The sequence below is a fragment of the Cynocephalus volans genome, chromosome 5 (assembly GCF_027409185.1).
Source record: "Cynocephalus volans isolate mCynVol1 chromosome 5, mCynVol1.pri, whole genome shotgun sequence".
Classification (NCBI taxonomy): domain Eukaryota; kingdom Metazoa; phylum Chordata; class Mammalia; order Dermoptera; family Cynocephalidae; genus Cynocephalus; species Cynocephalus volans.
This window is the reverse complement of record NC_084464.1, coordinates 118,400,071-118,472,159: the sequence shown is the minus strand read 5'-3', so window position 1 is coordinate 118,472,159 and position 72,089 is coordinate 118,400,071. Positions and strand designations below refer to the sequence as shown.

Genomic DNA, 72,089 nt, shown 5'->3' with positions numbered 1-72,089 from the left:
TTTTGGAATAGTATGAAGAGAATTGGTATTAATTCCTCTTTAAAGGTTTGGTGGAATTCAGCAGTAAATTCATCCAGTCCTCAGCTTTATTTGTTGGGGGACTGCTGATTACTGCTTCAATCTCATTGCTTGTTATTGGTCTGTTCAGGTTTTATATGTCTTCTTGCTTCAGTCTTGATAGTTTGTATGTGTCCATCTCCATTTCTTCCAGGTTTTCAAATTTGTTGGTGTTTAGTTGTTCATAATAGTCTCTAATGATTCTTTGTATTTGTGTGGTATTGGTTGTAATGTCTCCTCTTTCATTTCTGATTTTTATTATTTGGGTCTTCTCTCTTCTTTTTTTGGTTAGCCTAGCTAATGGTTTGTCTATTTTATTTATCTTCTCAAAAAAACCCCAACTTTTTGTTTCATTGATCTTTTGTATCACTTTTTGAGTCTCTGTTTCATTTAGTTCTGCTCTGATTATAATTATTTCTCTCTGTCTACTAATTTGAGGATTGAATTATTCTTGTTTTTCTAATTCTTTGAGGTGTAGTGTTACGTTATTTATTTGATATCTTTCTTTTCTTTTGATGTATGCATTTATTGTAATAAACTTCCTTCTTAGTACTGCTTTTGTATATCCCACAGGTTTTTTTGGTACAATGTGTCTTTATTTTCATTAGTTTCAAGAAATTTTTTTATTTCCTGTTTAATTTCTTCTTGGACCCATAGGTCATTCAGGAGCATGTTCCTTCATTTCCACGTATTTGTGTAAGCTTTCAGAGTTTTGCTTGTTATTGATTTCTACTTTTAATTCAGTGTGCTCTGAAAAGATACTTGAAATGATTTCAATTTTTTAAAATTAGTTGAAACTTGATTTGTGATCTAACATGGTCTCTCCTGGAGAATGTTCCATGTGCTGATGAAAAGAATGCTTATCCTGCAGTTGTTGGATGAAAAGTTCTGTAGATATCTGCTGAGTCCACCTGGCTTAAAATGTGGTTTAAATCTTGTGTTTATCTATTAAATTGTTGCCTACAAGGTCTGTCCAATGTTGAGAAAGAGGTATGTGCAGGTCTCCAGTATTATCTTATTGGGGTCTTTCTCTTTATTTTCATCTAATAGTGTTTGCTTTATACATCTGGGTGCTCTAGTGTTGGGTGCATATGTATTTATGATTATTATATCTTCTTGCTGGACAGATCCCTTTATCATTATATAGCAGCCTTCTTTGTCTCTTTTTATGGTTTTTGGCTTAAAGTCTATGTTATCTGATATAAGAATAGCTATTCCTGCTCATTCTTGGTTTTCATTTGTGTGGTACATCTTTTTCCATTCCTTCACTTTTAGTTTGGTGTATCCTTACAGGTGAGGTGAGCCTCTTGTAGACAGCATATAGTTGGGTCTACTTTTTTAATCCAATCAGTCTGTGTCGTTTGAGTGCAAAATTTAATCCATTTACATAGAGGGTTGGTATTGGAAAGTACTGTCTTGTCTTACTCCTATCATTTAATTGCTTTTCTTATGATTGATTTAAATATCATTTGTTCCTTTCTTTCTCTTTTATTGAGGTGGTATGGTATAATTTCTTTCTCTTTCTCATTTGCATATCTGTACTACTAGTGTTGTTTGTTCTTTCTCATGTATTCATGGTAGTGATAATCAGTTACTGGGTTGCAGATGAGGGACTCCCTTAAGGATTTCTGATAGGGCCGGTCATGTGGTGGTGAACTCCCACAGCTTTTGTTTGTCTGTGAAACACACTATTTCCCCTTCATTTCTGAAGGATAGCATTGCTGGGTACAGTATTCTTGGCTGGCATTTTTTTCTTTTAGTACTTTGAATATATCATCCTATTGTCTTCTGGACTGTCAGGTTTATGCTGAGAAGTCTGCTATAAGTCTGATGGGGACTTCCTCATATGTGACTTGATGCTTTTCTCTTGCTATTTTTAGGATTCTCTCTTTGTCTTTAACTTTTGATAGTTTGACTACAGTGTGTCTCAGAAAAGACCTTTTTGGATTGAATGTGTGTGTGAATCTTTGAGCCTCTTGCATCGGGAATTTCGTATCTCTACCAATACCTGGGGAGTTTTCTACTATTATTTCATTGAATATGTTTTCAATGCCTTTTTGTTTCTCTTCCCCTTCTGGAACACCCATGACTCAGATGTCTGTGTGCTTAAGGTGGTCTGCCAGGTCACCTAAATCTAATCTCTTAGATTTTCTTCCTTTTTAAAATTCTTTTCTTTTCTTTTCTTTCTTTTGTTTTTCTTTTTCTTTCTTTCTTTCTTTCTTTTTTTTGTCTGCTTGAGTTATTTCAAAAAGATGGTCTTAAAGATCAGAATTATTTCTTCTGCTTGCTGCTTATGCTCTCAATTTTAGTTTTATTTAATTGAATGAGTCTTTCAGTTCCAGGAGCTACGTTCTTTTTTATGGTATTTATTTCTTTGTAAATTTTCTCCTTCGTGTTCAGGGTTTATTTTCTCATTTCATTGTGTTGTCTGAGTCCTCCTGTATCTCACTGAGTTGTCACTTGGAATTCCCTTTCAGACATATCAAGGGTTTCCTGTTTTATGGGGTTTGAGAATATAATTGAGAATTACAGTGTTCCTTTGATGGTGTCATATTTTCTTGTTTTTCATGTTTCTAGTATCCCTATGTTGCTGCCTAGTCATCTGGTGGTTGCTTCTTTTATTACTCTGGGGTGGCTTTTGAGGAGAGAGACTCCCTCCACGGCAATAATGGAGGTGGGCTGGGGCAGGAGCAGGAGGAGGGTTACCCCTGGGAAGTGCTCACAGCCAAGGTCATTCTTTCTGCTGCAAGGGAGAATTCTTCTTGGTTGATTCTGGTTTGGGAGAAATGGCAGAAGCTGAAGCTGCATGCCTCTTTCTCCTCTACCCCACCCTGCTTGGTTTTCATGCTCCACAGGGTCCTCAACAGGATCCCACTGTCCTCCCTTGCTCTCCCACTGATGCTGTCCCCTGTATTTAGCTGTCCTTTCCTTGCTGTGGTCCCTTTCCATGGGAGGATTGTGCATTAGGCACCTCTAGTCTGCTATCTTGCCTCACCTCCTGGACATCTCTCTGTGTTCAAATTTAATACATTCTGGCAAAAAATTTTCCAGTGTAGCAATTTACACTCTCGCCAGCACAGTATGAAAAATATGGCTGCTTCACATCCTTACCAACACTTTTTCATTTTAACCATTCTGAGGTGCATATGGTACTTGTGGTTTTAGCCTTAATTTCAGTGAATAAACTTGCACCTCTGTTCATCAATGTATTGGTTCTTTGAATATCCTCCTTTGTGAAGTGCCTTTTAAAGTCTTTTGTACATTTCTCTGTTGAGTTGTCTGCTTTTTTCTTACTGGTTTATGAGATTTTTAGAATATATTTTAGATATAAGTACTTTGTAAGACATGTGTAACCATAGGAGGTGTTAAAACACTTCTATCAGAAACTGATCGCTCAAGCAAAAGAACAAAAACTGATAAGAGTAAACAGTAATTAGAAACTCCATAATATGTATTTTTAGGCCTGACAAATAAATGAATTTACATCATTTTTAATCATACCTAGGCTGTTTTCAAAAATTGACCATGTCACAAGGAAAGTCAATAAAGTTTTTAAAAGCCAGTATTATACAGATCATACTGTCTAAGCACAATGCCATGAAATTAAAAGCAACAATAAAAGGACAGTTTTTTAAAAATACCTCTTTAGTGCCCTGGTCTAAAAAACCCTACAAAAGATGAAGTTTCTTTGGAAATTAGGACTGTGGAAAGCTTGCCCAGCACAATCAATTATGACTCTGTGAGAGGAGGCATCTTCTTGGGAAAATCAAAAATAGCTAGAGGAGAATCAATGGTAGCACATTCCATCCTCCAGGTTTCGGAAATGCTGCAGGCTGTATCCCACCAGGCTGGATAAAGGCTGAGAAGTGAGAGCCCTAGAGAAAATGAAGCAATCTGACTACTTAGTTCAACTCAGTGTTTCCCATTTGATTCATACACAAACACCCTTTTATCAAAGGACAACTATTAACTTCTTAAGAAACAGTTTTGGAAACACTAACATAGAAATTTTAATTCTTTATCTCTTCCCCTTGTAGCTCACATAAAATGTTTCATCAGAAGCCTCTCTTTTGCTAAAATTCTGTCATTCACTGACATTGCACCTCCTTAATGTTCCTGGAAGATTTTTTTTTAAGTGGAGTTAAGATTTCTTGTTTACTTTATGACCACAAGAAAATGCTTTTATCATCTCTTGTTTACTAAAACAAAGCGTAATGGTTTTAAGCTAACTATGAAAGTAAAATGTAAAAATATACTAAGAGATAGTAGCAGGATTCAAAAGTTGGAAAATGTTAATTATTCTTTTCCTGTTTTTCCCTCTGCTGTCTTTGAAGACAGATGGGGGAACCCTTTGATCTTCTGTGTTTCCAAGATATATATGTTTTGTTATTATTAGGTAAACACAAAAACAGAACCATGAAGTTCAAATCAACTGTTTCAGCCACATCTCATTAAAAATAATATTTACATACTTAGTAGGAGAAAAGACAGTTTGCATTTTCTTTTATCTGAGTATCTTAGGATAAATATAATAATAGTGCAATAATATTGAGAAATAGTATATAGTTTTTTTTATCTACTAGTCAACTAATTTTATCTACTCCAAATGACAGTCTAGGTAGCCAACTAATTTGACTTCCTGAATATGCTCCATAATCCTTAGTAAATCAGTCAATAAAATTCAGAAAGAAAAAGAATTATGAATTTTAGAGCTGGTGGCAGTTTTTTTCAGTAATTTTAGTAGGAGAGACACTTAACTTAAATGAAATCAGAACCAAAGATTCACTCCTCCTTTACTTTTGTAAAGTGTAAATTCTATTTATCTCATAGAAATGTATATCTTAGTAGAAAAGTTATTTATACATCTAAAGTGCTCATTTTTAGGGAGTTAATAACTTGAAATTCTCTGGACAGAGTAAGTATTGAATATTGCTGTATCAGAATATTATTTTTTCAAGGTCCATTTGTTCTACAAGTCTTTGTGTCATATATACTACTAACCAAAATGCTTGGCACTTTGGAGTTGTACTTAAAAATCTTAAGGTATTCAAATTTTGTGGAAAACATAGATGGACAGCAAATTGCTACAATATTATATAACAAGTATTATAACAGAAATATTGACCTCCACTCCTGAGAAGGAAGTGGCACAATATTTTGCAAATGCTGAAAGAAAAGAGCTGTCAAGCCAGAATCATATACCAGTGAAAATACCTTTCAGTAACAAAAGGAAAATCAAGACATTCACACTTGAAGGAAAACTCAGCGAATTTATCACCAGCAGACCTATCCTAAAAGAATGACTTTAAAAAGTTCTCTAAATAGAAAGGAAATGATTCAAGAAATGTTTTAAGGTTATCCAGGATTTGTTTCAATAAGTTATGGTAAGACACATAGACATGGAAAAGACTGTCATGAAGGAAGTTTTTATACTCACAGATCCCTAGAAACAGGAGGCATGGCATGCTAGTCACAGCAAGAATGAAAAGTGCTGGGGTCCGTCAGGTGGCAAAGGGAGGTTGGGGGTGGAAGGGAATGTGGGCAAGAGCCTTTATTGTGGTTTCAGAGGGAAAGAATGAGAGAGGCTGAATAAGAAGGTTTAGGATTGGCTAGTTTAAATAATTTCAGTAGACTGGAGAATGCGGCTATCCCTAGCTCTCTGGTACCTGGCCATTGAATGGTTAGGGCAGCTGATAGTGATCCAGAGTGTAAGAGCCTGACAAAGTTGGTTGTTGGGGTATAGGCTCTAGGTTGGTTGGTTTGCGTATGTAAGGTAAGTTGTTTGCTATCTTTAGGAATTATCTAGCCATGAGAAGAAGGGTGGTCTCTCCAGGGTCCACAAGTCTACACAATTTCAAAACATCAAAAATCGGGTGTTCCCTAAATTAAGATTGACAGATGAAGCAAAAATTATAACACAGTCTGAGGGAATTCTAAATGTGTACCAGTCTTGTACTTGTCTTGTTATACTTACACCTAAGTATTTCTATTTTTTTTTTTAAATTTGGAGATGGAGGTGTTTTTTTTTTTTTAACATTGCTACTTTTATAGATTTATTTATTTGTTTGTTTCTTTGTTTGTTTGTTTCTTTATTGTCAATATACAATGTGGTTGATTATTGTGGCCAATTACTGAAACTTCCCTCCCCGCTACCTCTCCCCCCTCGCTCCCAACAATGTCCTTCTGTTTGCTTGTCATATCAACTTCAAGGAATTGTAGTTGTTGTGTCTTCTTCCCTCCGCTCACCTCCCCCCGCCCCCCGGTTGTTTGTGTATTTATTTATTTATTTTTAGCTCTGACAAATAAGTGAAAACATGTGATATTTCTCTTTCTGTGCCTGACTTGTTTCACTTAATATAATTCTCTCGAGGTCCATCCATGTCTTTGCAAATGGCAGTATTTCATTATTTTTTATAGCAGAGTTGTATTCCATTATGTAGATATATGACATTTTCCGTATCCACTCATCTGTTGATGGACATTTGGGTTGGTTCGAACTCTTGGCTATTGTAAAGAGTGCTGCAGTGAACATTGGGGAACAGGTTTACCTTCAACTTGATAATTTCTGTTCCTCTGGGTATATTCCCAGCAGTGAGATAGCTGGGTCATATGGTAGATCTATCTGAAATTGTTTGAGGAACCTCCATACCATTTTCCATAGAGGCTGCACCATTTTGCAGTCCCACCAGCAATGTATGAGAGTTCCTTTTTCTCCGCAACCTCGCCAGCATTTATCGTTCAGAGTCTTTTGGATATTAGCCATCTTAACTGGGTGAGATGGTATCTCAGTGTGGTTTTGATTTGCATTTCCCGAATGCTGAGTGATGTTGAGCATTTTTTCATATGTCTGTTGGCCATTTGTATATCTTCCTTTAAGAAATGTCTACTTAGCTCTTTTGCCCATTTTTTAATTGGGTTGCTTGTTTTTTTCTTGTAAAGTTTGAGTTCGTTGTATATTCTGGATATTAATCCTTTGTCAGATGTATATTTTGCAAACACTTTCTCCCACTGTGCTGGTTGTCTTTTAATGCTGTTAATTGTTTCTTTTGCTGTGCAGAAGCTTTTTAGTTTGACATAATCCAATTTGTTTATTTTTCCTTTGGTTGCCCATGCTTTTGGGGTCATATTCATGAAGTCTGTGTCTAGTCCTACTTCCTGAAGTGTTTCTCCTATGTTTTCTTTAAGAAGTTTTATTATTTCACGGTGTATATTTAATTCTTTAATCCATTTTGAGTTGATTTTAGTATATGGTGAGAGGCATGGGTCTAGTTTCATTCTCCTGCTCATTGATATCCAGTCATCCCAGCACCATTTGCTGAAGAGGCAGTCTCTTCCCCAGTGTATAGTCTTGGTGCCTTTGTCAAAATTCAGATGGCTGTAGGTGTGTGGGTTAATTTCTGGATTCTCTATTCTATTCCATTGATCAGTGTGTCTGTTTTTATGCCACTAACATGCTGTTTTGGTTATTACAGCCTTGTAGTATAATTTAAAGTCAGGTAGTGTTATGTCTCCAGCTTTATTTATTTTTTTTGCTCAGCATTGTTTTGGCTATGCACGGTCTTTTGTTATTCCATATAAATGTCTGGATAGTTTTTTCCATTTCTGAGAAAAATGTCATTGGAATTTTGATGGGGATTTCATTGAATTTGTATATCACTTTGGGTAGTATAGACATTTTCACAATGTTGATTCTTCCAATCCAAGAGCATGGGATATCTTTCCATCTTCTTGTATGCTCTTTAATTTCTCTCAGCAGTGGTTTGTAGTTCTCATTATAGAGATTTTTCACCTCCTTGGTTAATTCAATTCCTAAGTTTTTTATTTTTATTTTTTGGTAGCTATTGTAAATGGGCAAGCTTTCTTGATTTCTCTTTCTCCATATTCACTATTGGAGAATAGAAATGCTACTAATTTTTGTGTGTTGATTTTGTATCCTGCTGAAATCATTTATCAGCTCCAAGAGTTTTTTTGTAGAGGCTTTAGGCTGTTCGATATGTAGGATCATGTCATCTGCAAAGAGGGACAGTTTGATTTCATATTTTCCAATCTGGATGCGCTTTATTTCCTCCTCTTCTCTGCTCTGGCTAGTACTTCCAACACAACACTATGTTGAATAGGAGTGGTGAGAGTGGGCATCCTTGTCTAGTGCCTGTTCTTTAAGGAAAAGCTTTCAGCTTTCCCCCATTCAGGATGATATTGGCAGTGGGTTTATCATATATGGCTTTAATTATGTTGAGATACTTTCCATCTATACCTAACTTATAGAGGGTCTTTGTCATGAATGAATGTTGAATTTTCGCAAAAGCTTCTTCAGCATCTATAGAGATGATCATATGGTCCTTGTGTTTGATTTTATTAATATGGTGTATCACATTTATTGATTTGTGTATGTTGAACCAACCTTGCATCCCTGGGATGAATCCCACTTGATCGTGGTGTATAATTTTACATATGTGTTGCTGTATTCTGTTAGCTAGTATTTTATTGTGGATTTTTGCATCTATATTCATCAAGGATATCGGCCTGTGGTTTTCCTTTTTAGTTGTATCTTCACCTGGTTTTGGTATCAGGGTGATGTTTGCTTCATAGAATGAGTTTGGGAGATTTGTCTCTGTTTCAATCTTTTGGAATAGTTTTTAAAGAATTGGTATCAATTCCTCTTTGAATGTTTGGTAAAATTCTGCTGTGAATCCATCTGGTCCTGGGCATTTCTTTGTTGAGAGCCTTCTGATAACAGCTTCAATCTCCTTTATTGTTATTTGTCTGTTCAGATTTTCTGCATCTTCTTAACTCAGTTTTGGTAGCTTGTGTGTGTCCAGAACTTTATCCATTTCCTCCAGATTTTCAAATTTGTTGGCATATAGTTGTTTATAGTAGTCTCGAATGATTCCTTGTATTTCAGATATATCAGTTGTAATATCACCTTTTTCATTTCTAATTTTTGTTATTTGGATCTTCTCTCTTCTTTTTTTAGTTAGTCATGCTAATGGTTTGTCAATTTTATTTATCTTTTCAAAGAACAAACTTTTTGATTCATTAATCTTTTGTATTGCTTTTTGGGTTTCAATTTCATTAAGTTCTGCTGTGATCTTAATGATTTCTTTCCATCTGCTAACTTTGGGTTTGGATTGTTCTTGCTTTTCTAGTTCTTTAAGGTGAAGTGTTAGGTTGTTCACTTGCCATCTTTCCATTCTTCTGAAGCAAGCATTTAATGTGATAAATTTCCCCCTTAGTACTGCTTTTGCAGTATCCCACAGGTTTTGGTATGATGTATCATTATTTTCATTAGTTTCAATAAATTTTTTGATTTCCTGTTTGATTTCTTCTTGGACCCATATGTCATTAAATAGAATGCTCTTTAATTTCCATGTGTTTGTATAGTTTCCAGAATTTCATTTGTTATTGATTTCTAATTTTAATCCATTGTGGTCTTAAAAAATACATGGGATAATTCCAATTATTTTGAATTTGTTGAGACTCGATTTGTGACCTAACAAGTGATCTATTCTGGAGAATGATCCATGTGCTGATGAGAAGAATTAATATTCTGAGGTTGTTGGATGGAATGTTCTCTAGATATCTGCCAAGTCCAATGGGTCTAGTGTTTTGTTTAGATCTTGTGTTTCTCTACTGATTCTTTGCCTAGATGATCTGTCCAATATTGACAGTGGGGTGTTCAGGTCCCCTGCTATTATGGTATCAGTGTCTATTTCCTTCTTTAGGTCTAATAGAGTTTGTTTTATAAATCTGGCTGCTCCAACATTGGGTGTGTATATATTTATGATTGTTATGTCTTCTTGATGGATCAGTCCTTTTATCATTATGTAGTGGCCCTCATTATCTCTTTTTATGGTTTTCAGTTTAAAGTCTATTTTATCAGATATGAAAATAGCTACTCCAGCTCATTTTCCATTTCTGTTTGCATGGTAAATCTTTTTCCATCCTTTCATTCTTGGTCTATGAGAGTCTTTATGGGTGAGGTGGGTCTCTTGAAGGCAGCATATAGTTGGGTCCTCCTTTTTAATCCAGTCAGCCAGTCTGTGTCTTTTGATTGGGGAACTTAAACCTTTTACATTAAGAGTTGTTATTGAAAATAGTTGATTTACTCCTATCATTTTATTGATTTTTGTTTGGATGTCTTAAGTGTCTTTTGTTCCTTTCTTTCTGATTTACTGTTTGTTTTCTGTATTTGTTGGTTCCTTGGTTTGTAGATAGCCTTTTGTTTGTTGGTTGGTTTTCTCTTCATAGATGCCATTTTTATTATACTAGTGGGTTTTGATTTTTCTTGGGTTTTTATGGCAGTGGTAGTTGTTTTTCAGGTACCAAACACAGTACTCCCTTGAGAATTTCTTGTAAGAGTGGTCGTGTGGTAGTGAACTCCCACAGTTTTCGTTTGTCTGAGAAATATACTATTTGCCCTTCATTTTGAAAGGATAGCCTTGCAGGGTAGAATATTCTTGGCTGGCAATCTCTGTCTTTTAGTATTTTGAATATATCATCCCATTTCTATCTGGCTTTTAGGGTTTGTGATAAAAAGTCTGATGTTAGTCTGATTGGGGCTCCCTTATAGGTGATTTGATGCTTCTCTCTTGCAGCTTTTAAGATTCTCTCTTTGTCTTTGAGTTTTGCCAGTTTGACTATAACATGTCTTGGAGAAGACCTTTTTGGGTTGAATATGTTTGGGGATCTTTGAGCTTTCTGAATCTGAAGATCTGGGTCTTTTGCAATAACTGGGAAGTTTTCTGCCACTATGTTGTTGAATATGTTTTCAATGCAATCTCCTTTTTCCTACCCTTCTGGAATACACATAACTCGGATTTTTGAGTGCTTAAGGTTGTTTGATATCTCGCTCAGATTTTCTTCAATGCTTTAAATTCTTTTTTGTTTTCTTTTCTTTTTCTTTTTTCTTTTTTCTTTTTTTTTTTTTTTTTTTGTCTGCCTGTGTTATTTCAAACAGCCCATCTTCAAGGTCCAAAGTTCTCTCTTCTACTTCTGCAAACCTGCTGGTTAAACTCTCTGTTGTATTTTTTATGTCATTTAATAAATTCTTCAGCTTGGCAAGCTCTGCTACATTCTTTTTCAGGGCATTGATTTCCTTGTACTTTTCTTCTTTCAGGTCCTGTATACTTTTCCTCATTTCATCATGTTGTCTAGCTGAGTTTTCTTGTATCTCATTCAGTTTCCTTAGAATTATCACTCGAAATTCCTTGTCAGACATTTCAAGGGCTTTTTGTTCTATAGGATCTAGAGCTTGAGAGTTATTACCCTTTAGTGGTGTGCTTTCTTGATTTTTCATATTTCTGCTATCTTTCCTTTGATGTTTAGCCATTGTGTCAGGGGGTGTCACAGTCTACTGGTTTGACATGATTGTCTGGATAGGATGTTGCTGGAGTTGCCAATTTGTTATGGCTACCTCAGTGTCTGCTTGGTTGGCCACTAGTGCCTTGTGTGCATGGTTGCCTCGGGTCTCGGGCGTCTGCAGGGAGCCACCTCTCTGGTCAGCATGCACTCGGCTGGGCTGCTGGGTCATGCACCGGCACCGTATGGTGTGTGGTCTCTGCGGAGCTTCCACCTCCCCTGCTGGACATCTCCCTTCTCCGCATGCATTCCAAAGTATTTCTTTTATTTTCAGCATGCAAAACAAACAGCTGAAGCTTTGCAGGAGAGATAAAAAGAAGGTGCTCCAAGCTGAGAGAAAAATGTGTAAAAAGGTACAGAGATATGAAACACATTCATTTTGGCTTCAGAATAGAGAAGTAAGAGGAGAGCATCAGCAGATGTGCTGGGGAAGTACTGGGGGCTTGGTTGTGAAGAGGAAGTTAGGAGTTTTATGGCTTAAGATGTCCAGGCAATGGGTAGTGAATCGTGCAGAAGAAAAATGTGCTCAGATTTGTGTTTTAGAGGTTTATTTTGATATGATGATGCTAAGAGCTTTATATAAAGTAACAACTTAAACATTGTTACTACATTATGTTATTACAATCTGAATTTAGTAAATTCTGTATTTATTTGCATTCATGATTTATTCCACAAATACTTATTAATAGTCTTCTATATGCTAGGCTCTGATTTAGTCACTAAGGGTTCAACATCAGAAGGAAGAAAAAAAGGACAAAAAATTCTGCCCTCAGGTAATTCAAATATTCTACAGTATGTACTTTTCTGAATATTGGAGAACTGCTAAAAGGTAGAAAATTCAAAATCTATGATCTTCTTTCCTTTCTTTTTCTTTTCCTTCTTTTCTTCCTTCTCTCTCCTTCCTGATTTCTTTGATTCCTTCCTTCTTTTCTTCCTTCTTTTTCTTTGTAGAATCTTTATCTCCCTATTCTAATTTAATAGATAGATAGTTAGATAGATGACAGAGACAGAGAGGTATTTAATCATAAAAATGATGATTAAATTTTTTTAATACTTCCAAGCACTATAAATCTCAATATCTCAAAACTATCAAAGATTTTTTCTTACAGTCATTGAGAAAAGTAAAGTTCTGTGAACATGGTTTTACTAAATTTTAGAACCACATATTATTTAAGAGATAGGATATAACAATTGTAAATTACTCCATTCTTCTGCTTCTGAAAACAAAATTATATTACTTAATTGTCACTGATTTTTCTCAATGGATATAAATAGCCATGAGAGTCAAATAGACTAAATGAAATAGATAAACAGGAATGTAACCATAAGTTGCTTGGTGTTTTCTTTAAAAAAGTACTCCTAAGATGTATGACAAATTCACTTATAAGTTCTACTAGCTCTATTCTATAGAAGGCCATACAGAGTCATCTAGCAGAGAAGTTGGTGTGAAATTTCTGGCTTAAATGTCTCTTGGGCATCAGGAGAGGGTTAGAGGATAGAGAAGGTAAGAACTAAGGCTCTGGATCCAGACAGATGTGGATCTGAATTCCAGCTGCAGCATTTAAACTAGGCAAATTACACGATCCCTTTCAGCCTAGGATTTCTCTTATTTAGAATGAACATGTTAATAGGACCTTTTTTGTAGGACTTTTAGTATAGTAGTCAAAATATAATAAATTCTTAATAATTATTAGCTATCATTATTTGTTCTATTTTATAACCAAATTAGTTACGTTTATGTGCCCAAATAGCTGGATTAACAGGCTAGCCTTTTTAATATTTCAAATGTTATATTAACCTGATAAACCCATAGTGACCCAACTATCAGTCTGAAGGTAACCATTTATATGACTTACAAACATTTAGATTACTCCCCACCATGCCACCAAATCTAGTCTTGTCAACGATGCTGATATCTTCAAAACTGTTAAATCCAATGGTCAATTCTTAGTCATCTTATTTTACCTAAGCAGCATTTGATGGAATCGATCGGTCCTGGAAACACCTTCTTCATCTCCTGAGTCTCCTTGTACCTCATGGTTGCTTCTTCTCATTCTTTTAACTTCCTCATCCTCTGACACTGGAGTGCCTCAAGGGTCAGTCTTTAGACCTCATCTCTTTAATAACTGCACTAAAATTTGATGAAGAGATTTTGTTTTTCAGTTCCATGGCTTTAATAATGTCTACATGCTGATGATTTTCATATCTATATCTCTAGCTTAAACATCACTTCTTCAATTTACACTCTATTCTATTTGCTCACTTGACATTTTCACTTAAATGTGAAATTATAGATATTTTAAACTGAAAGGTCCAAACTTGAAATTCTGATATTTCTCACTCTTAACCTGTTTCTCCTGCATTCTTATTCATCTCAGATAATGGCAAATTGGTGCTTTGAGTTGCTCAGAATGAAAACTTGTAGTGATCCTTGATTCCTCTTTTTTCTCATATCTCATGTTCATTACAGGATAAAAGAATCCTATTTACAATAGCTACAAAAAAATAAAATACCTAGAAATAAATCTAAGCAAGTAATTGAAAGATCTCTGCAATGAAAACTATAAGACAATGATAGATTAAGAGAACATTCAAAAAATGGAAAGATATCTCATGTTCATGGATTGTAAGTATTAATATTGTTGAAATGACCATACTACCTAAAGAGATCTACAGATTCAATGCAATCCCTATCAAAATACCAGTGGCATTCTTTACAGACAGAAAAAATAATCCTAAAATTGAACCATAAAAGGCCCTGGATAGCAAAAAAGAACAAAGCTGGAGATATCCCACTACCTGACTTCAAAATGTACTGTGAAGTTATAGTAACCAAAACAGCATGGTACAAACATAAAAACAGACACAGACTAATGGAACTGAATAGGGAACCCAGAAATAAACCCATGTATTTTCTACAAAGGCATCAAAAACATACACTGGGGAACGGACAGTCTCTTCCATAATAAATGGTGCTGGGAAAATTGGATATCCATATGCAGAAGAATGAAACTAGACCCCTATCTCTCACCATATATAAAAAAATTAACTCAAAATGGATTAAAGACTTAAATGTAAGACCCCAAACTACAAAACTACCAGAAGAAAACAGAATAAATGCTTCAGGGTATTGGTCTGAGCAACAATTTTATGGATAAGACCTCAAAAGCATAGGCAACAAAAGCAAAAATAGACAAATGAGATTATATCAAACTAAAAAGCTTCTGCATAGCAAAAGAAACCATCAATAGAGTGAAGAGACAACCTGCAGAATGGGAGAAAATATTTGAAAACTATTCACTCGACAAGGGATTAATATCCATAATATAAAAGGAACTCAAGAGCATAACAAATAATCCAGTTAAAAATGGGCAAATAAGACTGGCTGGTTATTCAGTCATTTAGGGTGTGGTGCTGATAACACCAAGGTCCTGGGTTCCATCCCTGTGGCCAGCCACACAAATAATAAAAGTAAAAAAGCCAAATCTAAATCAACATTTCTCAAAACAGGACATACAAACAAGTATATGAAAAAAAGATCAACATCACTAATCATCAGGGAAGTGCAGAACAAAACCACAATGAGATACCATCTCACCCGTTAGAATGGTTACTATCAAAAAGACAAAAAATAAGAAATGCTAGCAAATGTTAGTGAAGTTGTGGAGAACAGAGAACTATCATACACTGTTGGTGTTAATGTAAATTACTACAGCCATTAAGGAAAACAGTATGGAGTTTCCTCAGAAAACTAAAAATAGAACTACCATATGATCCAGCAATCCCACTACTGGATATATATCCAAAGAAAATTAAATCAGTATATCAAAGAGATACTTGCACCCCTATGTTTATTGCAGCACTATTTATAATAACCAAGACATGATTCCACCTAAGTGACCATCAAAGATGAATGGATAAAGAAAATGTGGTATATAAACATAATGGAATACTCTTGGGTCATAAAAAATAATGAAATCCTGTCATCTGTGTGCAACATGGATGAGTCTGGGGGACAGTATAAGTGAAATAAGCCAGGCACAGAAAGATAAACATCGCATATTCTCACTCATATGTGGAAGCTAAAAAAGTTGATTTCATAGAAGTAGAGAATAGAATAATAGTTATTAGAGGCTGGGAAAGGGAGAGATTGGTTAACAGACACAAAATTACAGCTAGATAGAGGAATAAATTCTAGTGTTCTACAGCACTGTAGGGTGACTACAGTTAATAATAATTTATTGTATATTTTCAATTAACTAGAAGAGAGGATATTGACTGTTTCCAACACAAAGAAATGAAAAATGTTTGAGGAGATAGATATGCTAATGACCCTGATTCTATCATTACATATTGTATACATGAACTGAAATATCACATTGTACCCCATAGATTTGTACAATTATTATATGTCAATTAAAGATAAAAAAAATCTAAATCAGAATATATCACTCTACTAAAAACCTTCCAATGACTTCCCATTTCACAGTAAAAGCCAGTGTCTTTACAATGACTTAAAAGTCCCTTATAATATGGTCCCCTGTCATTTCTCTAATTCAACTCTTACTATTCTCTTCCTTGCTCCTCTCACTCCAGGTACCCTGGCCTCCTTGATATTCTTCCATGCTTCCTCTTCCGGCCTTTGCACTGCCCTCTACTTGGACCACTCTTGCCTCCTACAACCACATAGTCTCTCTCAAACCTTCTTTAAGTCTTTGCTCAAATGTCATCTTCCTGCAAAGGCTTTGACTGACCAACTTGCCTGACTAAAATTCCAACCCTACTCTGGAACTTTACATACTCCTTCACTTTTTTATTCTTCGTGATCATCTCAATACCCTCTAATGTGTTATAAAATATATGGTTTTTGTGATTGTCTACCTCCACCATTGAAACGTAAACTTCATAAAGGATATTTTTCCCCTCTGTTTTATTCACTTCTGTTTCTCTGGCACCTAGAACAATGCCTAACACATAATAGACACTCAGTAAGTATTTGTTGGATAAATGAATGTACAATAGGCATGGTTTAATATGCTTCTTCAACAAGAAAAAAATAATCTACAGACAAATGAAAAGTAACTTTGATCAATTTCCAGGTAATTGTCTGAAGCTTATTTAAAGTAAACAATTCTCAGATTAGAACTACCAGAATAAAATAATCCAAGTTCTCTCTAGTTTCCCAAAGCACTGAATTGCAAAGTTTACCTTTGACAGTACCTCAAGAAATTTGATAATAGTCTATCAGCACAAGTATACTTATGACTCAGCCTCACTTCATATTCCCAACTTTCATTTTGTACTGTACAGATTTACATGATTATATACATTTATTTCTACAGTATTTGAAGACAATTTGATGGATTCAAAGCACTAAATGAAATTGCTTGTCCATTGAAGATATAACCAACCAGAATTCTATAAAGCAATCAGAGGCAAACTTATCTTTCTAAATTAGTAATTAGTTGTCTGTTACACTGTCTTTTTCTATTACAATTGAAGATGTTTTCTACCTGTTTGTTTTAAATAGCTCTATTGTCTCTTTCTACAGAAGGCTTTTGAAAGAAACTTGCAATGATTACTTGCCAACCGAAGCAGACAGATCTGCAATAATTCACCAACCTGGACTAACCATACTTGTCTGCCTTTGTTTGGAGGATTATAACTGTTGATTTTCTGGAATCTCAAGAAAAAAAGACCTGATCTTATCTCTTACACAGTGTCCTGTTGTTCACTTAAAATTGCCAACCTCTCATTTTTGCTTATATTAATGTTTAACAGCAAGTACTCCTATTCCTGAGCAATCTCTTACTGTCTTCACTGATAGCCTATTTCTTCGACAGATTTTCTAAATTTGTCACCTAATTACTTATCATTTGATTTGGCCTGTTCCCTGCTACTGAACTGAGCCCAAGAGCTGCAAATGTAGCACATATAAAAGGTTATTTATCCTTAAAACACAAATATGTCACACTCACAACATGAGCTGTGAACCTGATGGAGTATGTCTGTTAAAAACAAATAACAGGTAGGGAGTCGATGGTCTGTTGGGCCTACAATCAGTCAGGTGCCTACTATATCGCCTCATTAGAAGAGAGAAGCAGAGAATGAATAAATAGAGAAGCAGGTGTTACTGATTCCCCAAACAAATCCTCATTCTGACATCGCCAACTGGAGAAAACCAATGTGAACTTGGAGTTTGTGCTTTTAACTTGTGAACGTTCTTCACCAATATTCAGCTTTCAGAGTTCTTCCAGATGTTGCAGGCTTCCTAAAGCTCCATCCACCCAGTTGAGAAGGGCAGTCTAAGCTGTAATCACCCATTTCTCTGTTGTTTCATCCTACTCATTCCTTCATCCAACAACTAGTTATTGAGTATGTACCATTTGTAGGCTCTGAACTAGACCTATTCTAGTAAGCTTATAGATAGAATTTCTATCATCACAGAGTTTTAAAATATAACAGAGGAGAAGGACAATAAACAAACACCTAATGGTGGCAGATATGCTGTGAAGAAAATGAGTAAGTTTTCTGAGGAAGTCACATTTAAGCCAAAACCAAATACATGAAGGCTGAAAATACTCTCGTATTAACATCTGCAAGTATATATATATCTTTATGCTTCCTCAACTTTGAGCCCAACCCAGCAATCTGGGTAAGAAGGAATAGGTTTCTCACTAATTTAAGCATCTGTATTGTACACAGAATGTTGTATTAGGAATGCAAGAATACAGTGGTCACAATTTGAAATTCATGAAAAAAATTTATTTTATAAAATTTACATTATTTACCATGTAGAAAAGAGACGTAAGTGGTTTACTTGGAGTATGTCTATACATATCAAAAGACAGATTTGGTGATGGGGAGCAATAATCAGCCACAATGTATATCGACAAAATAAAATTTAAAAAATAAATAAATAAATAAATAAAATCATAATTTTCAGAAAAAAAAAAGACAGATTGAAAAGTGATTCACTCAATCAACTAATTTTCATATCAACAGCATTGAGTAGTGATTTGACATTTTTTCATTGAATTTACAATTTAGCTTGATATAAAAAAATGGCTTTCAAGGTTATGCAACTTGTTGTGTAAAAAGACCTTTTAGTTTTTCTTATAACTCCACTGAAAATACAGTTTGCAATATGAGACATTGAATCAATGCATAAAAACAAGGTGAGGCAATGTTTGGAAACTGAGGTAGATAACCAGTAAATTCTTTGGAGTTTTAGTTTGCTTGCCTGTTTTACAGTTACTGCTGAATTGGGTAAAAGAAGTAATTTTTATAACTGGAAATGTAATATCAGGGCTAAGGGAAAGGATGACAAAATGCCACATTATCATTCCATATAAGGCAATGAATGGTAGAGCTAAGTGGTAACCTAAAATACTGAAGTTCTTCCTTCAGGGAGGGGAGAAATTATATATATGTATAAAATTGTGTGTGTATATAATATATGTATATATCTTCTGATTTCAACAAAATAATTATTTTAATAACGGTCAACATCTTCTGTATGATTGATAGAAAAGAATTAAAAAACAAAAGAAAATAGCTCTGAAATGTGAACACTCATCCTGTTCTGAACTAATAAAACACTATAGACTATTACTACTGCTTAACTTCACCAGAAAATAACCATTCTTTGCTTCATTTTGTGGTAAGTAAAGTAAGTAGCTCTGGTCTTCTGAGGGTAGTGATCTAGCTGTGTTTTACTCCCAGATGAATGAGAAGTGATTTGTGGGCAATAATACTTTACTGACATAATCTTTTGACTAGTGATGTTAAATGGTGATGTATATCAAGCACATGATGAAATCGGTAGTAAGGACAATTTGAGTTGCAAACAGGTAACACTAAAGGCGGGATCATTATCTCAGAAAACATTCCTGTGTTTCTTGGGAAGCAGAGCTCAAATCTGTTCTAATAGACAGTGTTTCTTCACTTTTCTGGGGGTAACAGAAAACAGACCCCTTTGATAATCTGATAAAAGCACTGAATGCTCTCCCCAGAAATATCTACATATGCACATTATCTCCAAGTTTTTATACAATTTCAAGGGATTCACAGACTTCCATGAAATCCACCCACAGACCTCCTAGGATGACCTAAGCAGGATAATATCCCCTATGTTGCACATTAAAGAAAATTAATTACCTAATATTAAAACCACATGTTAAATAAAGCATGCTAAGAGGGAGATTTCGATTACAGAAGGGTAGAGCAGGAGAAGAAGGTGGTGCATGATGGAGCAGAACTGTTGCAATGATAAATAATAACGCAGTAGGGAACAGCACGTGATGGAATGCTGGGCCAGGTGGGTGAGCACTGGAACAGGGTCCCTGATGGGGGAAGACTACAAGAGGACCAAAGTATGACTCGGTTATTTTATAACCTTGTTAGGGACTAACCTTGCTCTTTTTTATATATTTGAAATCCAAATAAATGAAATAAATTTCTTAACTCTGCACCCAACTGGGTTCATTGGGAATTTAGGCCTTTGCCTTGCAATTTCATCTCTATCAGAGGCTTTATTCAACTTTGTGATGTAAAGGGCAGGGATAGCCTTCTAGCACTCAATTCTGATTAAACAACATTACTTGATATTTTTGTTTCTATGGGTAAATAATAAGAGCAATAGACTGTAAAAGCTGCTGATCATATCTAGTGAGAACTGTAGCTTGAATTAGTTTACCAAGGCTCATCTACCTACTATGAGCAATGTATTTGCAATGTAGTTAAATACGAGGGTACTTCAAAAAGTTCTCAGAAAGATAGAATTGAAAGATAATATATTTCCATGAACTTTTTGAAGTACCCTCATATGTCACAAAACTGTAGATATATTTTTAAGTCACTGAACTATGAGATGTACAAATAAATATAAAACCCTACCTCAGCTTCAAAAAGCTTCGATCTAGTTGAACAGGTAATAGTAAGCACACGAAAAAATAGGAAATAATAGGAAGATTAAAAAAACACGTAAGACAGCACAAGAGAAAGTTGAAAGTGACTCATCATGGGATTCATAGCTCAGTGCTTAAGGCTGTGTTCTTAAGGGTACAGTGTCTCCTGTTGTGACTTCTTGATAAGGGATTATTTAAAAGAGAAGCACACCACAAAGAGAAAAATGCAGTCAAATTTAATGTTGATTAAATAAAACGTAATTGTGGTATTGTGTTTTGAATACCTGCTTGTTTCAGCTAAATATATTTTGTTTGCGCTGCCCTGAAAAGAAGAAAAAAAAAAAGCTGAAGGAGATTGACAACGCGGAATGATGGGTGAGAACTCATTGCTAAATTCTGTTTGTTTTCCCCCTAGGCTGTAGCTTTTGGCATCTCTCTTCATAACACGGGTGTGGGCTGCCTCTATCATTTCAGCATCAGCACTCTGGCCTGTTCTGCCAGGTTGACTCTGTGTGTGGCACAGCAGTTGGCAGCCTGTGCAGTGTGGTCCCAGGGTTCCCCGTGAGCCCCTGCCGTGCTGTACCTCCCCCGACCCTTCTTGCAAATAAGTGAAATTCCATTGGTTTAAATTTCTTCCTTTACTCTTGAAGATGTTTCTGTTTTAAAAATCTATTGCAAGTGCAAATAGCACTGAAAACAATTTTGCGGTGTAATCATGAATAAGAAATTCAAGAAAGTATGAAAGAGGAGTGTACAGTTGAGGAGGGTGAGAGGGAAGCTGGGATGACAAAAATGCTGAAGTGCCAAAGGAAGATGGGTGCCATTCCTCACTCCCCTGAGAGTTTTCTTGAGTGCTGATGCTGTATTCTGTGCCTCTGATCCCAGAGCAGCATTTCCAGCCTGACCCAGTCTTCACTGCAGCCTTTCATCTCAGGGGAGCTGTCCATCATCAGTGCTACAAACTCATAATGATAGAATAAAGTATCCTTAGTCATTGATAATTCTTCCCTATCATATTTGTCCAAGTAGGGTGATGATTTCTTTATGAGAATTACTTGGGCAGTGATATCACTTCTATACTATTCCCTTTAACTAATATTAACCAGATACTGCTTCACATAAAGATAGTTACAAAGAAATAAAGAAACTTGAGTTCAAAAGGAGAAACAAGCTAGTCTCATCAGTAATTCATATCTCCAAATTTTTTCAAGAAGTTTTACCGTCCAGAAACAGTTGTTTAAAATAAAAAAAAATAATCATTTGGAATAAAAATAATTATTATTGTCATTTATACATGTGTTTGTTTAATTAATTTTTTTTTAAATTGGCAGCTGGCTGGTACAGGGATCTGAACCCTTGACCTTGGAGTTGTAACACCACATTCTAAGCAATTGAGCTAACCGGTCAGCCTATAAGTGTTTTTAAATAGTAGAAAACATGTAGTAACTGCAGATTCTAAATTATGGATAAACATTCTGTCCCTTGCCCAAAATTAAACCCTGATAAGAACAGAATCTACAACAGTGATGATAATGTGTCCAGTGGAATTCTGAAGTAATTCATATACTCTATATCTTCCTACAAGCTTTACTCAGTAATGGATTTGCATTCTAGGAAGCCAATAACCAGTTAGTGGTACTAGTACAACAATCATTATTTCTACCAGGCACGCATTTCAAATATTTGAGAAAAATCTCTGAACAATGATTTAGCCAGTTGTAGAAAGCACTCCAAATTTAGGAATTGATAATTTTCAGTTTGGTTTTCAGAAAAGAAAGAAGGGAGTTCATTACTGAGTGCCCAATGGAACACAGGAGCTTTACAAATCGATTCAGTGCAAGTCTCACAACATATCTATTAAATAGAGTATTTTAACTATCCTGTAGATGAGAAAATTATTTTTCAGAGAAGTTAAGTAACTCACTCATGGTCACATAGATAAGTGGTGAGCAGAGCCATCCAAGTCTGTCAGCTTCCAAAGTTTAAGCCCCTTCTGCCTCGTGACACTGCATTCTACAGAGTAAAGGGCTTTCTAAACTTTTTGTTTTCCTACCTTCAGAGGCTCCTTTATAGAAATAGCTCTTCAAATTTAGATCATATTTATTAAAGTAAGAAAATGTGTTTTATCTTTATGTTTTGTCAGGTAACAAAAACCTAAATATTGTTAAAATTGTAACCTAAGAAAAATCACTGGTATAACTTTTGTCACTGATTTTTCAAATAAATGTCAGGATTGAACTGCTTGGCCATGAGATATTCCTTTTTAACCAAATATTTTTAAAAGATTGATTTTTAAAAATAAATTTAAAACTTTTTCTTAATGGTGCCTAAGTCACTGAGGTTTATCTACCTCTGTTAAATTTCAAGATACCCAACAGATCGTGTTAGTTCAGATTCCTAAGCATTTAAGAACATGTAGGCTGATTAATCCGAAATTTATAAAAATAAAATAGCATGAATAATGGTGGACTTGTCAATAACCTATGACAGACCTTACTTCTTCAAAGCAAAACACTATACTTACATCAGAGAAGTTTTATCTTGTTTTTAGTTTCGCCCGTTACCACAAAAGCTACTTATCTCTATAACATGTGAACTGAAATTGATAAATATATAAACTGAACTGAATTTCATTTTCTTTAATAGAGCTTTTCAGGAAAAATAAAAGAATGCTGTTTTCTACATAGCCGATAAACAATATTGAATCCTTTGTGCCTTGAATGTAATACCTTTGGAAAGGCAGAACTGTCCATTTCTAAAGTGGGAAAACGTTAGCAAACTGCTTGTTCCTGAGGGTTCTACATTCTGCTTCAAAAGAAATGCCACGTGACTGAAGGCCCTCGACATCCCACTGCAGTAAAAGAGAACTATTACAGTGAGACCTGTGTTGACAATCCTATCAGCTTTTACCTACATGACTAATACCACACATTTCCAACAATGGAGTGTTAGAGAGAGTCTGATGTGTTCTTATTGGTGAAAGAACTGTTTTGACTATAATCAAGTATCTGAATACTTACTGTTTCTGGCCCTTGACACCGGCCTTTACCTTACAAGGTGTTTACAAGTGAAATAAGAGCCTTGTGAGCTTAATGATTCCTAAGAATTCCCACGAACTGAGCAAATGAGATAGAAACATGGCATTATTGATTATACTGATTACCTTCTTTGTGATTATTCTTGCTACTTCCCAGCCTTGCCAGACCCCTGATGACTTTGTGGCTGCTACTTCTCCAGGACATATCATAATTGGAGGTTTGTTTGCCATTCATGAAAAAATGTTGTACTCAGAAGAATATCCCAGGCGACCACAAATCCAGAAGTGTGTTGGGTGAGTAAAGATTCAAAAAACACATTTAGATTTCAATATTACGACATGAGACTAGAACACATAAACTGTTTATTGGTATTAACATCTAAGTCATTTTAATAAAATTTAAACTTATGTATTTTTAAGATGCATAGTCTTGTAATTCTTTTTGAAGGAGAGATACGTCAGCCCTGTATGTATAATCAAACAACTTCCAAGTGCAGAGGTAATGAATGCCTTTTATTAATGTATTTGCATTTTGCCTTAAAAAAATAATTCCTGAAATCACTTGAGAAGACACTGTAGCCTATCCTTCACCACATACATAGCATGTTTATATTTCTATTACTTACAACATGCATTTTGTTTTAAACATGAATCCATTATTTAATGCTTTGTTTAAAATATATTACATTTAAATTTTTTATCACACTAACATTTTTGTCAACACCATATCCATTTCATCTTGAAATAATCTAATTCTTTCATGATAAATTAAGACCTCCTCAACTCAAAGTATTCCTTCTTCCTTGAAGAACCCTCTGCAATGTGAACTCTTAAATACAGAGAAGACATTTGGCACAGTGTGATGTGGAAAAGTAAAGCTGGGTAGAGGGTGTTACAAATGGATTTTCTTTGAGGAGGGCAAGATATTCTAATTTCAGTTTCAGTTTTGGGACAAACTAATTTTGTAAACTTAGGTAAATCACTTAAACACCTTGAGTTCCAGTTTCATTCTCTCACCTGTAAACTAAGGGTCTGGATAACCTCTAAGGACACAGGCAGCATCAGCTTCTGTTGCTATGGCAATTTGATCCCCATGCTTCCTTTTAACTCCAAAATTTTCATTCTATCTTGATGTTTTTGTGTGTAAATTTAATCTCCTCTTTTCTCTTTTTTCTCTCTTTATCAAAAAGTATTTACCAAGCCCTCTAAGAATGCTTTCAGATAAAATGTGATCCCATGTCACACTAAGATTCCTTCCTAGCATTCTCCCCAGAAGCTGGGCACTTTAAGCTATTGTCATCATAATCACTGATCAGCAGGAATATCAGGGAATGACACAAAATAATTAGTAAAGATTTTCAGAGCACTACATTGACACCCAAAGAATGACTGCAGATTTGAAGCCTAGAATTACAGGCCAACAATTAAGACCAGAAAACACTCAAGAATCATTGGATCTAATAAACAAATTTCTTCTGGAAAAAAAAAAAAATCTCTGAATTTAAAATCTTTGACCTTACTGTCACTCATTGAGATAAATAGTATTTATTCAATGTTGAATAATTACTTATTAAGTGCCTCCGTTATCTGGGCCTTATTCTAGTCACTGGTGAATACGTCAAAGAAGTTCTGACTCTAATGAAGCTTATGTATGAGGGACTCTGGAAATATTATACACTTGAATTGTCAATCTATGTACTTACCCTCTCTCTCCTCTTTGTTTCTCCTTTTAAATTAAAATAGTGATGTTGATTTCCCAAACTTTACATTTAGACAGTCCACAGTGACAAACAGTAATATTCAGTTTACTTTATCATACATTAAGGAACTAAAAGGAAACTTTAGAATATCAAAACCCTGAACAATAATACCCTCCTTTCTTAACTTACAAAACATTTATGAACCCTTATTATGTATTAGGCACTATATGTAGTCTTCTGCACACAGTGGTAGATGAAATAAACTTGACAGTAAATCAGCAAACAACTCAGTGCTCTGGAATAATCACAAATCTACAAGTAAATTGGAAATGCCCTCTGAATGTGGAAGTAACTGTGACTCAGAACTAAAATAGTGCACTTTATCCAGGAGAAGGCTATTGAGCTTCTACCCAGCAGTTGTTAAAGTGTAATTCTTAAGAGTCGTATTTATCTGGTTTCTAATCACAACAGCTTAAAATCAGGAAATGAAAACATGGGCTTGTGAATCTAAAAAGCAAGTACTTTCATAGTAATAAGATGCTGACATCTAACTACAAAAGACAATGAAAATCAGATACATCTTCATATTGCAGAATACTAAACTGAGTGTTCCAAATGATCCCAAAATTCATCAATAAAACGTTAAAACCTGTACCATAGACTCCATTTAAGAAACTGTGCATTCTTAAATTATCCTTTATGAAGGTTTCCAAAAATTGTTTTGAAATAGTTTAGATCCTTCATGCGGTAAGCTTCCCTCATTCCAAAATTGTTTGTTAAAGGCAGAGATGTAGATAAAATGAGATATCACCATGTCCATCAAAGAGTTATGTCCTGATTTCAAAAAATACTTGTTTTTCAACAGCTTTGAAATATCAAACTTTCTTCAAACTCTTGCTATGATACACAGCATTGAGATGATCAATAATTCAACACTATTACCTGGAATCAAACTGGGATATGAAATCTACGACACTTGTACAGAAGTCACAGTGGCAATGGCAGCTGCTCTGAGGTTTCTTTCTAAATTCAACTGTTCCAGAGAAATTGTGGAGTTTAAGTGTGACTATTCCAGCTACATGCCAAGGGTTAAAGCTGTTCTAGGTGCTGGCTACTCAGAAATAACCATGGCTGTCTCCAGGATGTTGAGTTTACAGCTCATGCCACAGGTAGGTTTTGTTCTCCTTCCACACATCAGTTTTAATCACATTCATTATCATGAAAGGATCAGGGAAACCTGGAGAAAATAGTCAGGGAGTCACTTTTACTTTAGCCTTTCTTTCTCTTCAGTTCGAGAAAGCATGCGCCCTATTACAGATAGTACAATGGAAAAATAGTAAGGGAGTAGTCACCCCTCAATCTCTGTCACATCTAGTTTCTGACAGTTTTCAGCATGATTTGGATAAGACACAAATCTCTGAGGGCCTCAATGTCCTTATTTCTGAAATAACATCAGTCAGGTGCTATGAAGAAAACTGAAAGGAGTGAGGAGTAACAGGGTATAGGGGTCAAGGGAGACTTCTCAAGGAGGTGATGTTTAGCCCCAAACTTGAATGAGAAGGGACTCCCAGGGAAGATGGGAAGGGGAGGGGAGTATCTCACCCAGAAAGCAATGAGTGCAAAGTTGGAATGTCCAAAGAATAGCAAAAAGGTCAATATGGCTAAATCAGTTTGAGCAGAAAGGAGCACAGTAAGAGATGCATTTGTAGAGGCAGGCAAAGGCCAGGTCCTATAGCATCTTGTAAACCATGGTATGGTTTGCATTTTGTTCTGAGTATGATGGGAAGGCTTTGAGCAAAGACCGCAGAGCTGCTTATCTCCCTGGAATGCAAGCCGGTAATCAGAAAGTAAGCAAAAAGGTTTCTGAAAGACCAAAGTGGATGTCACAGAGCCCTGTACTAAGTTCTTGCACATTACTCAGACAAGCAAGTACCCTTGGCTTTCATTTTGAGCCTACTTACCATCATGTCACACCACCTTGTCACTCTCTAGGTCACTGCTTTCTAAGCTCAAGGAAAATTAGAAGATAAAAGTAAGAAGGAGAAAAGGCTTATAATCAGATTATCAAGAAATAACCATCTGATAGAAGTGAGCAGATATAAAAATATATATACAAATAATGAATGTACATAAGAATTCAAAACATGTAACTTTCTGGAGGTAGAGTAAATAAGTACATATACCCATAAAGACCCTCAGAGTTCCATTATATTGTAGCATAGTGAAGTTGGTAATGAAATATTTAAGTCCAAAATGACAAAACAAAAAGAATTTAGACCAAATGCATCAGAGATAAAGCTTTTAAAAATTTCTAGACTATGTACAATGCTAGTTAGGTGATAGGTAAGAAAAGTAGATGATTTTAATAATGTCTCATTAATGTAAAAATGTAATTTCCATGATACACAATGCAAAAGGAAAGGAAACTCTCCATGCATAACACTAATTTTACAGAAACTCAGCTCTTTCAATGCAGCTAAGCATAGCAATGTCAGGTACTGGGAAGGCAACTAAGGTGTAGTGAATATCCACTGTGTGCTATGTTCTATTTAAATCTTCTCCTTTAATCTCCACAAGAATCCTATAATTTTATAGGTTAAGAAACAGTAACTTTTCCCAATATACTGGAATCAGGATTCTGACAGTTTGTTCGGCTCCAAAGCCTATTGTCTTTCCACCATACCAAAGTGGCTGCCGTTAAGTAGTAAAAATAAAAAAGAAAGAAAGAAAAATCACTGGGTAAGTAACACATTGCTATTGCAGCTATGAAAGGTAATGATTCTCCCTAGCATAAAATCACCAAAGCAATGAATCAGGCAAAACACTGGACACAATAAGTAGGTCTTCCAAAAAGCCTATGCTTAATTGACTAGAATAGAAGTTAGAAAAAGCACAACCTGCAGGCCAAATGTGACTCTTAAGCTCTTGAGATGTTGAACTAAGAATGGTTACATGTTTTAAAAGGTTGTAACAAACAAACAAAATACAAAAAAAGCCTATATGACAAAGCCTATATGTGAGCAACAAAACTTAAAATATTTTATATCTGATTCTTTACAGAAAAAATTTGCTGACCCCTGGAATACATAATTATTTATTTGACTGGATGATTCACCTAGAATAAAATCACCAAAATTGTGAATTAGACAAGATTTTGCACATACTGATGACCCAAAATGCATTTTGCTCATTTGACTGGCTTCATGTTTTCAATATTTACCTCTAAGTATTTAAATAATATCCACTATTGGCCCTGGCCAGAGATACAAGATAGATATAGATGGATATAGAAGTGTAGAGAGAGAGATGAACCCTTGAAGGGCTTATACTATACACAATATGAAATGATTAGAGAGTAGTGACTCTAAACTATCATCAGATGCTAGGTATCACGATTTAAGCTACTTGTAAAGTAGGAATTCATTGAAGGGGAAGAATGGAGAGGACCAGAGAATTTAGGGAAAGGTTATGGAAATCAGAAAGGAACACCTACTATGAACATCCACCTGGATCTCATCAACACCATAACTAAAAGATTCTGTCCATTTCCAGGTGAGTTATGAATCAACTGCTGAAATCCTAAGTGACAAAATTCGCTTTCCTTCATTTTTACGGACTGTGCCCAGTGACTTCTATCAAACTAAAGCAATGGCCAAGCTGATTCAGAAATCTGAATGGAACTGGATTGGCATCATAACCACGGATGATGACTATGGACGATTGGCTCTCAACACTTTTGCAATTCAGGCTGCAGCAAATAATGTGTGCATAGCCTTCAAAGAGGTTCTCCCAGCCTTCCTCTCAGACAGTACCATTGAAGTCAAAATCAATCATACACTTGATAAAATCATTGCAGAAGCCCATGTTAATGTCATTGTGGTATTTCTGAGGCAATTCCATGTTTTCAGTCTCTTCAGTAAAGCCATTGAAAAGAATATAAATAAGATCTGGATTGCCAGTGATAATTGGTCAACTGCCACCAAGATTACCACCATTACTGATGTTAAAAAGATTGGCAAAGTTGTGGGATTTACCTTCAGAAGAGGGAATATGTCCTCTTTCCATTCCTTTCTTCAGAATCTGAATATGCTTCCCAGTGACAATAACAAGCCCTTACATGAATATGCTATGCTTTTGTCTGCCTGTGCGAATGTCAAAGACAGTGATTTGAGTCAGTGCATTTTCAACCATTCTCAGGAGACTTTGGCCTACAAGGCTAACAAGACTATAGGAAAAACCTTCTTCATGAGAAATGAATTCCTCTGGGATTATACTGAGCCAGGACTAATTCATAGTATTCAGCTTGCAGTGTTTGCCCTTGGTTACGCCATCCGAGATCTGTGCCAAGCTCGAGACTGTCAGAACTCCAACGCCTTTCAACCGTGGGAGGTACTAACTCACACATCTAAGAAAATGCTTCTACCTTCATTTCCCCCATTTCCTTCCTTGTTTTAATTTGCAAAGATTTATATTAACTGCTCTTAATCTTATTACTTTTATAAGTACACACCTTCAGTACTTGAATAACCGCATTTGTATCATAGCTCCTCGTTCTCAAAGATAATAGAGTTGTATTTTACCTTCACCTCCTACTCTGACCCACCAAAGTTCTTTTCTTTTATTTTCCAACAAGATTCTGTTGATAGTGCTATTGTCCTTGAGTTTTTGGATTTTTCAGTGCCTCATATGAATTATCTCTTTAAATGCTCTTAAAAAACACAAGAGTTAAACCAGACAAGTCTCACGATCCTTTCTGTTACTACGAACTATTATGGATGAGAAAACTAAAGCTAGGAAGTACCAAAAATATGACTCCAGTCTGGATCTTCTGACTCCATGCCCTTTGCTTTTCACTCTGTCTCTGGTGTTATAATCTCAACAGCACCAGTTAGATTCTCTTATTTAAGGTGGTCTCCCTAAGACTCCAGTCTTCTTCAAAGGAATGTTGTTAGGTCAATTATGATACCCCAGGCTTAAATGAACATCAACTCTATGTAAAAGAAATCTTTCCCTTTCTTCTCTTTGATTAGTTTGGCTCTATTTAGTGAAAAATTTCCAGTGTGTTTTCTTAAATGCCCGTAAACAAGGCACTTAGAAGCAAATTGCTTCTTTTAATGATAAGTTTTACTCATTAGAAACGAACATCTCAATAAGGTGTATTCAAAGTCAAACTTGTATGTCCTGAGGCAATATTGTGTTACAAACTATATGTATTTTAAGTTGTAAGAGAAAAGAAGGTACAAGGAATGACTCAATTCTTCTGATGATATAAGTGGATACTCAGAGCAGGTTATTTCTACTTCTGTCATTTTTACTTTACACACCCGCAAACACAAGCGGCAAGGTCTGAGGTGACCAGCTCACACTGGGGAGATTACAAGATGATCAGAGGATGTTTTAAATTGCTCATTTTAAAACTACTTTTCACCTTGTAAATGAAAGCCAAAAATGTAATGAAGAGGTAAATGAGAGATTAGGATCCTTTCTTAAATTAAAACTCTGTTTTAAAAAATATATTCATATGTCTAATAATTTTAAGATGCCTATTTGAAAGCATTCCCTCTGTAGTGTAAAATTTTAATGAGGGGTTGGTAAAAACTGTAAATTATCTTTTTTAGATCACCATTCTTCACTATACTGCAAATTCAATCCAACATTTTCTAGTATATTTCAATAGTTTGGGCCTGGTGCACTGCAAAAAAAAAAAAAAAAAACTTTCCGTTTTAAAAAGTGGTATCACAGTGAAACTACTACATGAAATTTTAGGAATGAGAGATTGAGAAAGAGAAATGAAGGACAGTCATAGAGAAAGACCAAAGAAAGGGGAGGGGATATAAAAAGCCTCATAAGGAAAAAGAAATACAAATAGAAAGAGCTATTTATCCACTAAAGGTCTGGGAAAGATCTAGGGAGGTATTTTAAGTCAGGAATAAGTCTCAAACATTTTGAGGAAAAGACTTGAGAAAGTATAATCTAAGCAGAGTCTCCTAAAAATGTTTTAGAAGACATTGAAACACTAGGAATCTGGGGTCATTCTTTATGCCTCTGAGAGCCTATTAATCTAGAAACAAACAGATTAACAGACTGGAAAGAAGGAATGGAGGGGTGACTTGCTTCTTTGATCATGATGTGAGTGAGTCACTTCTGGTCAGTGTCAGATTCAGTAGGACAAATCATCACTTGTCTTTCTATGAAGAAATATCCATAAACATTAAATTTAAAAGATCATCAACATTTAGGGTCCCTAATCAAAGACACATTCCTAAGGATTACTTTGTCTGCTAGCAAAATTCACTAATATTCAAATAATACTTTCTGGATGATTTTAGATTCAAATAATTTTAAAGGGGTTAGTTTTTCTCAGTGTTTGAGGATAATACTCACTTGGGCTCTATATTTGGTGATATTTGTGAACAGTTTTCAGGAACAGCACAGCCACCCTTGCTTAACCTCAACAGATTTTTAATGTTCCTCAGACATGTATGTGTATACCACTTCCTTGTTGTGACTAGTGATTTTGATTTTCTTTTTTGTTTTCCTTTATTTTTGGTGATACATAAGGTAGTACGTGATGTATGTGAGATGAGAAAACGTCTAATAGTCAAACTTCTATTTATATATGTATTTAGCAAATATTTATTGGGTGTCTCAATGTTCCAGGCATTGTGCTGAGGGCTAAAGATATTTTGGAGAACAAGATAGAATTCCTTCCCTAAAGGAGTCATCTTTCTAGTGGGGTTTACAATCAAACAATTAAGGAGCTGATTACAATGCAGGATGAAGCATTACAATGTTACATATAAACACAAGAAGGCAGAGAAGCACGTAACTGAGGCAGCTAATCTGGCATTAGCAATTCAGAGAACATTCTCCAAAAACATCACATCTATGGTGAATATCATAGATGGGTAGGAGTTAGACAGGACAGAAATACTCCAGCAAAATCCCAGAGAGAAAGCACGGCATCATCAGGAAGCAGAAAATAGTGGCACAGGACTGGAGTCTTGCATGGAAGCTATACGCAAAGGAGACTGGAGGAATTAGTGAAGGACACATTATTAGGGCCTTGTGCTTTGTCAGTCAGGGTATCTCAAAGTTTGTAGTACAGTTGAGTTGCCTGGGAATCTTATTATCATGCAGATGCTAATTCAGTATTTCCTGAATGGGATCTGAAAGTCTGCATTTCTAACAATATCCTAGGTGATGCTGACACTGCTGGTTCAGGGACCATCCTTTAAATAGAAAGGTTGCAAACTGTGTTTAAAGACTAGAGGGAGAAAGACCAATTTGGTAATCCAGGTGTAGAACAAGAATGCCTTATACTGCAGGTGTAGAAGTAAAGATGGAGAAATGTATAGGTGGACACATAAGAGGAAGGATGGGGAGTATTTGGAGATAGATTGGATGTAAAGGATGACAGGCAGCAGCAAAGACGTTGCAAGTGGTTCTAATTTGGGCAGCCAATGTCATTTGTTGAAATGGAAACACAGAGAAAAGTGGAGGTCGAGTGAACTGAAGAAATATGAAGAATTTCCGTTTGGAGATACCGAATTTGAAGAACTTACGAGGCATACAAGTGTAGCAATGATAATGGCATATTAGTCCAGAAGACAGGAGAGACATGAGAGTGATTTTGGAGTGGTAAGGATAATAATAACCAATGATTTGTAAAGCCTACAGTTCTAAGTACTGATATACATCACCTCTATTTTTTATAGTATCATGGTAGGTCCAGAGGACTCATGTTCTTTCTACTCCGTCTTAAAGAAGTGATAAGAGGAAGTGTTGGGGGTGACCAAAATTTGCAGCAGTTTTAGAGACAGAGAGAACCTCAAAGATAAGGGTCTGGTTGGTAATAAAGGCTGAACTGTCTTAGCCTTCGTTCAGTGTGCTTTCTGCCACACAATGGAAAACTCAAAAAAAGACATTAGAACAGAGGTGTAAGGCTGCTTCCTCTGCTGTTCTCTAATCTAATCAAACAGATACCTCTTTCCACAAGCAAGTTACTTACGGAGACAGAGCAGACACCAACGCAGTTAGGGAAGTGGAGAACAACATCAACCGTCGCCCCTTCGTTGCTGTGGCCTCCTGGCCGTGTGTGCTTAAAAACAAGGCACTACCATACAGAGGAACATTATATGATAATCGAAATGCAAATCCCATTTTCTAAATTTTGTAGCTTCAATTTGTAGTGAAATTCAGATTCTCCATGGAAAAGAAACAAATAAGTGATGGAAAAAGCATTTAATAGCTTAATAACTGGAGTGTTAGTTTTCAAAATTTACCTTAATCCGGAGCAAATGTTCTATGTGATGAGCAATGAATGTACTGTTTTATTACTTTCACCCTCTTTAATGTAAGAACAAGCATAAAATTATGTTTACTTACATTATTTAATGTTATTTACAGAACATATAGGTGTCAGAACTTTACCCGGAAAAACCTAATTTAATGCAGGAACAAAAACAGATGAAAATTATAGTTTGAACACAAGGATATGCTCCCTCAAGAACTGTGTTATTAGAGCTTATGTATGTATATTTCTTAAGAAAGAAACAGAAGAAATAGCAGTACACAGGTAGAAGTTAGAACCTGGAGGTAGGCCATGATTCTTTCACTTTCGTTCCCTCCATTTTTTTTCTTCCAGGCAATTGCTAAAATAAGATTTTATTGGTTAATTTCACCTTGTTAGATCTGATATCCTACTTCTTTAAAGTAATATTAATTAATTTACATTCATTAAAAGAACTAAGAAATCTGTGGGGACGTATAATAAAATCAACACAAACACTTAGAGTTTTTGCTAAAGTGACATTTGGTCATTGACGTGACTATCACAGCTATTATATTTACCTTAACTATAACTTGATTTTCTTACAATCTATTGACCAAAAGAATAATAATAATAATTAAACATTCAAAAAAGATTAACTGAGAAGGAATAGAATATAATAATTCTATTTAAATAGAATAATTTCTGCCTCTTTCCATAGATTTTTGAACCCAACGAAAGCCACTTAGCACCACAGATTTAGGTAATGAGTGGGCCATTATGAGTGCATTCAGAGAGGGTATTTACTTACCGTTGCTTCTATATCGAGTTAATGCTGGAGCCAGAACTGCAACCTGTTCTCTTACCTCCTTGTCCAGTTCTTCCACTGCAGCACAAGCTCAATGTGGCTGCCTCGCTTGTCAGTAAAATATTTCCTGGCCTAGCTCTATTATATACCAGTCCTCACTGGACAAAGACAAGTAATTTATCATTAACTATTTTCCTCTCAAGTTAAAAAAATCATTTTATAAATTTAATTAGAAGTAGAATTTAGAGATCACTTTCCTATGCACTCAATCATTAAAACAGACTTAAGAATCATTGGAGATAACAAGACAAAGTAATTATAACTGACATGATTGCACCATTAGTGAGAGATGAAACCAGAATTAGAGCCCAGGTACATGCCCCAGAGGACCCATTCTGAAATTCTGCAATATCGATAAACCAAAATGCTCCGATTTCAAAACTATCATCCGTAGAAATTAACTTGCTTTCTCAAATTCACGTAGCAAGACTTTGGCAAAAATGAGACTAGAACCCAAGTGGAATTCCTTCTCAAATTGTTGCCAGGTCGTTAAGAACCTCCCAACCAATGATCCAGAATCTTCTTTTTTCTCATATTCAAGTGGTATTTCTCATAAGGCAGTGTTATCATTGAGATAAATAGATCCACATACAAGGTTCATATTCAGTGTTTGTTTCTGTTTTTATTTTTTATAGTTACTTGATGTGCTGAAAAATGTGACATTTACTAACGGAGGGAATTCATTTCATTTTGATGCTCACGGGGACTTGAATACTGGATATGACGTTGTGCTTTGGAAGGAGGTCAATGGCCACATGACCATCACCAAGATAGCAGAGTATGACCTTCAGAAAGATGTCTTCATCACCACAGACCAAGAAACAAAAAATGAGCTCAGGAATCTTAAGGTAATTTTTTGTAAGCTAATTTGTAATATTCAAGTCAATTCTTACCTCAGCTGCAAAAGTCCTCAACCCCATCAGGACCTCCAGTGATCCTCCTGCCTGTTCACTGTCTCCACCTTCCCTCCTTAAATTCTATTTCCAATTAGTGTAACACTCTCTGGCACACACCCTCAGTTCCTTCACCCAGTCTCTCTTCATCATACTGATTTGACCAAAACATAATCCTTGTTAAATTCCACTCTCTGCCTAGTCAATATAGCCCCTATGTAGCCAAACTTGGCACACGTGTGCATGCGCACGCGCGCGCGCGCGCGCACACACACACACACACACACACACACACACACACACACACACACACACACACGGATATTGCCCTACTCCATCAACTCTCCCACCTTCCTAGAGGACTATTTTATACTTTCTCTTCTCTCCTCTGACCTCAATACATCTTTCCCATCCCTACTTTCAGCTGACTTCTATTCTACTAACAAAACTAAAACAATCAGAAAAGCACTCCAGTATTTCCTGCCACTACATCTGTGCCCGTAGCCCTGCCTTCCACCTGGTGGCATGGATGGACTGTCCATGCTCCTAGCCAAGATCAGCCCCTTCACTTGACCTCTGTGTCCCCACCCTTTTCACTTACTCAAGGATGTTGCTCCAGTAATTTTACACTTTGTCCTGCATCCTCAACTATTCTGTCTTCTACATTATCTACACAATTATACAAACATGCTGTTATTTCTCCCATCTTAAAAAAAAAAAAATCTTCATTGATCCTCCATGTCCTCCACCATATACTACCCATTCCTATATTTCTTTTTTACAGCAAAACTCCTTGAAAAAGTTGAGTACATTCACTGGCTCCAATTTCTCTCCTTTCATACTCTTTGAACCCTCTCTAATCCATCAAAATTGTTTGTCTCGCTTACCAATGTTAAAAAGTCCAAATATCATCTTACCTCACTTACCAGCTAATTACTCTCCCCTCCATAAAGTGCTTTATTTGCCTCCATGACACCACACTCCCTTGGTTTTCTTCCTGTGTCCCCAGTACTGCTTCTCAGTTTCCTTTGCTCACTCTCATCATTCTCACTATCCCAAAACATCCGGGTGCTCAGGGCTCAGAACTGCTGCTCTTTTTTGTCCACACTCTTCCCTAGTGATCTTATCCAGGCTCATGGCTTTAAATAATGTCATTATACAGAAGTCTGATGACTCACAGATTTTTATCTTCTGAATCCCAATTCAAATAAATACACAACTGCCTAATTGACATCTCTACCTGGATGTCTAATAGTCAACTTAATCCAAAACAGGGCTCCTAATACTCTCCCTCAAACTTATCCCCATCTCAATAAATGGCAACTCCTTTTTTTCAGTTGGTCATAAAAAAAATCTGCTGAGAGCCTTGTCATCTTTTGTTCTGGAACATTCAATATCCAATGAAAGTTTTACTTTCAAAATGTGTCCAGAATCTGGCCACTTTTTACTCCCTAGTCCACTGCTGCTACTCCACTCAAAGCTGCAGTCATCTCCTTTAGATTATTGTGTAGGTTTCTAACTGCTTTCTACCTCTACTCTCACTTCAGTCTGTTCTTAAAACAGCAGCGAGAGTAATCTTGTAAAATACAATGCTCTGCTCAGAACCCTTCCATGGCAACCTATTTCTCTCAGGGTAAAAGCCAATGTCTTTAAAAATCCTACCTGACCTGCCTCCAGGGCCTCCCTGACTTCATCTCCTACCTCCCTCCCCTTACTCTGAGCCCCTCCTACAGTCCCACAGGCCTTCTTGCTCTTCCATGTATGCCTTTCCATCTCCTAGTTCAAGGACTTTGTACCTGCTGTTCCCTTTGCCTGTAACAATTTTCTCTAATGTCCATGTAGTTAACTTTCTCACTTCCTTCCTGTTTTTTCTAAAATGTCGCTTTCTCAGTGAGGTCTTCCTTGAACACCCTATTTAAAATTTCAATGTCAGCCTAGTATTTCTTATTCCCTATCCTGATTTTACTTTCTCATTAGCACTTTTGTTTTTTCATTAGCACTTATATACAGAATGTATTATTCTGTACATTTTGCTTATTTTTATTTGGTTTGTTGTCAACCTTGTCAACTAGAACTTAGGTCTGTGAGAGGAGGACTTTTGTGTTTTTTGTCCTGCTGTAGCTCCAACAATTACAACAGTGCATGACATATAACAGGCAGTCAACAAATATTTGGTGAATGAAAAATAAATATAGAAATGCTGTAAACCATTTTCCTTCATCTAATTTCCCCAGTCAGAAGTTTCAGTAAAGCAACATACTTTCTCTTTGGAAGATAGAAATGTAGCCGACCTTCTGAGTTCTCAAACTTTCATCGTCTTCTTCATTATCATTACACCATCCTCACAAGTATGCTATGAACCCAACACTCTGCCAAACACTGTAACTCACAGAGGGACTTTTAAGCCAAGTTTGGACTCATTTTCTTATGCATTTTTTTTTTTTTTTTTTTTTTTTTTGCAAGAAGCACTGTTTTTCACTGTTACCAAGACTTATCTCCAAACTCTGTAGGGAAAACCCTCAATGAGGTTGGGGGGAGGTAATAGAATGATAGATAACTGAGTGAGGCTTCTAGTGACTAAATGGAAGAGGCTGACCACCATGAAAAGAGGGACAAATCTTCCTTTTGGATGGAGACACCCACAAATATTTCAAGGGTAGAGTAAAAACCAGTAATGTCTGAGATAAATTAGATCAAACTTCAAGATCTGCTTGTGAATTTGTAGGCTAGTTGGAATATCAACATTTCTGATAAAGCACCAAAACTCATAGACCAAAACATCAGATCATCCTAAATCTATTGATATCCCAAAGTTATCAAAACTAGGCTTTAGGATGTCTTTGCTGTCTCTTGATGTGAAGGAAGAGAAGGGACTGTTTTGCTGGGAAGGAAGGTTGCACTTTTATCCCCCTAATAATGTTCAGCTTTATCTAATAGTTAAATCCTTTTGTGTCCTCTGAGCACCCTCCAGGAGAGTGGATACTTCAGATTGAATGTTTGCCCTGGGGAATCCACAAGGCATATATATATATATGTACTGCCTGCTAAAAACCCAGGTCAATAGTAACTGTGTTGAGAAGAAGAAAGCCAGTGTTTGTGGACACAGTGCTGCTGAATCTTGGCTGCTTTTCTCTCTCAATCAGGTCGTTTTCATCTGCTGAAAAAAAGACTGGTTAGTTTAGTACTTTGACTGTATTCCAGACACCGCAATAGCTGTTAAGAGAATCTTGAGAAAACCTCATTTAACCATTCTGCTTTGGCTGTCCAAGGGTAAAAGTAAAAGGATAACACAGATTTATCTCACAAGATGTGCCATGAGAAACTGACTACAAATGAAAAATAAGAAAAATAATACCATAGCTGAAGTGCAAATAATATTAGCTAGATCAGAAGCACAGAGTTTCAAAAAAGTAGAATGCTGCATATGATTCACATTGTGACATGCAGAATTATAACCTAAATTCTCAGGATCACTTAAACATCATTGATATATTTAAGGCTGTCTTTTTAACTAAACTATGGTAGTTTTAAATTCAAATGCTCCATTGTTTTGTTTTTAGAATGTTCCTTGGACAGCATAAGAACGTTTTCTAAAGAATATAAAAGTTTAATAATTTACTATTTTCTTATATAGTTGAGCTCTTCATTCAGCATGGGATGGAAATTTCGAGACCATCCTTTCCTTCTTTAGTTCTACTTCTACACATTTCTTCCTCTACTGGGGACTTTCTGAAAGAGCTAACCTCCATAATTTGCTTACAGAATGTATTAATGTGACAAAAACTGTGTTACTCCCAAAGTAATTTCTATCTGAAACATTTTATATATTTTAAGTTTGTTTATCTTCCTGAAGATAGCAAAAAAAATTCTATAATGATATGAAAAAAAGGCCAAAAGGTTATTTAGTAAGTATATCTTTAAGTTAAGTCAAGGATAATTAATTAGGATAATGTTTTCTAAAAAAGTATTTGGAATTTCTTTCCACTTTTAATATAGCAAATTCAATCTAAATGCTCCAAGGAATGCAGTCCTGGACAAATGAAGAAAAGCACAGGAAGTCAGCATATCTGCTGCTATGAATGTTTGAACTGTCCTGAAAATCACTACAGTAATCAAACAGGTAAGTACAGTCACTACAACATGATGACACACCTGAACTGTTTTTCTTAGGCTGTCTTTTTTTTTTTTTCTTACATTTGAAAAATTCAGAAAGCTTCCCATGCTCTGGCTAGATTAAATTCCAGTGAAATTTCATTTTATCTTGGAATTTGCTCTATTATATCAACAGACACACAACCAATAAATAATAGACATGTAAAAGTGACTTCACTTCCAAAGGAAAATGTCTTTGCCTCATGCATACTTCCTGTCCAGTACCTCTTACAACAATGCAAGTTCTCTGTCAACTTTTGTCCCCATATCCCCAGACAAATATGCCTGGCTTGTAACTGGGACATGAAAAGTACAACTAAGTAAATGTTGAATACTAAACTGAACATAATAGAAACCCAGAGGCACCTGGTATTAAGAAACACGTGTGCATATCTTAGTGATCTTATTATTTCTACCAAGAGGCAAAAGTTAAGCCTAAAAAGAAAGAAACTTCTGTGAGACAAGGGAACCAACTATTGACAGAGATGAAGTGCTAGTAACTGATTATTTTTCAACCCTATCTTTCACAATTTGACAAGATCAGAGCAAAGTACACAAATTAAAGTAAAAGAGTGAGGTCAGCAGACTTAGGAGCCCTAAAAGGAACTATCAGCACTTTCTCTGAAGTTAAGCCTACTTCAAAAGCATCATATTCCCTTGTTTATTGCAGCATTTCTGTTCATCTTCTATAAAAGCTGGGAAGCTCAGAGCTGGAATAGTCCCCAAATGCTTATTCGTTTTTCTCACTGGCTTCAAGTGGAGGAGTATACTAATATAAATATTCCAATATTTATGTTCTGTGATTGTCTCACAAAACTGCCATTTATCCCAACATGAGGGGGATTATGCTGCCTAAATAATTAGATAATTGGGGGGGGGAGTGTTTGGGGCATTATGGTACCTAGCAACTGTATTTCAAGTGAGAGAAATAAAATTACCAAGAGAATATGTAACACATTTCCCATAAAGATGTACAGTAGTCTTTCAAGGCACAATCTGGTTTGTCTTTTGATAAACGGGGCAAGTTGCTTCCAAGAACAAGTATAGAAGAGCAAGGACACCTTGGAGGGAAAGCTAGGAGTTAGGGTAACCTAAAAGGCCATCATCTCCTGTTCTTCTCTGCGTCTCTAGCACACAGCTGTCATACATAGACAAGGCCAGTAAATGTCCCCTGAACAGTGAAATGGCAGATAGCAGCCATAGCTAAGGGGAAAACAGAGAAGAAAGGATATCTGCAGGGAAATACAGTTTGGAAAGAGGAGAATGCTGAAAAGGTCATGAAGTTTATAAACAGAAATGCAACCTTACTTTGAAGTTAACAGAACTTACTTTGAGCTGCGCAGCTCCCTTAGCGATTGCCACCTCGGAGACAGTCGGTGCAACCTTTGTAGGGAGGCTACACGTTTTTTTCATCCTCACGACCGCAACCCAGAGCAGCAGGGTAGGTGTTACTATCGCCCGACAGGGTATGTGAAGTAAAAGAGGCATTTAAATCAAACGGTATTGAGAAGGATTGGGTTATGAAACATGATGGTCCAAATGAGGCTAGTGATGGGACAGTACGACTTCGTGGCCTGCCATTTAGTTGCAGCAAAGAGGAAATACTTCAGTTCTTTCAAGGGTTGGGATAACACTGAGGAGGGAGAACTGGGGAGGCCTCGTGAAGTTTGCTTCAAGGGAGACAGCAAAAAATGCCCTGGGGAAACACAAGGAAGGAATAGGGCACAGGTATGTTGAGATCTTTAGAAGTAGCAGGAGTGAAATCAAAGGATTTTATGATCCACCAAGAAGATTGTGGGACAGCCACCAGGGCCATACGATAGACCGATAGGAGGAAGAGGGGGTTATTGTGGAGCTGGGCGTGGAAGTATGTATGACAGAATGCGACGAGGAGGTGATGGATATGATGGTGGCTATGGAAGTGTTGATGACTGTGGTGGCTATAATAATCATGGCTATGGAAATGATGGCTTTGATGACAGAATGAGAGATGGAAGAGCTGTGGGAGCATATGGCTGTGGTGGTGCTGGTGATGCAAGTTCAGGTTATCATGATGGTCATTTTGTACATATGAGAGGGCTGCCTTTTCGTGCAACTGAAAATGACATTGATAATTTCTTCTCACTGCTAAATCCAATACGAGTTCATATTGACATTAGAGTTGATGGTAGAGCAACAGGAGAAGCAGATGTAGAGTTTGTGACACGTAGAGATGCAGTAGCTGCCATGTCTAAAGATAAAAATAACATGTGACATCGATACATTGAACTTTTCTCGAATTCTACTCCTGGAGGTGGCTCTGGAATGGGAGGTTCTGGAATGGGAGGCTACAGCAGAGATGGAATGGATAATCAGGGAGGTTATGGATCTGTCAGAAGAATGGGAGTGGGGGACAATTACAGTGGAGGATATGGTACTCCTGATGGCTTAGGTGGTTATGGCCATGGTGGTGGAGGCAGTGGAAGTTACTATGTGCAAGGTGGCATGAGTGGAGGTGGATGGTGTGAGATATACTCAAACTATAACCACCTGACAGTATACAAGTCCTGACAACAGCATCTGGTCTACTAGACTTTCTTACAGATTTAACTTCTTTTGTATTTTAAGAACTTTATAATGACTGAAGGAATGTGTTTTCAAAATATTATTTGGTAAAGCAACAGATTGTGATGGGAAAATCTGTTTTCTGTAGGTTTTATTTGTTGCACACTTTGACTTAAAACTAAATTTTTATATTAAAACCACTGATGTTGATACTTTTTATATACTAGTTACTCCTAAAGATGTACTGCCTTCATAAGATTTGGGTTGATGTATTTACTACTAGCTATACAAGAAGTAGTATAGTAAAATTTTACAGGATAATGGTTCACACCTCTGCATAAACTGCAAGTCTTAATAAGCAGACATCTGGAATAGAGCTTGAAGAATAATTAATGTAACCTTTTTCTTTAATTTCTCCTGGACAGCACTGTAAATATTAAAGCCTAAGGATGAATTTAGGTGGCTTCAGAAGTATAAATTCAGCTAATCCTATTTTAGATTTTTTGGTTTGTTGTTTTTTTTCAAATGTCGTTTATCAGGCATAGCTCTGAAATGTTTGATCTAAGAGGTAACTGGATTTTTAAGTATTTGTAATTGCATTACCTGGGGATGGAAGTGTTGGAAGTTTAAATTCTAGCCCTAGATTTTAGAATAAAGTCCCCTCTGGGTTTGCCCGAAGTACCAAAAAATGTTTCAAAAAAGTGATAGTGGTAAGTTATCTCAAAATGTCTTAGAGTAGGTTAAGGTTCTCAGTGACATGAGAATTCAGTATAAGTACACAGGTATTTACTGTGGAACATAATTCTCACAGGTGTATTTTCAGTTTCCTGCCCAAAAGAGCATATATAGTTTTTAAATAACTGTATAAAATGACTACTTTAAAAAATATCCATGTCATAGTCAGAATGAGAATTCTGCATTTGGATTTTGCTTCTGATATCTGCTTGGAGTTTTAGTTGAAAATTCTACATGTAGCAAGGAAAAGGTGCTTTTTAAATTTTAATCCCTTTGATCAATATGGCTTTTTTCCAGATTGGCTAATGGACCAAAATGAAACTTGTCAATGTGAATTCAGTTATTGAACTTGTTACTTGTTTTGCTAGAAATGTTATTAATGTAATAAATGTCATTGTGGGAGATAATAAAAAAAAATAAAAATAAAAAGGAGAGCATTTAAAAAGCCAAACAGGCACTGTGGAGTGTAATCAGATGGATGCCCTGAGAGATGCTTTTTGGAAGCAGTTGGGATCCACCATCTGTAGGGGGCGGGAACATGGAGCAGATGCAATCCTGCTCCCAGAGACTCCACTCCAACATCACTTATTCACACTGCCCTCCAGTCAGAATCAGCATAAAGAGCCCTCAATTTTATCACTGCCAGTGAGGGAGGCTCAAGTTTACTAACCTCCTGGGGGGAAAAACAGTCCTTAATTCTTAACTGTCATTAATTACAATCTTGTGCTATTGCACTTTTAGAAAGAGACTTCAGGCTTTTAGCGTGACCTGGCCATATTGCCTCTACTTTTTAAAGAACTTCAGCTTTATTCATAGTAGTAGCTCCTTCATATGGAGTGTCTACTGTGTGCAGTGCTCTGTGTGAAGCATTTTAAATTCATCATATCATTGAATGAAGCATCTCAATGAGGCAGAGCCTTTTTTGAGAGAGAGAGAGAGAGAGAGGGAGAGAGAGAGAGAGAGGGAGAGAGAGAGAGATTTGGAAATAGGCTCTGAAAGCTCAGTTACCTTGTTCTAGATTACAGTGATCATAAATAGTAGAGAGGGGACTTAAGCTAAGTCTGATTCTAAAACTCTTATTCTTAACAGGATACCTTAACTGCCACCTATAATATAAAGTTCATAAGAGCATCTGTCCTGAGTGTATTAGTTTCCTAAAGACTCCCAGCCCAGTTGGCATCTTTTTTTCTCTTCCCCTCTTCCTCTTCCCTCATCTTTACCATTTCTCTCTCACTTTCTTCAGGTTCTGTGTATGTTTTATTTTAATAAGTAACAAATGTGACAATTATCTATATCTGCTTTCTAGTCAGGACTATTACGGAGGAGGAGTCTTATTTGTAATATTGTGGACTATCACCTAGTTTAAATGTTTGCAAGGTAACTGAATCTCTTCTGTCTTTTAGATATGGATCACTGCCTTTTATGTAACAATGAAACTCACTGGGCCCCTGTCAGGAGCTCTACCTGCTTTGCAAAGGAAGTGGAGTATCTCAACTGGAATGACTCCTTGGCTATCCTCCTCCTGGCCCTCTCCCTACTGGGAATCATGTTTGTTCTGGTTATTGGCATAATATTTACAAGAAATCTGAACACGCCTGTTGTGAAATCATCTGGGGGGGTGATGGTATGCTATGTGATCCTCCTTGGTCATTTTCTCAACTTTGCCAGCACAGGCTTTTTCATTGGAGAACCACAAGACTTCACATGCAAAACCAGGCAGACACTATTTGGTGTGAGCTTTACTCTCTGTGTCTCCTGTATTTTGATGAAGTCTCTGAAAATTCTGCTAGCCTTCAGCTTGGATCCCAAGTTGCAGAACTTCCTGAAATGCCTCTATAAACCAATCCCCATTATCTTCATTTGCACGGGTATCCAGATTGTCATTTGCACGCTCTGGCTAATCTTTGCAGCACCTGCTGTAGAGGAGAATGTCTCCCTGCCCAGAGTCATTATCCTGGAATGTGAGGAGGGATCCATACTTGCGTTTGGCACCATGCTGGGCTATATTGCTATCCTGGCCTTCATTTGCTTCATATTTGCCTTCAAAGGCAGGAAATTACCTGAGAATTACAATGAAGCCAAATTCATAACATTTGGCATGCTCATTTACTTCATAGCTTGGATCACATTTATCCCCATCTATGCTACCACATTTGGTAAATATTTGCCAGCTGTGGAGATCATTGTCATTTTAATATCTAACTATGGGATCCTGTGTTGCACATTCATCCCCAAATGCTATGTCATTCTTTGTAAGCAAGAGACTAACACAAAATCTGCCTTTCTCGAGATGATTTACAGTTACTCTTCCCACTGTGCAGGCGGCCTTATCATGAGTCATGTTTCACTGGATGCCACTAACAGCAATATCGCAATGACCAATCCCAGCTCTAGTGGCAAGCCTGCAGCCTGGCAGATAAGCAAAGATCTTCAGGCACAAGCATTGGCACGCATATGCAGAGAAAATTCTACAAACATATCTAAAGGTTTGTCTCGCAAAAGAGTTTCAAGTATATGATGCACCTTAGGAGATGCCATATTCCAGAATAAAATGTTTCTAAGGTCTTCTTATCTAAGATGTGTATTTACTTTCCCAACAAATATGTCCTATGTATTTCTCCATTGTCAACATCTTCTCCAAATTTTTGCTGAACACTCACTCTGTCCAACTACCTATTTAATAAAGAAAATACGGACTTCACCCTGAAACTCCCTTCATTCTCTACCACTTCCATTGGCCTCCATCTTTACTTCCTTCCACTTAGACACATAAAGGTATCTCTTCTATTCAAAGCTGACCCATAATATATTATCCTTATTACATCCTCTACCACCTCTTCTCAAACGTCTTTATGGGTTCTCACTCCCTCTTGAGCATCTATGCCCACACCACCCACCCACACACCCACCCCCATTTAGTGCAGCTGAATTAACATTTGAGCAATTACTATGTGCCAGGTGATATGCAAATACAAAGGTACAAGAAGCAACAAGCATCGTTCCTGGCCTCAGAAAGCTCAAAATCCAGTGGAGACAGTCACATACAGACATTTCAATTCAGTGTGGGGAATTCTATGATTGTAATGTGCACAGAGTATTAGGACAGTATATTGAAATGGCCCTTAGCCACTCTGGGGATGATGGCAGGGTTTGAGAAAAGACTAAATAAAGAATGTGATGTTTAAGTGAAGCCCTCAAAGATGAGTAGGAGTTGGTTAATCACAGAAGGTGTTCTAGATAAAGAGGAAAAGCAGGATCAGCAGCGGAAAGTGTGACAAAAAGGTATGTTTGGGGAACTACAGTCATTTTGAAATTACTAGAGTCCTCTTTGGCATGCAGAGGTTGGGTCATAAATGAATGTCACAGACTGGGGTTCCTTTGTCCTGTGGGCCATGGGTAGCCATCAAAGTGTCTGACAGAAAGGTGACGGGCAGCTCATAGTCCTATTTTAGAAAGATCACTCTGATACAAGGTGGAGGATGAAGTCTAATTGAGAGGATTAGGATTTATACCTCAGAATAAGGATATGTGTTCAAGCTCCATAGGAGGAGGTAATTTATTTGAAGTGGTTGATAAAGGATGAGTGATAGGCTTCCAGTTTGGGTTATTGAAAAGTAGTATGAAATACAGGAGGAAGAGCTGATTTAGAGTAGAAGGTGAAATGTTGAATTTGAAGTGCCTGGATTAATTTCAAGATGTATCAACGATTCATATGAATATAAGACTGTGAGCTCAGAGGATATCAGTCAGGGCTGGTGATGAGGATTTAGATGCCATGTTTACATCATTCCCATCCTTATAAAACAGAGAAACATATAAAATAACATAGTTTCCAATATTGACTTTCTCTTTGGATGCCACTCTCTTTTTTTCCTCCTTTTCATAATTGAATGTTTAAATAGTGTCATTGTTGACTTGTGGCCTATTAGTACTGAGCCCACTAAAATCTGGCTTCTAGCTGCACCCCTCTACTGAAAAAGTTCACAGAAAAGTTACCTGTGACCCTTTATCCATCAAATTTAATGAGCATTTTTATTAAGTGTCCATCCCTCTTGAATCTTAATGGCATTTCTGGTCTAATTTCTCCTCACTGAAATTCTGGTTTTTAGTTCCCTCCATGATTCTTTAAAGCCTTCAAGGACAGAACTCTTCAATCTAATGCAAAGATTCTTCTGGCTCTACTCTGATACCCTGACCAGTCGGTTTTGGTCTCCTTTGCTGGTTTGTCTTCCTCTTCTTGAGCCTTAAATATGAGCATTCCCAGAGTTCTATCTTCAATCTACATCTCTTTTCTCTCAACACACTTTCACTACATTATCCATCTGCATGCCTGAACTTTGACACAGACAATACCCAAAACCACATCTCTGGCCCAGGTCACTTTCCAACCAACCCACTTCCTTTTCCCCCTGACACTTCAAAGTTAATATGCCTAAAATTTAATCTATTTTTTCCATCTCGTAACTCCCTCTCCTCCAGTATTTCATTTTTCAGTATCTCATACCTCCCAGTCGGGACCGTGGGATTCATCTCAACTCCACTGTCCGCTTCACCTCCGATACCTCTAATTCATCACCTGTCTTTTATTTTCTATCTCTATATTTTCTCCAAACCTGACCATGATCTCTATTCCTGTCATCACTTCCTCAATCCAGGCCTTCATCACCTCTTTCAGAGATTGATGCCATAGTCTTCTCATTTGATTTTGGTTGCAAATGTTTTACTCTAAACATTGAAGAGGTCTTGCTAAACCTTCTATTCACTTCCACTAGGTCTATTTCTATAGTTAAAAATCTCTTCATATTACTCAATTATTTTAAAATCTGCAATAAGTCAAAACTTATCCTGATGCCAGGCTCTTCAAGTCCAGCACCAGCTTCTACCCCTTTTTGCCTGGTGCAGTACCTTCAGAAATGGCAAGCTGCTAGTGACCACCCATCCCACACCATGCTGTTTCATAACTCACAGCCTGCACTCTTCTCTCTGGCTTGGTGTAATCTCTACCCCTTGTCCTCCTGAAACACTCTAGCTGAATCCACCAGACACAATTCAAGGATGTCCTCTTCTATGAAGGCTTCCTTTCTATCTCTGTCATAGCACCTATTATACTTTATTGCATATACTTGACTTTATCTTAATTTATTCAACTAACACTTATTGAGTGCCTATATATACCACACATAATTCCATGCACAGGGAATATAAAAAAGATAAAAGACAGACAAGTTCTCTGCTCTCAAAGAGTTTACATTCTAGTATTTTTACTTTTCCAGTGAGGAGTGAATTGTTTAGTAAACGGCTCTCTCAAACTACTCTTTCCTCTACTACCACTACTGTCACCACCATTAATATCACCCAGTTGAGTCTCTTAGGACTTCACATCTCTGTTGTTGAAAGATTCCAAACAAGTTAGCTACCTCAGGATTCACATTCTAATACACAGAAAGCATCATCACACATCAATCTTTCTCAGATTAGCACCAATACTATCCTTCTCCTATTCGGAAAAATGTAATTTCCTCTCATTGTTTTTAGAATAAAAATTTCCCTATCTTGATAAGCAAGAAACTTTCCATTGTCTTGCTTCAACATACACTGATTTTTTTTCAAAATTAAAAAACAAGTGAGATATTAATCCTCATTGACTACTTAGCCTAAATTTATTCACATACAATATAGTGATATCTCATAAAAAGTAAGGAGATAAAATATCCTGATGTACATGAAAATGTTAAGAAATGATTATTCTGTTTGTGATTTTACTGACTCATTGCTCTGTTGATATAAAAATAGTTTCTTCTATTGACATGAGAGCAAAGCTGTTGGAAAGTTTCCAGATTCTTGAGCACAGTCACACAAAACAAAAATCTCAGCACTGTTGTACCAATAGAACAATAAAAGAAATATTGTTTCATGAGAATTGTGAGTTTTACTACAGTTACATAGCTTTTAACAATTATTCCAGAAAAGAAAATGTTACTCAATGTAATAAATTAAGTTCTACATTTTTTGAAGCCAAAGCTACATCCTAGCCATCATGTGAGATACACAAGTAAGAAAATGGCTATTTTATTTTTCATTTTTCTTTTAACTTTTTAGTCTGTTAAGTTCAATTGGGTGTAAGTTAAATGATTTTTTTAATTCTTTTTGGAATAAAGGGTTTCCTCTTTTTTTCTTTCTTTTTTTTTTTTTGAAGTTTTCTGTGTGCTATAATTTTATTTTTTTATTTTAATTTTAATTTTTTATTTTATCATTACACAATGTAAACTTTTTTTGTGGCCCTTTACCAGTTTTCTAAGTATTATTTTAAAAATATGAAAATAAAAATCAGCAAAAAGAACACAAAAATTTACCCATAACTCCAACCAACCAGTGATCCTTCATTACAGAAGTATTCAACTCTTCTGGTTGTGTTGATGAAGTTCAAATCATTATTCAGATAGAAACTTTCCTATTAGTCAAGACAGACTGATCTACGTGAAAAAAAAAAAAAGAGGCATTTAGAATTCAATGTCAGCCTTACCCTGCCCATAGAGACACACATAGTAAGATATTTTGTTGCTAAAATGGGGAATGGGAGCATAATACCTGTTGCACCACAGCTTTATTGGCAGGAAGAAACTAGAAGCCAGTCAGCTCAAGCTGTGAGTATCTTAAGAGCAAAGTTCAAGTGTAATTGTTATCTATGTGCTCTGGGTTTTGTACATGGCCATCCCCAAATTGGTATTCAATAAATGTTGAATGACTTACTTTAACATGCTCATGGATATTCCTGAAATCTTGGTCAACACAGTAACTCATGGACTTTTGTCCATCCTACCCCTCTGATATTAGTCTCTACATCTCTTTAACTGTCTTTAAAACAAACCTTCAGAGAGACTCCTACTGCCATTGTTGGCAAAATAAAACTTCCAGAAAGCTAGAGTAGAAAACCATTAATTGCACAACCCTCAAACCCTGGGTGAGAGAAGATGGAGAACAAGGATGCAAACAATTACACATGGAAGTGGAAAGTGGAACTTCATCGTGATGTGACAAGGAAAGGAGTATGTCCTCCACCGACTTCTGTTCCTACTCTTGCTGACTGCTGTGCAGAAATGGAGTGGCCACGAGATGGAATCTGCAAGTTGAAAATGGAAGAGCAACAAGACTGAAGAAGCCTTGGCTCCCAACACTCTAGAGCTGCTTTTTCAGCCCTGGATTCCTGATGCTTGGAGTATACATTAGTAACAACCAGACCAATTCATGTGTGGGCTTCCTGTCTGCTTTAAGGTGTGGCCAAGCACAAAGACAACATAAAGAATTAGAAGACTGAACACAGGAAGCAGATGCACTCACATCCAAGAGCCTCTTGTAGGAATATCTCAGGTGATTAAAATTTCTTACATTTCATAACTTCTTTTAATTTTTCTGGTTACCTGGCATTACATTTGCAGCCAAAATTGGATTACTAGAAAATAAAATTTTCAGACCTAACCAAAAAAAAAAAAAGTTAAGCAAATGCCTTCTCATTTTTACATATAGCCATTCTTTCACATCCGTAAATATGTGCACTTGATCTGTTTCTTGCTTGTTAGACACTGAAGGGCATGACTAGAAAACATATAAGCCTAACGTGAGAAATCCAGTCTGCAGTTAACGAGTGGATCTGTGTTGGGGTATTTCTCATCTAAAGAGCTATCCATTTTACTTACCCAGACAAACAGAAAACTAACGGAGCCAAATTCTTTGAGTTGACAGTGTGGAACCAGTGGAATCCAGTATATTAGAAAAATTGCTATGTCCTTAAGACTAAGTAGAAGTGAAAGCAGTTGGTGAGTAAGAAACCCCTAATTGGTAAACAACAAAGAAAGAGTTGGCAGGTTTAGTTTACTTATTACATTTGCCACCACTTAGTTCCAAAAAGGATCTAAAATGAATTTTATAAAAAGAAATATATTTAATATAACTTTTAAAACAAATATTTTAAAAATTAAATGTATAATGGAACAAAGCAGATACTATAATAATAATTGAAATCTAGCCTGGGAATAGTGGTTGCTCTTGTACTAAATTTAGCTGTGAACATCGTGGCAAAGAAAAATAGACACCCCAGCCCTCAACAGGCATAGTCTGCACTGATGTTGGATATTTTATAGCCTAGGAAGCTTGTTTTCTGGTCTCAGCTCTTTCTATCTTTTCCATGTAATTTTACAAGTCCCCGTCCCTCTTCACAATTCTGTGAGGACTCCCCCACTCCATGTGCCACTGGAAAGGGTGTCTAACCAGAGTGCTGCAGAAATGGCTCTGACAGCCATAAGAGTCCTTCTGAATCCTTTCTGCCCTTGGAGGGAAACAGAAACACTTTCTCTGGTTTGGGTTTATGGACGGTAGGTTCTGACAATTATCTTTCCTGCATGTGAAGGAAACCTGTTAGAGGGAGGAGATAATGAGGTCAAAATGAAAAGTGAAGCAGAGGCAAGTGATATGAGAGAGAGAGAGAGAGAGAGAGAGAGAGAGAGAAAGAGAATTGCTTGACAAGCTTGCTTCAGCTGTGCCTAAAGCTAAACTATCCTTAGACTTCTTAGCTATGAGAGCCAACAGATTTCCCCTTTTTTCATCAGCTTATTTTTCTTCAATTTCTATGATTTGAAACTAAGGAATCATGACTAAAATACTTGTGCTTCACATCGTTGTTTATACTTTCCCATGTGTAAAATGAAAGGCATGGGCTAAATTATCCCAAATGTCTCTGAGTCTAAAGTTCTGCAGTTTCTAGACTGATTGTGAATTACTTCAGGACAGGAGTATTATCTCACCTATTTTGGTATTCTAGTTAATAGGCTCTCAATAACTATTTTTTGTATTAAATTAAAAATATGGTCTGTCCATTCTCTAAACCTATCCTCTTATAAAGTAGTTACCTCTGTTTTTTGGCTTTTGGGGTTTTTTTTTTACTGATTTCTCCTCCATATCCCCAATAAAACACAGTACCAGGCACATCATCACAGATTTCCTGTCTTGAGAAGTGAGCTAAATAATGTTCATTAAGTTAATGAACGTGTTTGATCCTCAAGTGAGAAATATACATTGTACAGTTGATCTGATACCATGAAAAATATAATAATGCAAAAGAGTTATTTATTATTGACATAATCCAAGCTAGAGAGAAAAATGATTAATCATTCCATTCATAATGAACTTTAAGGTTTGATATTTCTTGCTTCTATTTATGGAAAAAAGGAAAAATGCAAAAGGATTTATTGGATCAGTAACTAAAAGAAACATAAGCCAAATTTTGGAACTTTAGCTCAAGCTTCTGTTAATGTTAGGACTTTCTTTTCTTTCAAGCATCCTTCAAGAAATACACACATGCATGCAAATACACAAATACACAAATACATGCATGCAAGCGCACACACAGACACACCATTTGGTCCTCCAGGACAGGGGAGAAAATAAGCAGTCACTCTGCTAAGACATACTAGAAAGGATTCTTTTCCTGTTCTCCACTAAGGCACAGTGTGAACTGTGCTCCAGGGCTAACCTTAATAACCTAGTGTAGAACTCATCCAGAGTAAAGATTTTTAAGATTTTTTAGATTTTTTTAGATTTTTCGAGGCCCCAGATCAGTGCTTGTAATGAAGTTCTAGCATAAGCTGAGAAAGCAGAGGTTAGAAGTTAGAGACATAATCAAGAGTCCCAGTGCTGACAGAGGGGAGGAAACTTGACTATTCCATTGTCAGTGGACATGGTGAGATGAATTGTTATGTAACATCAATGATTGTCCAAGAATTCTCAGTATTTATATAGTATGTACACTTATAAATCATATATATACACAAACACACACATTTCTACTATTTTCTGATAAACTTTTCCCTATGGCTATACATAAAGAGTTTTGGTGAAAAAAGCAAGAGAGAAAGGTTGGGCGCAGAACAATCTTTTCCTCATAGCAAATATTCATAGGAATGTTGGAAAGAGAAATGCTGTACCCACGTGGTATTCTCCGAAGTTCCTTGCCAAGAGAACGTCTGTATTTCCTTGTCCTTGGTATTACATTTGTGCAGTACTTTTAACTTCTCAAAGTAACTTTTCTTGATATTGTTACCAAACCTTAACAGTGTCTTAACTTTTTACACAGAAAATTATGATACAAATGCCTGTCCCATCTGCCACATGAGGTTATTATAAAGATCAAGAGATAATGTACATTAAAGAACTTTGAAAGCTATAAATTGCTATTCAAAATGTTATTGCTAGCCTCATCACTGTTAATGTTTGTTTCCACAACAATCTTGTGAGATGGGTAACTATTACTAAGGAGGAAATTAAGGAACTGTAAGATTAAGTGTCTTGCTCAAAGTTGTACATCTATTTGGTGGCCAAGTTGAAATTAATTCAGATATCCTGACCTGCTACTAGAACACCAGGCCACGTACAATAAAAATGAGAAAAAGATTTCCAGAATGTTATAATACTTTTTTTATGCCTTTGACTACATTGTTTACACTTGAGAAACAGAGACAGACAGACAGGGAGGAGACAAAAAGAGAGATTAAATAGCCTTGCAGACCATGCAAGTTAAACAATCAGGTTAGAACAATAAACCTGTTTCTCCAGCAAATCAATCAAAACAAGTTATGGAACAGGTGGAAAGGGTGGGTTCTCAGAATGTTTACTCAACCATAAAGAAACAGATATTCTCAGACCTTCAAAATATGTTAAAATTGCTAGTTTGTAATAGGAGTTATTATATACTGTAGAAGGAAAGATAATTCAGAACAACATTTTGGAGACTACTTTGTCAATACCTATCACATTTTTTTTTTTAAAGTCTCTGATTTAGTGATTCCACTGCTAGGAATTTAAACCTTAGAAATAAATTCTCAACTACACAGGTGTCTTTATGTACAATATGTTCTTTGCAATAATTCTTAAAATAATGAAAAATTTTAAAGACTTCAAACAAGTAAAATCTCTGTAAAGAATCAATTTAAAAAATTGTGGTATGATTTTTCATTGAAAGATTGTTCAGCCATTTTTAAAAGTGAGGTAAGTTTGTACAAATAGATACTAAAGGACCCTGCTGTGCATTGTGAATGAAGTAAAGCAGTTGCAGAGTAGCATAATTTTTGCATATATAACATAAAGATTCAAAAGACCCATATCTGATTGATAATACTGGTTTCCCCTAAAGACCACATGACTGAGTAGACTTTCATTTCCTATATTTCATTATTGTTTCACTTTTCATTACAATGAGTATGTTTTATTTCAAAATCAAACTTTAAATAAAAATGCCATTTTTTTATTGCAACACAGTTGATTTATATATCCATGGGGCACAGAGTTAAGTATCAATACCTGTATGCAATATGTTCTGAACTTGTTCAGTTACTGATTTAGTGCAATCCCAATAAAAATCATGAAAAGATGTTTTACAAAATAAAGATAGAAAAATAACTACTAAAGAATATTCTAAAAAAAGAATAATGATAAAGGTGGGAGAAGTGCCACTAGTCCTTCCATATAAAGTAACGATAATTAAATGATGCAATACCGATGCAAAAATAAACATAAGTAAAATAAAAAGTTTTTAAACTTGCAAAAAACCATTTACATATTATATTTAAATGTTTGGTGAAGTAAGAATCACATAATCCAAGGGAACGAAACATTATTTAATAAATAGAGAGGGATAATTATTTAGAGAAAATTAATTTAGATCTAAAACATATACACAAAATGTATACCACATCAATTATTTGGACATAGAAATGCTAAAAAAGAAAAAAAGGAAAAAAAGAAAGCATTAGTTACAAAAAATTAAAATATGCTAACATTCCCAGGATTTAAATAAAATATGAAGAAACATTGTATTACTCAGACTTTTCTTTCTTTTGAACTATTGCCTTAAGTCACTTTCCCCAGAGTAAAACGGTTGGAGTGCACACACACACACACACACACACACTCATTTACATGGTTCTTGGCAGGTATTGGGAATCAAACTCAAGACACATGTCTTGACAAATGTAAGAGTATTTGCTAACAGAATTAAATGATACCTAAACTCAAGCCCATCCAAAGCATCATAATTCTGTAATTAATTAGAAACAACTTAAGTATCCACCATAGGAATAAAAAAGTATAATATATCTTTATAACTCAATATTAACATGCCAAGTAAAAAGATAAATATAAAGATTACACTGCAAAATGAAAATGGTTTATGAAATATAAGTGAAATTTTTAAAATTCTATGGATACTCTAATTAGAATTCTGTATAAATATAGATAAAGATTCTAAAGAAGCATAGAGAAATAGAAAATATTCTGTGTTCAGGATATGGGAATATGAGTTAATTTTATGTTACCTTTAATGTTATTTTAAATATATGTTATTTAAATATATATGTTAATAACATATATAAATATATGTTATTTTAAATATAATAATTAATGTTATTAAAATATATTTAAATATATTTTAAATATATTAGGTTATTTAAATAACCTAATGGTGTATATTGAAATGTACATATGACAAGAGTAAGATGATCCCATCAACTGGCAGCTCTATTGCCACTAATTAGGGAAGAAGTGAAAAGCAGACTATAACATAAATGTGATAAATGTGATAAATGTGAGCTGGATGCCCTAAGAGCACAATCACTTTCTAAGAAATAAAATGTCAGTTTCAATTTTCTGGAGCCTGTGAAAAAACACTTTCTGGAAACCACGCATATTTTTAGTGAAAAGACAATCACACAATATCTATTAGATTGACTTTGAGGGGGATGGATGGGGTGTGACACTAAACTCATAAATTTGATTCCAGGCACATCACAGACATTGGCAGAACAGCTGTAGTAGCTTCACTTTTTCTTCTGACACTAAAGAATAGCCCTTATTTAAAACTTTTAACTACCAAAAGAAAAAGGCAGAAAAAAAAAATATATATATATATATATTTGAGCTACAGAATATAGACTGTGAGTTAGTTAAGGACAGGAGAACTCACCCTCTTCACATCCCAGGAATTTAGTAAAGTGCCCCTACCCTGTAGATGTTTGTAGAATAATTTGAAGATATTGCTGCCACCTGGTGAGCAATTATATTTTTACTATTTATTTATAGAACAGTATAACTGGAACTAAGACCCTCATGGAATATTTTTAGAACAATTTCATGATAATGGTCTTTCAGTTCAGCACACTACTGATGAATACAGGCATTAAACTAAAATGTATATTCTATTAGTTTACCGAGCATAAATAATTAAGAAATGATAGCAAAGATGTATTCTTAGAAACAAAGAATTTGCTTTTAAATTGATGCTTAAAAAGAAATACAACTTTTAATTTTGGTAGGGCAATAACCCCTCATTTTGAACTTTAATATATTTTGCTTCCTTAAGGAAAAGTGGCTATAAAAGTTGTCCTTTCTTCCAAATCTTCTAATTACAATGCACATGAATAAAATTTTTATTAATCATTCTTAAAATTTTCACTATTCATCCAGCATTTTCCAGTGTTTACCATATCCCCCCCTGGTGCAAATGAGAATAAAAGTTATTTCAAAATTTCAAATACCTTCCACAATTCCGGTCATGGTTCACTGATGGTTGCAATAAACATTGAGCATCGTCTAGTATTCCCAGCTTAAATCTTTGTGCTAACTCAGTACTCACTTCAAGCATTTCTTTGATGCTAAAAAACAGTACTGGTATTGTCAACATATAAAGAAAATGAAAATGAAAAATGAAAAGTCTTTAAAAAGGTTTGGTTTCCTGGGGCAAATCCTCAGTTGCCCCACGCCAATCATAGCTATGGCCTTCATACCTTCTAGGAAATTATATGAGGTGCTAGGGCTTCAGAGACAAATCAGACCTGGTCTTTGCCTGAAAAGAGTCTTATTTAACATATGGACAAAAACATGCTACAGGGGCTAGGGCATTTGTTACTGGGGGATGGATCTATACATAAGATCATGTCATCTGTAAACAAAGACGGTTTGACTTCATCCTCTCCACTCTGGATGCCCTTTATTTCTTTCTCTTGCCTGATTCCTTTGGCTAGTACTTCCAATACTATGCTAAATAGGAATGATAAGAGTGGCTTGTTCCTGTGAATCCCATTCAGGATGATATTAGCGATTGGTTTGTTATGAATGGCTTTTATTGAATTGAGATACTTTCCTTCTATACCTATTTTGCTGAGAGTATTTTGTCAAATGGTTTTTCTTCATCCATTGAGATAACCTAATGATTTTTAACCTTGATTTTGTTGATGTTGTGTATCACATTTATTGACCTCTGTATGTTGAACCATCCTTGCATCCCTGTGATGAATCCCATTTAATCATGGTATATAATTTTTTTTTGATATGTGACTGTTTTCTGATTGCTAATATTCTGTTGACACACACTGGGGTAAAGATTCCTTCTTCAATAAATTGTGCTGGGAAAACTGGACATCCATATGCAGAAGAATGAGACTAGACCTGTACTTCTCACCATATACCAAAATTAACTGAAAATGGATTAAAGACTTATATGTAAGACCTGAAGCTATACAAGTACTAAAAGAAAACACAGGGAAAACACTTTAGGAAGTAAAAGACTGGGAAAAGACTTTATGAATAAGACTCCAAAAGCACAGGAAACAAAAGAAAAAAAACCAAATGTGATTATGTCAAATTCAAAAGCTTCTGCACAGCAAAAGAAACAACTAACAGAGTGAGAAGACAACCTACAGAACAGGAGAAAATATTTGCAAACTATAAATCTGATAAAGCATTAATATCCATAATATACAAGGAACTCAAACAACAATAAAAAAAAAAGTAACCTGATTAAAAAATGGGCAAAGGAGCTGAAAAGGCATTTCTCAAAGGAAGACATACAAGTGGCCAACAGACAAATGAAAATATGCTCAACATCACTATACATTGGGGAAATGAAAATCAAAACCACACTGAGAAATCATATCACATCAGTTAGACTGGCTATTATGAGAAAGACAGAGAATAACAAATGCTGACAAGGACGAGGAGAAAAGGGAACCCTCCTACTCTGTTGGTGGGACTGTAAATTAGTGCAACCATTATCTAAAAGAGTATGGAGATTCCTCAAACAACTACAGATAGAACGGCCATACAATCCAGCAATCCCATTGCTGGGTATATTCCCAAAGGAGTAGAAATCATCATGTCAGAGTGATACCCACACTCCCATGTTTATCACAGCTTTATTTACAATAGCTAAGAGTTGGAACCTACCTAAATGTCCATCAACAAATGCCTAGATAAGGAAAATGTGGTATGTATACACAATGGAATTCTACTCTGCCATAAAAAAAGAATGAAATTCCACCATTTGCAGCAACATGGATGAACTTAGAGAAAATGATGTTCAGTGAAATAAGCCATGCAGAAGGAGAAATACTGCATGCCCTCACTCATAAGTGAGAGCTGAGGAGGAGGAGGAGGAGGAGGAGAGGAGGGAGGGAGGGAGGGAGGGAGGAGGGAGGGAGGGAAGGAAGGAAGGAAGGAAGGAAGGAAGGAAGGAAGGAAGGAAGGAAGGAAGGAAGGAAGGAAGGAAGGAAGGAAGGAAGGAAGGAAGGAAGGAAGGAAGGAAGGAAGGAAGGAAGGAAGGAAGGAAGGATAATCACAATAATTCATTGAACTTCCAAAAGGACAGAATGGAACTAAGGGCACCAGAGGTGGGAAGAGGGAGTGGGGGCGGGGGGGGGGGTGCAGTTAGCAATGTAAAGAGCCTCAAAAAATGATTACATTGTGTAATGATAAATATAGTAATTATCCTGATTTGAGGATTGTATCACACACAGGTATTGATATTCAAGGCTGTACCTTACAGATATGTACAATCAATTCTTTTCAATTAAAAAAAAGGAATTTGAAAATACTAAAAAAATTGTTTTAATTTGTTAAAAGATACTTGTATCTCTGTCTCCGATTTCTCTCCTATGGGATGGACATATATTTTATCAGCCCAACAGGAACTTTTTGAGAGTGGAAGAGAGCACGAATAATAATTACGCCAGGACAACAGGCATACCGACGCTCTCAGGGAGTCTAGGATGCTACTTCCCCCATTCTCTCCTAAACCCGCTTCAGTCAGGCTTTCTCCTCCACCACTATATCACAAGTGCTCTTGGTAAGGTACTGCCTTGCAAAATACAATTATCAATTCTTAGTCCTAATCTTACCTGTCTTACAGTAGTGTTTAATACAGTTGATCAATCTTTAAGATTCTTTCTTTTCTTAATCAAGGACACCACACTCCTTTTTCCTTCTTCCTCCAGTATAAGTAGATGCTTATTTCACTCTCCTTTACTGATTCTTCCTCTAATCCTAGGTCTCTTAATTTTGGAGTGTCCCAGGACACAGTCTTTGGTTCTCCTTTATGCTCACTGCTATGCTGATCTCAGCCAACCCCTGACTTTTAATCCCATTCATATGTTGAAAGATCTTTCTCTCGTTTCCCAAACTCCAGGCTTGTATATTCACAGCCCTACTTCACATCTACACTGGGATGTCTAATAGACATCTATGATGGCTAATTTTTTGTATCAACTTGATGCTATGGCCACCCAAAACTCATATGTTCAATGCCTGAACACCAATGTGACTGTATTTGGAAAGAGGATCTTTAGGATGTAATTAAGGTCGTGACATCATAAAAGTGGGGCCCTAATCCTATAGCGCTTATTCCCTCCTGAGAAGAGAAAGAAACACCAGAGGTCTCTCTCTCTACCATGTGAGAACACAGAGAGAAGGCAGTCATCTGCCAGCCAAGAAGAGAGACCTCATCAGGAACCAAATCAGTCAGCAGCTGGCACCTTGATCTTGAACTTCCTAGCCTCCAGAATTGTGAGAAATAAAATTATGTTGTTTAAGCCACCCAGTCTGTAGTATTTTGTTATTGAGCCCAAGCATATTAAGATACTTGGCTAGGCCATGGTACCCAGATATTTGATCAAATCATCAAATACCAGTCTAGATGTCTCTGAAAGGGCATTTTTTAAAATGAGATTAACACTCGGTAGACATTGAGTAAAGCAGATTACTTCCCATAATGTGGATGGGCCTAATTCAGTCAGTTGAAGGCCTTAAAAGAAAAAAACAGGTCCCTTGAGGAAAAGGGAATCCTGCCTCCAGACTACATTTGAACTGCAGCTGCAACATTAGCTCTTATCTGGGTCTCTAGCCTAGTAGCCTGCCCTGCAGATTTCATAATGTAGAGATTGCCAATCACTACAGTCGCATGAGCTGTGAACAATTCTTTTAAATAAATCTCTCTCTCTCTCTCTCTCTCTCTCTTTCCCTCTCTCTCTCTCTCTTTTCTTTTCTCTGCAGAATCCTGAAACTATCTCAAATTTATAATATCCAAAACCGAACTACAGATCATGCCCCCCAAATTCTTTTCAACCTCTATAGTCCTCCCCATCTTACTTAATGGCAACTACATCTTTTACTTTCTTGATTCTTTGATCCTCTCTTTACCTCATACCTCATAGCCATTGAATCAGGAAATTTTGCTGACTGAACATTCTAAACATATCCAGAATCTGATCACTCTTCATCACCTCCACTGCTAGCATCATGATCCAAGATATTGTAATCATTCACGTGGATTATTTGCAATGACTTCCTGACTCTTCTCCCTGCTTTTATCCTTGCTTCACCACAGTCTATTCCAAATATAGTAGTGCTACAGTCTGAATGTCACCTCCAAAATTTATGTTGAAATTTAATTGCTATTGTAACAGTACAAAGAGGTAAAAACTTTAAGAGCTAATTAGGTCATGAGGGTGGAGCCCTCATAAATGGATTAATGTCATTTCTGCAGGCTTGGATTTTTATGAAGTGCATATGACCCTCTCCTGTTCTCTCATGCCTGCTGTCTTGCCCTTCCACCTTCTGCCATGGGATGACACAGCAAGAAAGCCCTTGCAAGATGTGGCCCCTCAGTCTTGGACTTCCCAGCCTCCAGAACCATAAGCCAAATAAATATCTGTTCTTTATAAATAACCCAGTCTGTGGTATTCTGTTATAGCAACACAGTACAGACTAAGACAAGCAGTCAGAGTGACTAAGACAAGCAGTCAGAGTGATTCAGTTAAAATCTAAGTGCATGTAATTCCTCTTATTGAAATCCTGCAATGGCTGTCAATTTCATCTAGAGTAAAATGTAAAGACCTCACAGTGGTCTGTAAGGTGTGTGATCTGATTCCTTCCACCCCAGCCCTTACTCACTTTTTCAGAGAAAAAGAAAAGGGTTTTACTTCTAAAGATTAAGAATTAGAATAATGCCAGATTTCTTAACAACAACACTTGTTGCTGGAGTTCATTGAAACAATGTCTTCAAAATTCTGAATGTTTTTTCTTAGAATTTTATGTTCAGCCAAACTTTTTATTTAGGATGAGCATCATTTTCCAACATTTATTGATTAAATGAAACTTATCAGCATCTTAAACATAATATAATGTGGCAAGTAGCTTTTAATCCAAGTGTCCAAGGTCTGTTCATGTCATATCCCCATTTTACCTTAAAAAATGAAGAATCACTTTTAATAAGTTAATGCTCATTTATTACTTTTAAAAACTCTTTGAAAACTAATTGAAGAAACATTATTAACCTGATGAAGTCCATCTACCTGTACTGAGTTGAATGGTGTCCCCTAAATTCATGTGCATCTAAAACCTATGAATGTGATCTTGTTGGGTTGAGGTGAGTCCTAAATCCAATATGACTGGTGTTCTTATAAGAAGAAGGAAATTAAGAGACACAGAGACAAATACACAGGGGAGTAAAGACAGAGACTGGAGTGATGTATCTGTGAGTCAAGGAATGTCAAGAATGACTGGCAATCACCCACAACTAGAGGAAGCGAGGAAGGATTCTTAAAGCCTCGGGATGGAGCCAATCTGCCAACACCTTGATTTTAAACTTCTAGCCAACAGAACTGATAGGGAATAAAATTCTGTTCTTTTAAGCCACCCAGTTTATGGTAACTTGTTATGACAGTCCTAGGAAACTAATAAACTACTCAAACTTTTAAGCCAACATTAGACCTCACAGTGAAATTTTAAAAGTATTCCCATTAAAGTCAGGGACAAAATCCACTATGCTTCTCATAAACATTGTTCTGGAGGTCATAGCTGATGATTTTAAGGAGACATAAAAGTTGAAAAGAAATAAACACACATGCCTTATTTTTGATGATATAATTATGTAAATAGGACATTCAGAATATGTACAAACAAATGAACAGAACTAATAAGAAAGTTCATCAGGATAAATGGATACAAGATCAACATAGAAAACTCAATAGCATTCCCATACATCAGTACTAACCCATTGCAAACGATCATTGAAAAAATACTTACTTCTCAGAGTAACAAAGACTATAAGGTACCTAGGAATATTTGACTGATAGACAGCATTACCTTTATGGAGAAATTTTTTAAAATGCTTATGAAGCATATAAAAGAAAACCTGAATAAATGGAGACTTCTAATCACGGATAAGAAGAATTGTTATAGCGATGTCAATTCTCCATGAGCAAGAAGCTGGGCCCTCTATGAAGACATGAAAAAGAAATCACCAAAAGGTTTTGTGGTTTTCAGTGGGCATGTGGAGGACATACTCATGACTGTCCCCTATGAATGCTGACTTTCCCAGATGAAATCAAAAATAATGACCACATGTATTTCCCATTCTCCCTTGCTGCTTCTGTGCTCCCATAAGAGATTTGGGTCTTGCAGTAACAACGGAGAGGAAGCAGGCAGAGGCAGCATGCTCCGGGGTCAACAGTGGCAGCAACTGCTGAGCTGGCTCGCTACAACAGAAGCAGAGTGGCTGCAGGATTGGAGCAGGCACAGTTTCCTAGCAGGCCAACTCTGTGGGTGTTTCCAAGGATGGCTACTTAAAGCTCAGCTGAGAGCCCTCTCCTCCAGCATTTCCATGATACTGTGAGCTTTACAATATCCCTAATAAATCCCCCCAGTTTAGACAAATTAGAGAGGAGTCTATCATATTCAAAATACCCAGAATCATTACCACCCACCTCATGAATAGTTAAGATGTTGGAGAGGCCAAGAGAGTGGGATGGCTTAAGAGACAAATTTTTGAATAAAAGCTGTTGAAGCGTTTTGGAATTTCCCTCACCCTCCATCCTGGGATTTGGGAGAAGGGGTTAGTGGGAGGGGAGGAAGGAAGAGATTCTTTTCTGTCACCTCAAAACAAGGGAGAGAAGTTTTGAAAAAACCACTTGGAGAACTTGGCACACTTACCCTGGAGCCTGACCCATGACTGACAAATTTAAAAGCAAAGGCTGTGACCAAAACCATCTGCCCAGCAGCAGAGACCAGAGGCAGCTGCGTGAGGAACAAGCTCTAAGTGCATGAATGTGGTGGGTGTGGGGAATACCCCAGGAATCCACAAAAGTATTTCCGCCAACAAAGGAGTCAGCTTCTAACACCCACCAAAGACAGAGTGCCAGCACCAGAACACAACGGAATCTGTCAAGTAAGACCTTTCTTGTCCCTTTCCTCTCCTCCTGCGTCCTCTCTCTTCCAAATCCAAGGGAACCAGAGAAGTGGCAAGGGGCTAGGGTGAGTCAGAGGTTGAAAAGAAGCATAAAGTGGGAAGTGATAGAAAAGAAACTGACCACAAACTCGCTTGGAAGCCATGGCAGGCTTCCATCTTGAAACAGACCTGAGTTCAGAGAGGGAGGCAAGTTTAATTTTAAATAAAGTTCAGAGTATTTGTTATTACACAGTATTAGACATTTAATTTCTGAAAATGAGAATATTCATAGCACCAAAAATGACTAATGATCAAAAAGTACCAAAAGCATTTAGAACCTGTACAAGATTTCATCCAAGGGGCAGAGAACAAATAGTCCACAGGATGGACTTAAAAGAATAGCATGGGGATTGTGTGCAGGCAAGTTAGGAGAATAAGCTTACTTTATTATTGTGCCCTATCAAATTCCACTTTACAGTAGAGATTTTCATTTGCTTTGATTCAGAAATTCCACTTCTAGGTAAATATCCCAAGACAAACTATTGCTCATGTACCCAATGAGACATGTCAAAAACTTTCATTGAAGCATGATTTATAATAGTGAAAATTTGGAAGACTGAAGAATAGAACAACAACGGATAAAAAAAGAAAATAGAAGGGTACAGAGCTGGTAAAATGAATGAACTAGTGCAATAGGTAATAATATAGTACATTTCAAAGACATAGTTGAGAAATAAAAATTTGTTAGAAGGTTAAATACTATATGATTTCATCCCAGGGTAATCTCCACAGTGATTGCAGAGGTTGGGGAAAAAAATATCCAAATCAGGCCTTCTGTGAATCTTGCTGCCTGCAGAGAGGACACATTCTGGCTTGTTCCACAGGCCATCCATTTCACAGGGTAGACTCTGGCACAGCTGGGAGGTCTGCCAGGTCCAGGTGGCCTGGGACTTGATAAGTCAGTCTATTGAATTCTAGGGTTCAGTGTCAGGAGGTCCATCTGCCTGCAGATGGGTGCCATATCCTACAATCAACTTTATGAATAAAAAGGTAAAACTTTGGTCTCCTGTCAACAGACTTGTTTTATTTTGCAATTGGTTTAAAATTGGCAGGTAGTAGGGGTGTAATTCATGGAGCCAACTCACATACTCATATTCTACAATTGTAGTAGTAGCTGTAAGTACATATTTAGGGATCTGTTACTGACTTTAATATTTTTCTTTCATGTATTTTATTATATGATTCACATTTTAGTCTTTCTCAAAAATTTCATACTGTTCTCCTTTGTGTACTTTTTTGTACAGTTTTGTACATTGTGATAGAGATTCATCTTGTGCCTAATTGCAACCAATTACTATAGAGACAGGATATCTTTCACTTATATGTAAATACATTTATTTTATAAAAGCAATTATGATAGCATACATAGAAGTGACCTTACAATTCAATTTTTTAATGAAACACTTATACAACTAGCAAGTGCTTCAAGTACTTTTTTAATGGTCTCTTAGAGCAGTCTGGCTTTTTATGAACTAGCTTTGAAGATTTTAGACGACTGCTAGAGGAAGCTAGGAAACACTTTAAACCCAGAACATAATAGTTATAATAGAATTAAAGACTATGTAACACTTAGGTCATAAGTCTCCATTCCCATTTAATTTTTTTCACATAATCTTAACAGAACTCTATTATTGAATCAATACAGCTCATCCTGTCAGTGTCATAAATTCTCTTTTCAAAGTTAGCATTTAGTCAAAGTAGACATAGACATTCCAATAACAATTAAGTATATATTACAGGAGACAGCTGTTTTTTAGATGTTTAAGGTTTGATTGTTGGTTAGTTCCTGGAATATCTAGAGGTTCTAGGCCTCTGAGGGTAGGTGTTAAATCTATACTTTCTGATAGAATGAAATAAAAAAATAAATGGACAACTAAAAGAGCTGATTTTTAACCTTCATAACATTCTATACCTTAAGTATCCAGTTTCAACCTTGAAAAACTTTTCTAGATTTTGGTTCTTTAACCCAACCCAGACCTCTTGTTAGCGGACACCGACTGTTAAATTATTTGTGGTAATAGTGTCCGAACAATTATCTTTAACAAATTTTGTTTTAAACCTTCATTATCATGATCATAAATCATAAAAAAGTTTCTATTTGTAGATGGTGAAATAAAATGTAAAAAATAAAAAACTTAGTCTCTGCCCTTTTAATCAGCTATGCCTAAATATTATTATACTTCAGGCTGGAATAGTCCCAAAGGTTTGAAAAAGAAAAAAAATTCTTTTGATGAGTTGATTTTTATCTCTAAATAGGCAAAATGTGAAACAGTTCAGTTCCAAATTTCTGAGAAAACCTGACAATATAAGCCAAGAGAGAGACAAGCAGCTAAGAAAAGTTAAAGAAGAGTTGTACCAATGCATGTGGGGCAAGAAGTAGTGGTCTTAAGGGAATTTGAGGTGGCATCATTCACAGCATGATTATGAGAGAGCAACCTTGTTTAATTGTAACTACATAGGTAAGAAATTATATTGTACATCTATAACGGGTATGATTAATTTTGCAAGACAACTTACTTATATGTGTATGACAGGGTTGTGTGGGATGAAGAGCTGGAGAAACACTAATAAGTCATCATTAAATTCTATCAAAGCATGGAGGTTTGAGCCACATAAAGTCATTATTAAGTCGCAACAGTGAAATGTCTGCAGCGGATTTAATTCTTGGAACGATAAAATGCTAACTCTGTCATGCAAGATTGTTACTAAGAAGTCTGGAGTTTGAAATTGATTATTGGGGCCAGAGGCTGTCCCATCATACAGTGACTTGGTGATTGCATACAATCTGACATAGATTAGAGGGTCTTGACAGCCTTTGAATTAAGACTACAAACATAACCTTTCAGCTAAAGAATGTGAGAGATGTGGCCGTTGCAGATGGACATATGCCTCTTCACTGTCTAGGGGGCAGTTTGTATAAACTGTCCTTCATCAATGTGCGTGCATTTCAGATTTGCTTTTCCTAGAACAAATAAAAGCTACGTATTATGGAAAATATAAAAGGTTTTGAATCATTCTTCTCTGCAGAAGCAGTTAATCCAACCTACTTTCTTCTGAAAGCATTTCTCAGAGTAATGTTTAGAACGATGGGAGAACAAGCAACTCAATCAACCCAGCGTGATGAGCATGGGTCACACACACAGTGTTTACTAACCCAGCGCTCTAAGCCAGCACTAACTGATATGATAGTTGATAGCTGTTGTGCATCACTATTAGCAGCATAGAGTATTAAATGTGACCTACCTACCTGTGGTCACTGACATTTTAAGTGTCTAGGGATATGACAAGGACAGAGAATTTGAATCAGACCATGCAAAATATCAAAGCAAGAGACTTTGAAAGAGTCCTCCCTGTCTCATTAAAACTTTTGGGGGGGGGCTGTTTTGTAGTCTGTAGGTAGGAAAGTGGGGTGCAGGGTTAGAGAAGGATTAGGAAAGAGGTCGGCACCTTGAATGTTTTGTGTGATTACGTCCATATTTTGGAAAGCTAGCTCTAGAGGCCATGCAGCAAAAGGATTGGAGAATGAATTAACCAGAGATAGGAAGAATACTTTGGAAGTCATTAGAACAAGATGTTTGGGAGATAATAAAAGACTGAACTACAGCAGTGAAAGTGGAAATCAAGAGGAGTAACGTGAAGATCCATAACTAGGAGTTCACTGATGGTTTTTGATCTCATTTGAGCAGATGGTTTCAATTCAAACTGATGGTTTTTGAGATCTCATTCAAGCAGAGCTATAGGGTAAAGAGCCAAACTGCCAAGGATTGAGGCATGAATATAAAAAAGACAAAATGGAAGCAGTTAAAAGTATGCTTCTTTTTTTGAAAAGCTTGTGGAATGAAATCAGGTGATATCTATCATTCATTCATTCATTCCTTTATCGAATATATATTTGAGAACCTGCAAGTGTGCTAGGCACTGTACTATATCCTGACCATATTGTGATGTCTCCAGACAGGTAGGGTTACCCTGGTCGTGAGAGTGCACTCTTGTAGCAGAGACAGATCATACATAGAAACATATAGAGAATGACAACTGTCAAAGAGAAAACAAGGTAACAATTTAGAGGATGATTCTGAGCACTATGGAAGTAGGGGTGGTAGCAGGGGTGGGCTACTTTTGCTAGGATGGACAGGACAAGCCTCTGTGAGGAGATGACAGCTATACTGAGACCTAAAGAATGAGAAGGCGAGTACACGAGGCAAGAACAAACACAAAGGCAGCCCCAATGACAGCAAGCTCAGCCTGTTTGAGAAACTCAGAGAAGACCAGTGTGACTGGAACATGTGGGAAAGGGAGAGAATGGTCAGAGTTGAGCTTGGAGCAGGGCTAGGTCACATAGGGCCCTTTAGACCAAGAGGTTCAATTTTATTCTAAGTAAATGTGAAACCACTGGAAAGTTTTACCAGAATAGAGAGATGATCTAATTTGTGTTTTTTAATAGATCACAACCACACCAGGTTTTGATGTTATCATCAGCCCTGGCTTTAAGAACGCAGGCCAAGTTAAGAGTTTTAGTGTCCTCAAGTGCTGAAAATGTTACGGCTTTCCCCAACTCTTACGCAAATATATATTCAGTAAATAAGCATGAGGACATTCAATAAACTTCTGATGTTCCCATGAGAATTTTTTTCTTCTGAAGTTCTACATGTCAGAATAATTTCAAAACACTCCCTTATTTATTTGGTGCACCTTCTGTTGCTGGTGTCCTAAGCACATACTTAGTGCCTAATGGTAATCGGGCCCTCACCCAGACCACCCACTTGATAAGGTTGCCCAAAACACTGGATACCACTGTGAGTTGGGTCTGCAAGTAAACTGCCATTTAGACCTTTTCCTACAGAGAGACTAGTAGAGGATTGGAAAGCAAGCTGGTTAAGGTCTCTCCCAGACCCTCCCTTAGGAGCAGGACATTTCCTGCTGAGAGAAGATCCTCCCAGCCAGGCTGGGAGTTCCTCAGGGGCAGCTCTGCAGCTATATATTTGCATCCTCTGCCTTAGCCCAGCACAGCTTTCAACAATAACAACAAAAATTACCCACACTCTCCACTCAGTCTACATAATTATTTTATTCAAAATCTATTCCTAGTTATAACAGTGTACCTTAAGAAGTAACTAAATTATCTGTAGGAAATAGAAAAGTAAACCATACTAATAAAAAACAAGTCTTGAAGGAACAATACTGAAAATAGCATATTCAAAAAAATTACATGAACTTTTGGAATGAAAAACAACATAGCAGAATGGAATGTGTAAACTGAAACCTCCATAGATAATAACAAGTTCTGTGAGGGGCAGACTTTAGTTTGGTTACCTGCTATAACTGCCCAGACTAGAGCAGTATACAGCACATAGGAAGCACTCAATAGATATTTGTTTAATGAGTAAATCTGCTGTCCTGATTAAAAAAGGAAATAAAGGAATACAATTAGTGTTTTCTTCTATTAGAAGTTGATTCAACTTTTTAAAAAGCTTGTTCTAAATCTAGAACTAAAGAAAACATCTCTTATGCAGCTGTAAGTAATTTATGTACACCCCTGCCAAATAGTAATATTTTAATCCCATCAGGGACATAGAATAGAATGCAAATTGTTCTTTCTCTCATGATCTGAGCCCTTATTCTCTTGCCCTGTAGTTCTGCAATACTAGAGAAGCTTGAGATAGAAAATCATGTGTATATGCATGACATTTGGTTCTCTCCAGGAAAATAAACCTATTTAACTAGTTTAATATTTCTTGATGAACTATTAATGATCGGTTGTTTCTAAGAGATGATTTTCTCTAGCTCTATGAATATTCCCTCTTGGTAACATGAATACAAATAAAATATTAAAAGAAAAAAAACACATTTTAATAATGAGAAAATTTTCAAGTACCACAATGCTGGAACAATCAGATATTATCTATGGCAATATACTTTCTCAGGCAGGCATTCATTCAGCTCAGTTTCATAAATATTTATTTGGAGACTGCTATGTGCCAGGCAGTATGAAAGAGACTGAAGATACAAGGTTGAAAGATCCATAGATTGTACTCAGGTACTTTAGTCTTTTCTCGAATTAGCCCAGATGTCTACCCTATTTTGGAAGACTTGCATTCATCTATTCACTTATTTTTGCATTTATCTATTCATTTATTTAAAAAATACTTATTAAATCTACTAAGTGCCAATTTTTCAGCTATATCCTGGGAATCTAATAACAAATGCTTAAGGTCAAGGAGCTCAGAGGGGCATTTTAATTCATGAAATCTTGCTACAGGGAATGTAAAAGTATGTGAAGGTCAGGAAACCACGTCTTTTGAAGTGTTACTATGTGCCAGCCACATCTAGAGGGGCATCCCCAACCATCTTTTCTAAATAGCCTCCCACACCACCCATGCTTACTATTTTAAAATTTTGCTTTATTTTTCTTCATCAACTAATCACTGCCTGACATTGCCACTGCTCTGTTCCCAGCTCTGAGAAGTAGCTATCACATTGTATGCTTATGGTAGTCATTGCATGAAGGGACCCAAAAGGTAGGAATTCTGGTTTTAGAAATGGGACTGAGACATAACTTAGTTTATTTATGATTGTGCAACTCTTAAGCCACAAATCTGGGATTTACACCTAGATGTGAAGCCAAAGCCCATGCTTTACAGAGCTATTAATCTGTCCTCTTTTGTTAAACAGTTATGTGAAAGACACTCCTTTGGGAGTTACCAAGAAGATCTTGCTTCAAGAGCCTGACAGTCTAGTTAGGAAGAAGAATATCTGGACATCCAACTACACATGTAAGGCAGTGTCTAGACATGAAAGGAACCACAGATAACAGGCGAGGAGGTGAGCTGGGCCTGGGACTGGTGCTGATAAGCACTTTTGCCCGGCTTATGTCTGTTGTCTGTTGTCTGTGGAATACAAAAAGTCAGTTCTTTCAAAGTGGAGGGCTTTTGTATAACCCCTTTCCCTGCACCCACTGAGTCTGAGTCCCTGTTCCCATTTAATGTCAGAGAATAGCAGATCCTCCCCCCCTCTTAGCAGAGGGGAGATCGTGGAAGGTGACAGAAGAAAGGCTCATTTTGAAGGGAGTTTGGACAGTTTGTGGGCTTAGAAGTGAAGACTTAGATAAAAACAGCTGTAGGAACTGAGATTGTTGCCTGGAAAAAAGTATGAGGATGGGGTGGGGTGAGGAGCTAACTTCAAAAATCTTCTTCATGGGGAAATCAGACGTTTGTTGAATGTTCTTATACTTGGTAAATGTTTGAAGGTTCCTGCACTTGAAGGACTGATGTCTCTTCCTGGTGGAGAGGGTTTAAATTTATTCTCCTGGGTAACAAACAGTGGAACCAAAAAGCTAAAAAGACTGCTGGAAACACATTTCTACTCAATACAAAACAAACAAATACATTTAAAACGAGCTGCACGACAGCCGTCTCAGGAGGTAGTGAGCCTGTGCGTCCAGGCCTCCCTGGGGAATCAGTCCCTAGGGCCTTTACGCCACAGTCAGGGATCGCCGACGAGGGGCGGGGACCAGGTGCTGAGTGTGAGCGCGCAGAAGATTCCCGCTGCGCGTCCCGGGCTCCCCTGGCGCGAGAAGCCGGGGCGGGGCGAAACGGGGCGGGCTGGGGACGGGGCGCTCTCGGGCTCCGACCGCGAGTGGGGTGCGGGCGCGGGGAAAGCGCGCAGCATGCTCACGGCCGCCGGCAGCCTCCTGCGCCTCGGCCTGGGGCGCTTCGTCCGCGGCCCGCCGGGGACGCCTCTAGGAGCCGCGCCGCGGCCCTCAGCGCCTCTCCCGCCCCGGGGTCTCCTCCGCTACTCCAGCGGCGGGGCCCCCAGCGGCTCTGCGCCCTCAGATCAAGGTGAGCCTGGGCTGGGGCAGGAAGGGCCAGGAAGGGAGGAGGCTGCGGAAGGACGGGCGAGGGGCTGGGGCTGGAAGTCTAGGCTGGAGCGTGCGCTGATCCACGTGCCGTGGGTCTGTCCGTTCCCCCGTCCACCTCTGTCGCTTTCGCAGCCGGGAAGGTTCACAGGGTACCCACCCAGCACAGGCCTTCGCAATTCGACAAGAAAATCCTGCTGTGGACCGGACGTTTCAAATCAATGGAGGAGATCCCGCCTTGGGTCCCGTAAGTGTGGCGGGTGTTGCGGCCGGCCGGGGCGTGCCGGGAGAGTCGAGCGAGGGTGCGGGGTCCGGCCAGCGCCCGACCGCAGCGCACACTGGAGCGAAGGCGGCCGCGTGCCGCACAGCCCTTCCCAGTAGCACCCAACACCACGAGGAGTTTACCTACACCCCTCAGCTGCGGGTAAATGTCAAGTTCCTTGATTGGACAGTGGGCCAGCTGACAGGGCGAGTGCAGAAGTTGGTTGAAAACACACAAGTTCAGTGGACACTTCCACCATCGCCCAGATTCCCGTCCCCAGAGAGCTCCGAGCACCCGAGGCAGTGGAGACTCAGGCCAAACGGAAGACACAGTCCCCGCGGGGACCCAGGGTAGCTGCTTGGGCGCAGGAGAGGGATTGGGGCTTTTGCCCGGAGGCGGCCCGCTGCTCCACCCAGGGAAGGGGTCCCCTGATCGTGGTGCGTGGGGCGGCTGGAGGGCCTCTGGGAAGAAGCCGCATCCACGTGGCCTCCTCTTCTGGGGTGGGAGGCGCCTGGCGGATGCGGTTCTGCAGGCCTCTGGGCATCGGGTTTACTCTGTTTGGGACGCGCGGGAGCGTTGGCATGGTCGGCCTCTTCTGATCCTGAACCCACCAAGACAGGTTCGCTAAATGATAAAACTCGAGGTAACAGTTCACCTCCAGGATAGTAATGTATCCTATTAAAGTAAATATAACCTGTAAAAAAAATCTTTCTGCAGTTTGAGTTTATGCCAAGCCCCAAAACCTTAGAAGCACTTTTACAAAGGAGTGGGTAAAAAGAGGGGAGTGAACTAAGAATAAAATCAATCTAGTAGTTTTTAAACTGATCTTAAGAAAAAAAAAAATG

General features: G+C 37.0%; 2 protein-coding genes and 1 pseudogene across 4 annotated transcripts in view; all 3 read left to right on the top strand.

The window, feature by feature from the left end:
* Positions 1-23,461: 23,461 nt before the first annotated feature.
* On the top strand, positions 23,462-45,043 carry GPRC6A (G protein-coupled receptor class C group 6 member A). 3 transcript variants are annotated; one of them, XM_063098175.1, is made up of 6 exons: positions 23,462-23,655; positions 25,927-26,230; positions 28,614-28,925; positions 34,837-35,049; positions 39,091-39,214; positions 43,929-45,043. In XM_063098175.1, exons 1-6 carry the CDS (start codon positions 23,462-23,464, stop codon positions 45,041-45,043), a joined length of 2,262 nt encoding a protein of 753 aa, XP_062954245.1. The 3 variants fall into 3 exon arrangements, with proteins under 3 accessions (XP_062954245.1, XP_062954243.1, XP_062954244.1); XM_063098173.1 differs by having other exon boundaries at positions 28,614-29,450; XM_063098174.1 differs by lacking the exon at positions 34,837-35,049 and having other exon boundaries at positions 28,614-29,450.
* LOC134378174 (heterogeneous nuclear ribonucleoprotein H3-like) lies at positions 40,543-41,796 on the top strand (annotated as a pseudogene).
* A 25,678-nt stretch (positions 45,044-70,721) lies between the features above and the next one.
* Positions 70,722-72,089, top strand: part of FAM162B (family with sequence similarity 162 member B) — a 9,441-nt gene continuing 8,073 nt past the window's right edge. The window contains exons 1-2 of the mRNA XM_063097772.1: positions 70,722-70,965; positions 71,118-71,229. Coding sequence (XP_062953842.1) covers positions 70,794-70,965; positions 71,118-71,229 — 284 coding nt within the window. The 5' untranslated portion in view covers positions 70,722-70,793. The remainder of the gene's footprint in view (positions 70,966-71,117; positions 71,230-72,089) is intronic.

Bases quoted from the DNA above. Each gene is read 5' to 3' on its own strand.
- GPRC6A (XM_063098173.1), top strand. From the start codon at position 23,462: ATGGCATTATTGATTATACTGATTACCTTCTTTGTGATTATTCTTGCT. The intron at 26,231-28,613 runs GTAGGTTTTGTT...GTCCATTTCCAG, and splicing joins GTTTACAGCTCATGCCACAG to GTGAGTTATGAATCAACTGC. The intron at 39,215-43,928 runs GTAAGTACAGTC...TCTGTCTTTTAG, and splicing joins TCACTACAGTAATCAAACAG to ATATGGATCACTGCCTTTTA.